General features: G+C 39.8%; 1 protein-coding gene across 1 annotated transcript; it reads right to left on the bottom strand.

Moving 5' to 3' along the window:
* Positions 1-13,753: 13,753 nt before the first annotated feature.
* On the bottom strand, positions 13,754-35,486 carry AADAT (aminoadipate aminotransferase). The gene is made up of 13 exons (XM_032855781.1): positions 35,334-35,486; positions 34,522-34,690; positions 33,000-33,132; positions 29,634-29,708; positions 25,166-25,375; positions 23,202-23,267; positions 21,799-21,881; positions 21,241-21,337; positions 20,152-20,213; positions 19,821-19,885; positions 17,824-17,930; positions 15,226-15,327; positions 13,754-14,079 (listed from the first exon to the last, which is right to left on the bottom strand). The coding sequence occupies exons 1-13, from the start codon at positions 35,398-35,400 to the stop codon at positions 14,038-14,040; spliced, it is 1,278 nt and encodes a 425-aa protein (XP_032711672.1). The 5' UTR covers positions 35,401-35,486; the 3' UTR covers positions 13,754-14,037.
* Between the last annotated feature and the right edge of the window lie 27,883 nt (positions 35,487-63,369).

Genomic DNA, 63,369 nt, shown 5'->3' with positions numbered 1-63,369 from the left:
GCCTGCCAGGTCTCTGTGGATAAGTCTGCTGCCAATCTAATATTTTTGCCATTGTATGTTACAGACTTCTTTTCCCGGGCTGCTTTCAGGATTTTCTCTTTGTCACTAAGACTTGTAAATTTTACTATTACGTGACAGGGTGTGGACCTATTCTTATTGATTTTGAGGGGGGTTCTCTGAACCTCCTGGATTTTGATGCTTGTTCCCTTTGCCATATTGGGGAAATTCTCTCCAGTAATTCTCTCCAATATACCTTCTGCTCCCCTCTCTGTTTCTTCTTCTTTTGGAATCCCAAGTATTCTAATGTTGTTTTGTCTTATGGTGTCACTTGTCTCTCGAATTCTCCCCTCATGGTCCAGTAGCTGTTTGTCCCTCTTTTGCTCAGCTTCTTTATTCTCTGTCATTTGGTCTTCTATATTGCTAATTCTCTCTTCTGCCTCATTTATCCTAGCAGTGAGAGCCTCCATTTTTTATTGCACCTCAGTAATAGCTTTTTTGATTTCAACTTGGTTAGATTTTATTTCTTTTATTTCTCCAGAAAGGGCTTTTATATCTCCCGAGAGGGTTTCTCTAATATCTTCCATGCCTTTTTTGAGCCCGGCTAGAACCTTGAGAATCATCATTCTGAACTCTAGATCTGACATATTACCAATGTCTGTATTGATTAGGTCCTTAACCTTTGGTACTGCCTCTTGTTCTTTTTTTGTGGTGAATGTTTCCGCCTTGTCATTTTCCAGATAAGAGTATATGAAGGAGCAAGTAAAATACTAAAAGGGTGGCAACAACCCCAGGAAAATATGCTTTAACCAAATCAGAAGAGATCCCAAATCATGATGGGAGAGAAAGGGGATAAAAAGAGGTTCAGAAAGAAAAAAAAAAAAAAAAGGAAAAGAAAAGAAACAATTAAAAAAAGAAAACAAATAAAGGAAAAATATAAAAAAGAAAAAAATATATATATATTAGATAAAATAGTTAAAAAAAGTTAGAAAAGGTAAAAGTTAAAAAAAATAGCAGAAGAAGAGAAAAAAATTGAAAAAGAATAAGAAAATTAAATTAACTGCAAAGCTAAAGAATCATGGGGAGAAAGCCAGGAGTTCCGTGCTTTGCTTTCTCCTCCTCTCGAATTCCGCCGCTCTCCTTGGTATTGAAACTGCACTCCTTGGTAGGTGAACTTGGTCCTGGCTGGATTTCTTGTTGTTCTTCTGGGGGAGGGGCCTGTTGTAGTGATTCTCAAGTGTCTTTGCCCCAGGCGGAATTGCACCGCCCTTACCAGGGGCCGGGCTGAGTTATCAGCTCGGGTTTGCTTTCAGGAGCTTTTGTTCCCTGAGCGCTTTCCGTAGAGTTCCGGAGGACGGGAATGAAGATGGCGGCCTCCCAGTCTCCAGCCCATGGGAGCCGAGAGCCCAGGGCCCCACTCCTTAGTGCGCCTCAGAGAACAGCGCCCAATTACTCCAATCTGCCTGGCCTCTGACCGCGCTCCGAGCTCACTGAGCCCGCGACTGGTTCAAGGTAACCCCGAGCTGTGAGCTCACTCCTCGGCTCTGTCTCTGTAGCCGGCTTCCCCGTTCTAATACCTGTAAGCTCTGCGACACTCAGACACCCCCGATCCTTCTGTGACCCTGTGGGACCTGAGGCCACGCTGATCCCACATGGGCTTCACCCCGGTTAAGCCTCTGGAGTGATGTCCCTCAGCGGAACAGACTTTTAAAAGTCCTGATTTTATGCTCCGTTGCTCCACCTCTTGCTGGGAGCTGGCCCCTTCCCCGGCGGTCTATCTTCCCGTGGCTTTGGATTCTCTTCTCCGCCAGTCCTACCTTTCAGAAAGTGGTTGATTTTCTGTTTCTAGAATTGCTGTTCTTCTCTTTGATCTCCCGTTGGATTTGTAGGTGTTTGCATTCTTTAGATAAGCTATCTAGCTGATCTCCTGCTACCTGAAGTAGTTTCAGCTTGCTACTTCTCCGCCATCTTGACTACCCCCCCCAGGTTCTTTTTTTTTAAGATTATGTGTTTGTTTGTTTGTTTGTTTGTTTGACAGACAGAGAGAGAGGGAGAAGCAGGCTTCCCGCTGAGCAGGGAGCCAGATGCGGGGCTGGATCCCAGGACCCTGAGATCATGATCTAAGCCAAAATTAAGAGTTGGATGGTTAATCAACTTAGCCACCCAGGCGCCCAGGACAGATTTTTAACTTTGAGGATATTATTTTATCTATTTTTTTCTTTCCCTTCTTATACTTTGGTGTCACATCTAAAAGCATTGCTAAATCCAAGGTAATGAAGACTGATCCCCATTTGTTTCTTCTAGAGTTTATCATTTTACCTCTTACATTTAAGCCTTTAACTTATTTTGAGTTAATGTTTATATGTGGTGTGACATAAGGGTCCGGTTCCATTCCTCTGAACATGGATAGCCAATTGTCTAGCACCTTTTTTTGAAAAGACCATTCTGTCCCCCCAGCGTAATGTTGTCCACTCTTGTCAAAATTCAGAGGGCCATAGATGAAGGGGTTTATTTCTGGGCTCTCAGTTAAATCCAAGTGATCTGTATGCATACTTAAAAAAAATTACTTTATTTAAAAAATTGTTTTAAATTTAAATTCAATTAATTAATATATAGTGTATTATTTGTTTCAGGGTGCAAGCATACCTTTACGACAGTGTCACAATGTTTTATTTGCTGTTGCTTTTTATTAAGATTTAAACTTTGGAAGTATGACCTTTCACCTTTCATTCTCTTTTTCAAGGTGGTTTTGGCTATCTTGTGGTCCCTTAAAATTCCATATGACTGTTACAATTAGCTTGTGCATTTCTTCCCAAAGGCCTTTGTGAAATATCTTGGGAACACATTGAATTTCCACATTGCATTGGGTACTGTTGCCATCTTACCAATAGTATGTCTTTTTTTTTAAGATTTTATTTATTTGACAGAGATCACAAGTAGGCAGAGAGGCAGGCGGGTGCGGGGGGTCGGGAAGCAGACTCCCTGCTGAGAAGAGAGCCTGATGTGGGGCTCAATTCCAGGACCCTGACATCATGACCTGAGCCGAAGGCAGAGGCTTTAATCCACTGAGCCACCCAGGCGCCCCAATAGTATGTCTTTTCATCACCATGAGTGTCCTCAGATTTATTTAGGTTCTCCTTACTTTCTTTCAGAAATGTTTTGTAATTTTTGGTGTACAAGACTTACACCTTGATGACATCTATTCCTAAGTATTTTGTCAATGTTGTTGTTTCCTAAAATGGAATTGTTTTCTTAAATCCCTTTTTGGATGATTCATTGCTAGTGTATACAAATAAGAGACATTTTTGTGTCTTGATATTTTGTCCTGTAACTGCAGAATTAGGGAACTGGCTGTAATCATTTTTTGTTGATTCTTTAGGAAGCTCTCTCTCTCTTTCTTCTTCAGGAATCCCAATTATTCTAATGTTGTTTTGTCTTATGGTTTCACTTATCTCTCGAATTCTCCCCTCGTGGTCTAGTAGCTGTTTGTCCCTCCTTTGCTCAGCTTCTTTATTCTCTGTCATTTGGTCTTCTCTGTCACTAATTCTTTCTTCTGCCTCATTTATCCTAGCAGTGAGAGCCTCCATTTTTGATTGCACCTCATTAATAGCTTTTTTAATTTCAACTTGGTTAGATTTTAGTTCTTTTATTTCTCCAGAGAGGGCTTTTATATCTCCCGAGAGGGTTTCTCTAATATCTTCTATGCCTTTTTCGAGCCCGGCTAGAACCTTGAGAATCGTCATTCTGAACTCTAGATCTGACATATTACTAATGTCTGTATTGATTAGGTCCCTAGCCTTCGGTACTGCCTCTTGTCATTTCGGCCTTGTCATTTTGTCCAGATAAGAGTATATGAAGGAGCAAGTAAAATACTAAAAGGGTGGCAACAACCCCAGGAAAATATGCTTTAACCAAATCAGAAGAGACCCCAAATCGTGGGGGGGAGAAAGGGGATAAAAAGAGGTTCAGAAAAAAAAAAAAAAGAAATAATTAAAAAAAGAAAACAAATAAAGAAAAAATATAAAAAAGAAAAAAAATATATATATATTAGATAAACTAGTTAAAAAACATTAAAAAAGAAAAGGGTAAACGTTAAAAAAATTTAGCAGAAGAAGAAAATAAATTGAAAAAAAAATTAAATTAACTGCAAGACTAAAGAATCATGGGGAGAAAGCCAGGAGTTCCGTGCTTTGCTTTCTCTTCCTCTGGAGTTCCGCTGTTCTCCTTGGTATTGAAACTGCACTCCTTGGTAGGTGAACTTGGTCCTGGCTGGATTTCTTGTTGATCTTCTGGGGGAGGGGCCTGTTGTAGTGATTCTCAAGTGTCTTTGCCCCAGGTGGAATTGCACCGCCCTTACCAGGGGCCGGGCTGAGTAATCAGCTCGGGTTTGCTTTCAGGAGCTTTTGTTCCCTGAGCGCTTTCCGTAGAGTTCCGGAGGACAGGAATGAAAATGGCGGCCTCCCGGTCTCTTGCCCGGAGGAGCCGAGCGCTCGGGGCCCCACTCCTCAGTGCACCTTCAGAGAATAGCGCCCAATTACTCCCGTCTCCCTGGCCTCCAGCCGCGCTCGGAGCTCACCCAGCCTGCGACTGGTTCAAGGTAACCCCGAGCTGAGAGCTCACTCCTCGGCTCTGTCTCTGTAGCCGGCTTCCCCGTTCTAATACTTGCAAGCTCTGAGACACTCAGACACCCCCGATCCTTCTGTGACACATGGGACCTGAGGCCACGCTGACCCCGCATGGGCTTCACCCTGGTTTAACCTCTGGAGCGATGTCCCTCATCGGAACAGACTTTTAAAAGTCCTGATTTTGTGCTCCATTTCTCTGCCACTTGCCGGGAGCTGGCGCCTCCTTCCCGTGGTCTATCTTCCCATTGCTTTGGATTCACTTCTCCGCCAGTCCTGCCTTTCAGAAAGTGGTTGATTTTCTGTTTCTAAAATTGCTGTTCTTCTTCTCTTCGATCTCCTGTTGGATTTGTAGGTGTTTGCATTCTTTAGATAAGCTATCTAGCTGATCTCCTGCTACCTGATGTAGTCTCAGCCTGCTACTTCTCCGACATCCTTAGTAGGTTGTCTTAATCATGATTACTTTTTCATTATTCTTCAGTTGGCAGAAACTTTTAATTTTGACGTATTCCTAGTAGTTTATTTTTGCTTTTGTTTCTGTTGCCTCAGGAGACAGTCTAGAAAAATATTCCTTTGGTCCATGGAAGTTACTGTCTGTGCCCTGTTGTAGGATTTTTATGTTTTCGGGTCTTCCATTGAGGTCTTGAAACTATTTTGAGTTTATTTGTCGGTATAGTGTAAGAAAGTGGTCTAATTTCATTCTTCTGTACATAGTTGTCCAGTTTTCCCAACCCCATTTTTTGTGGAGACTGCCCTTTTCCCTTTTGATATTCTTGCCTGCTTTGTGGAAGATTAATTGGTCACATAATTGTGGGTTTATATCTGAGCTTCTATCCTATTTCCTTGGTTCCTGTGTGTATTTCTGTGCCAGGACCATACCGTTAGAATGACTATAGCTTTGTAGTACAACTTGAAATCTGGAACTGTGACTCCTACAGCTTTGCTTTTCTTTCTCAAGATTGTGTTGGCTATTCAGTATCTTTGGTGGTTCCATACAAATTTTAGAAGTGTTTTATTTTTTTGTTAAATTTAAATTCAGTGAGCCATCTTAGAGTACATCATTAGTTTTAGATGTAGTATTCAATAGTCGATCAGTTGTGTATAACACTCAGTGCTCATTGCATCACATGCCTTCCTTAATGCCCATCACCCAGTTACCCCATTCCCCATCCACCTCCTTTCCCACAACCCTTAGCTTGTTGCAGTAGTTAAGAATCTTTCATGGTTTTTCTCCTTCTCTGATGACTTCCCATTCAGTTTCCCTCCCTTCCCCTATGAGGCTCTGTGCTGTTTCTTCTGTTTCACATATTAGTGAAACGCTATGACAATTTTCTTTCTGCTAGACTCATTTTACTCAGCATAATCCCCTCTAGTTCCATCCAGATTGATGTGATGGTAAGTGTGCATCCTTTCTGATGGCTGAGTAATATTCCATTGTATTTATGCATTCATCTGCCAGTGGACATCTAGGCTCTTTCCATAGTTTGGTTATAGTGGATATTGTTGCAATGAACATTGGGGTGCAGGTGCCACTACTTTTCACTCAGTCTGTATCTTTGGGGTAAATACCCAGCAGTGCAGTTGCTGGGTCTTAGGATAGCTCTATGTTTACTTTTTTGAAGAAACTTGATACCATTTTACAGACTGGCTGTATGAGCTTGCATTCTCACTAGCAGTGGAAGAGGGTTCCCCTTTCTATGCATCCTCAACCACTTTTTTTTTTTTTAATTCCATGACTTGTTAATTTAAGCCATTCTAACTGGTGTCAAGTGGTATCTCGTGGTTTTGATTTGTATTTCCCTGATGGCTGGTGATGTTGAGCACTCCTTCCTGTGTCTGTTAGCCACTTGTATATGGTCTACAGAAAATACTTGTTCAGGTTTTCACTCATGTCTTGAGCTAGAGTAGTAGGTTGCTAAGGCCCAGGAGCATAGAAGGTGTGATCTGCTGGCATGAGGAGAACACCACAGAAGTGTGATTTAACGAGTACAGCTAGGGAGAGTATTAGGCTCCGGGTTTGTGTTCAGTATGGTAACAAACATATACATAATTGGGGATTGGCTGATTATTTCAATCAGAATTCTCCTGCTCTGAATCCTTTCTGGAGTTCCAAATGGCATGGGTTCCTTCTGCATGGCATGTGGAGTCATACAGTATGACCCAGGTATCCCCAGTGTGGAGGTCTTGGGGGCCAGGCCTCTAGGGACAGAAGCCTGAAATCCCAACCGAGGGTTAGGGCCTAGGGGCATGACAGGTCTGATCTGCTGGTGGTCTTTCAGTCTTTAAGGGGGGCTGAGTTGAGGGCATTATTCAGGTTGAGTGTCTGGCTCTGGGTTTGTATCCATGGGCTGGCTGAATGTGGGGTTGGCCAGAGCTGGGCATGCAGGTTTCTGCTAATCTGAATCTGTTCTAGAGTTCCAAATGGCACAGTTTCTGTCTGAGTGGCATTCCTCTGGTATTGCTCAAGTGTCCCCAATAGCTGGGGCTTTGGAGCCAAGAGCCTGGGGATGGACCTCTCAGAACCAAACCTAGTGTTAAGGTTTTGGCCTAAAGGCATGACAGGCCTGATCTAGAGGCACTGTTTCAATCCTATGGGGGATAAGTTGAGGGCATGGGTCTGAAGGGAGTTCTGGTGGCAGGTTTGTGTACCCTGTCTACTACATGTGTGTGTCCTTCTGGTGGCCATGCAGATTTCTCCTGCCCTGAATCCTTCCCAGAGTTTCATATGCCACAGTTTCCTTCTCAGTGGCAGTCTGAGTCTATAGGTAATGCTCAGATGTCCCCAATACCTGGGGATTTGGGGCATGGCCCTTGAGGATGGAACTCTTAGAATTCAACCTAGTGTTTTGGATAGGGCCTTGGTGCATGGTCAGTCCGAAGTGATGGCACTGTAGGAATTTCCAGAGGGGCTGAGTTGATGGTGTGGGTCATGGTGAGTGTCTGGCTCTGGGTTTGTGTCCAGGAATCCACCAAATGTGGGAGTGGCCACAGTTGGCATGTAGATTTATCCTGCTCTGAATCATTTCCATCATTCCAAAGGGCATGGTTTCCTTCTGGGAGGCAGGATGAATCCACTGGTATTGCTCAGATGTGCCCAAACTGTAGGGATTTTGTGCCAGGCCTCTGGGAGCAGAAGAACTGAGCCCATGGTTGGGGTTAGGGCCTAGGATCATGGCCAGCATGGTCTCCCAGTGCTCTTTTGATCTTTATGGGGGGCAGAGTTGAGAGCCTGCTTCAGGGTGACTGTCAGAGTCCAAGATTGTGTCCAGGGGCGCTGGAAATTAGGGGTGTCCTCAGGTGGGCATAAAGATTTCTCCTAATCTGAATCCTTTTGGGAGTTCCAAATGGCATGGTTTCTTTCTGGGTGGCAGGATCAGTTCTCTGGTATTGCTCAGGTGTCCCTAAGCCCTGGGATTTTGGAGCCAGGCTGCTGAGGACAGACCACTCTGAACTGAATCTAGGGTTAGCATTAGGGCCTACGATCTTGACTGCTCTCATCTGAAAGCACTGTGCTGAGTCTCCCAGGGACTGAATCGAGGGCCCCAGTCAGGGTTAGTGTCAGGCACTGGGTTTTTGATGAGGGGCCACAGAATGTGGGGGTGCCCTCACTTGGGGGAGCATATTTGTCTTCCTGTGAATGCTTACTGGGGTTACCAATGACCTGTTTTTTTTTTTTTTTTTTTTTTTTTTTTTTCTGAATGGTAGGCTGCGTTCTCAGGGGGCTTGTGTGCCATGCCTCTGGGGACAGAACTGAACCTAGAGCTGAATCTAGGGTTATGGTAAGGGCCTAGAGGCATGGCAGGCCCTATCTGCCAGTGCTTCTTTGATCTTTAAGGGGAGCTGAGTTGAGCATGTTGTTCAAGGTGAGTGTCAGGCTCTAGGTTTATATCCATGGGCTGGCTGAATGTCAGGGTGGCCTGAGCTGGGCATGCATTTTTCTGCTAATTTGAGTCCTCTTGTATTGCTCGAGTGTCCCCAATAGAACTAGGGCTTATGACCTTGGCTGTTCTTATCTGAAAGCTCTGTGCTGAGTCTCCTGGAGGCTGAGTTGAGGGCCCCAGTCAGGGTCAGTATCAGGTTCTGGGTTATTGTCCAGGGGCTACAGAGTGTGGGGGTAGCCTCCTTTGGAAGGCACATTTTTCCTCCTGTGAATCCTTACTAGGGCTCCAAATGACCTGTTCCCCCCACCCCCCTGGGTGGTAGGCTGAGTCATCTGGTATTGCTTTGGTGTCCCCAGTCTGGGTGCTTGTGTGACATGCATCTGGGGACAGAACCCTCAGAACTGAACCTATGTTTAATGTAAGGGCCTAGGGGCATGGCAGGCCATGTCTGCCAGAACTTGTTGGATCTTTACATGGAGCTGAGTTGAGGGCATAGTTCAGGGTGTCAGTCTCTGGGTTCCTGTTCAGGGGCCACTGAATGTGGGCGTGGCCAGAGGTGGGCATTTAGATTTCACCTTCTCTGAATTCTTTCTGGAGTTCCAAATGACACAGTTTCATTCTGGGGAGCAGGCTGAGTCCTTGGGTATTGCTCAGGTGTCCCAAAACTGTAGGGTGTTCATGCCAGCCTTCTGGGGATAGGAGCTTCAGAACTGAAGCTATGATAAACAATAGGGTCTAGAGGCATGGCAGGCCCAGTCTGCAAGTGCTCTTTCTATCTTCACTGGAGGACTGAGTTGAGAGCCAGGTTCAGGGTGAGTGTCAGGCTTCAGGTTTGTGTCCATGGGCCAGCTGAATGTGGGGGGTGGCCAGAGTTGGGCATGCAGATTTCTGGTGTTCTAAATCCCTTCCAGAGTTCCAAATGACACAGTTTCCTTCTGGGTGGCATGCTGAGTCCTCTGGTATTACTCAAGTGTCCCCAGTCCCTTGGCCTTGGAGTCAGGATTCTGGGGATGGATTGCTCAGACCCAACCTAGGTTTAGTGTTAGGGCCTAAGGGCATGGCAGGCCTGATCTGCTGGTGCTGTTCCTATCTTGATGGGGTGTCTGAGTTGAGGGCATGGGTCAAGGGGAGTGTCAGACTCTGGGTGTCCCTCTAGGAGCCACTAAAATAAGGTTAGGATTAGGGTCAGTTGACCATCTATATGCCAAGGAGAGAAGCCTCAGAAGAAACCAACCCAGCTGACAACTCAGTCTTGGATATTTGGCCTCCAGAATTGTGAGAGTATCAATTTCTCTTATGTCACCAGTCTGCAGTACTTTGTCATGGCAGCTGAGCAGTCTAATATACCTTGGTTTACTCTTTAGCCTCTCTGAGGTCTTTGTAGTTCCTCACACAAATCAAGTACTGTCCCTTCTTAGGGCCTTGACCCTACAGTTCCCTCTGCATGAAATGCTTTTCACAGATAGCTGCCTGGCCCATTCCCTCATTGAGGTCTGCTTTCTGCTCAACTGTGACCTGTTCCAGGGACTTCACTGAGCTCTCTTTTAAAAATAGCACCTCTACTCTGTCATTACCTTTCCTTCCACCCTGTAAGCACTTATCACTATGTAAAGTACTTTATCACTAAATTTCTGTGTTGTCCATCTTCCCTCACCAACTCTTACCCCAACAGTAGGCTCTGTGTTTTGTTCACTGCTGTAGGTTGAATGCCTGGAATAAGTATACACTCAATGAATATTTGCTCACCTAATGAATAAAATGAATAAATGAAATTTTAAATCCTAAAGCATACAAGTAGGGTAACTGTAAAGACATGCTTATCATACTTTTTTTTTTTTTTTTTTTTTATTTGTTTTATTCTAATTACCATTCTGGAGAAAGGAGTTGTGGGTTTTGTTTTTTTTTTTTTTTTCAGGTAACTTAAAAACCTTAATAAACATGCATCACCAGTTACAATTTCATTGATATTTGATTTTTATTAAGACTTTTAGATTCTCCAAAAAATGTAATTAAACCTAATTTGATAAAGTTAATAATTTACTCCACTAGAGATTTAATTAACATTAGAAAAGGACTGTGAACATAAACCATGCTGAACAAATATTATATGGAAAACATTAAGGACTTTCTTAGATGGAGGAGAGGAAATTGCTAAAGTTGATGAATATTCAAATTTAAATCAAAAGGAAACCATACCAAGTGACAACTCCCATTTTAGGCCCACTTGAAATACATATTGAATTACCACCCAGACCCAGTGTTCCAGCCACTTCTGTTCATTGTGGACCGTGTTTGGTGATACCATGGTTTCCACATAGAAGTTCCATAGACTAATACTTGGAAATTAAACCTATGTAATTTTTGACCAGATCCAAATTGACTATGGTGGTATGGATATAACTTTGATTTCCCTCCTTGTGTCCCTAGATCTTTTTACCATTGCCTTTAGAAATGCTTATCTAACTGAAACAAACAAAAAAAACAAACAAGCAAACCAAAAACCTGTGGTAGTTTGCTTGAGGTATTAAAAATTATTTTTTTTAATTATAAAGTAAAGAGCTATGCTACAGAATATTTGAAAATAAAAAAAAAAAAGTTACCCGGTTGTTGCTTTTTTGGTAGATGTCTTCCCAGTTAGAGCATACAGACACTTTCATATCCTGAATTTTCTTTCCATATTATATATAATTATTTTACCCTAATTCTTCACAAAATGATTGATACTGCTTCAAAATCATGTTTTAGTGACTGCCTAGAACTTGGTTAAGCAGATGAACCACAATTGACATAACTGTTTTCTTATCCTGAGACCTTCAGTCACAAAACCTCTTCCTCTACTCCTGGCTTTTTGCCGTTTTAAATTATAATTACTATCTTCATATTTTTTTACTTTCTTCCATATTTTGAGTAATTCTTTAAGTGTCCATAAGTGGGGTTCCTGGTTGGTGGGAAAGGGTTAAGTCAGTTGCTTTGAGTCACTCAAACAAGGCACATTCCCAAGAAAAGGCTGTTTTTTTGTGACTGGCCCTTGACAGGCTCATGGAAACTGAGCTCTTGGAATATTCTCACTGATGAGTTTTTTGCATGTCTGGGGTCTTGAGCCAGGCGGTAAACGTTTTTCTAGATAGTTTACACTAGCAATGTGATTTATAGCAAACACTTGATTTTTCCCCCGTGGGTGCTTATTAGTAAGGGAGGTCCATTATGCAGACACTGTATGACTATGTGACTGACCCCCCCCCACACACACACCCATAAAAACCCTGGGCAACGAGGCTCATTGACCACACTTTGCACTTGTCACACATCATTGCTGAAGGAGTATCTCATGTGATTCCTCTAGGAGGGGACTCTTAGAGGCTCCTGCCTGCCTTCCTCCAGGCTTTGTCCCATGTACCTTTTCCCTTGGAGATTTTACTCTATCCTTTTTGCTGCAATAAATGGCAACTAGGAATACAACAACTTCTGGATCCTCTGGGTCCTTTTAGGGACCATGAAGCATGAGGGTGCTCTTGGAGACTCTGGCACCTGGCCTGGTTGGCATTCAGGTGCAGATAACAGGAACTCCTCTAGCCGGTTTAAGTGAAGTCTTTATTATGTGTTCTGTGGCTTTCAAAATTGTTGGAATGGGTGTAAAAGTAAATGGGGCTTCTAAAAACAACTTCTAGTTCCAGGATTTCACTTCTGCTGGAATCAGAAACCCCCAAACCAAGAAGCTGCTTGTGATAAAACCCTGTGACCTTAGCTATGCCAGCAGGATGGGCACCTTGCGTCTTGACTTGCTCCCCTCTTAACCTCCGCTCTGAATCCAGACGTCTGAGTGACAGAACTTAACTCACACCTGCAACCGTAGCTGCTGGGGCATCTGGAAATGCAGAATTTCACTTGCATAGCGCTCAGCGCACAGAAGGCTTATGGCAGTCAACCCTGTGTCCAACAAGTCTGTCAGCACCGTTTTTCCTACAGTATTTGCTCACTTCATGTCTCTGTCCTGTTTTGGTCATTCTTGCAATATTTTAAACTTATTATTATGTTAATATATGTGATTCGTGATTATTCCTTGCTGAAAGCTCAGATGGCGGTTAGCATTTTTTCTTAGAAATATTTTTTGTTGTTGTTGTTTTATTTAAATTCAGTTAGCCAATAGGTAGTGCATCCTTAGTTTCAGATGTAGAATTCAGTAATTCATCAGTTGGGAAATAAAGTATTTTTAAATTAAGGCATGTTTGAAATATTTGTTATTTCTAAATAATTATAAACAAGGTTACTTATTTTAAATTTTTTATAAACAATGTTACAATTATGATCTTTCCTAGTAAATTTTCCTATACATTTTTGATTAAAAAAATTTTAAGGCATGTACATTATTTTTTAGACATAATGCTATGAACATGCAAGAGACTACAGTATAGTGTAAACCTAACTTGTACATGCATCTGGGAAATGAAAAAGTTCACTTGACTTGCCTTATAGTGGTATTTGCTGTTTTTGCAGTGGTCTGGAAACAAACCCACAACATCTCTGGGGTATGCCGGTATACACAAAGGAAGTCCTAAATGACTTCCTAATTCCTTAAAGAAACTTACGACTTTATAATTACTGGATCTTGGAACACTGCCGTAGTTTGTTACACAGCAATAGAAAGCAAATACGGGGTATTTATGATACCCTGTTGTAATGAAATCCCATTCTTTTACATATAACATGCACACATATAGAAAAACATCTACAAGCATGGAGGCTAAATGCTGACAGCAGATACATCACTGGGGGTGAGATAACAATTGGCATTTACTTATCACTTATGCTCTATGTTCGAAAAATTTTTAATGAGCATATATTGCTTTAACAATTAGATGGGAAAAATAAAGATCTGAAAAGGTGAGAAAGAAAATCATTACAAAGTATAGCCTAAAAAAAAAAAAGTATAGCCTAAGTACCTCAAAGTGTTGTAGCAAAGTGTTTTAAGTCTCTGATCTCTCTTCCTTATTTAGAATTAATAGGTCTGATGCCTTTAGCTGTGCTTAGTTTCAGAATTTTATTTTAAAGGGATTTCTATGGCACAATATAATGTCTGTGGTACTCTTAACTGAAAATCATTTATAATCAAATTCTAACAATTTTTATAATTAGCTTTCATTAAACCTTCCTAAAAATAGAAAAAGTCCACATTATATACCATTTTGAATTTATTTTCTTACATTTTCAAAATAATTTATTATAAAATGTTAGTTTCAAGGAAGATTTATGAGAAAGCATAAAGCAACTAGAATTCTTTACAGTAAAATCCAGGATAAGAATAATTTTTGCAGGATGAAAATTTATCAAAAGGTATAAGTCGATTATAAAAATATTTTGTCAATCTGATGAATTTAAGGGCACCTTAAAAGTTGTCTAGTTAAATTATTGCAGATTTGACATGCTTCTTGAAATCCAGTCTGTAAGTGTAAAGCCAATGATTTCTTCTTGCTAAAAGCTAAAAAATTTATCTGAAAAATCCATGAAACATTTTGATTTCTTCATAGAGTTTGATTTCTTCATAAAGATTCTTTAATAAGTTGAGCTAATCTCTGGAAGGCCTGAAATAGAAAAGAGATAAGAATTAATGAAATTAGGATGCTACTTAGGAAAAGTCTGTGATAATTTAAAAAATTCAAATGAAGAGTATTCATCTTCAGTTGGGATAAGGCAATGAAAAGTCAAATTTAACATCAGGTTTATCTGGGTGGGATGCCATCAATGTCCACTAATTTATATAGAGATAAGCATATCAGATTCCCAGGATTTTTGTTTGTTCTTACAGCCATCAAGATCATTATTTTCCAGAGCGCCTGGGTGGCTCAGTAGGTTAAAGCCTCTGCTTTCGGCTTGGGTCATGATCCCAGGGTCCTGGGATCGAGCCCCACATCGGGCTCTCTGCTCAGCAGGGAGTGTGCTTCCCCCTCTCTCTCTGCCTGTCTCTCTGCCTACTTGTGATCTTTGTCTGTCAAATAAATAAAATCTTTTAAAAAAAATCATTGTTTTCCATTTTCCCCGCAACACAAATTATTTTTTCATATAATCTCTCACCTGCATACGCATTCTATATCAACTTTATTCATATATAAAAGCAGAGATAACTTATGAAAAGCATATTTAATGATATGAGAAAACAAATAAATAGAGAACATGAAGAACCAATCCATCTGCAAGGGCAAGTAGACTCTTCTCAAGGTTAATGGCACTGTTCAATTTATGCTTCTTCTATTTAGACTCCCAGACATTCAGTCCTTAAGAACTCGTTTCTTTGCTTCTTATTTTGGCTAAACCCAGACTTGTAATTAAGTTAAGTATATTATTGTATTTGACTCTTGCTGATAAATTTTTCTTCATAGAAAGGGACTAATGGCTTTTATGAATGTGTGATGAATTTAGCTCAGACTAATTCCATGAAGGGAGGAAAGAAGTTTTCTTCATAACTTGTTAGTAATCTGCCAGCATGGTTCAGCAAGTCTGAAAACAGTTCATGAAGATGATGAAATTTAACTCCAACTTGGTCTCATGCCTTTGTCTATTTGCTGCCATTAAAGTGTGTCTTTTAATAGTAATTCATGAATTTTCAAGTGATACCTGTTTTTCAGAAACCCAAAAGGACATTAGATAATGTTGTAACTCACAAAAGGAACACATGCACCAAAAACCAGAATTGATATCTACTGTTACTCTGAAGAGAATATTGTACTCACCACATCCATCTCTTCTGGAGAAGCTGAAGAGAAGGATGCTCTAAAGTAAGGGCTAGGAGCTGAGCTATCGACGTAGAAAACATTTCCAGGAAGCATTAATATCTAGGAGAGTTTATGGAAAATAAGTGAATTACTAAAAGAATATATAGGTAGATCAAATCTCAGAGAGGTGAAAGACTTTTTACATTTAAAAACAATTTAAAAAATCACAAGAGAAATCATTTTATATAAAAAATCTGTATGTCCTACATTAAACAAAACTAAACAAAAGCACAGAATCTGGAAAAATGTTTATAATAAATATGGCAAATTCTCCCTCTTCTCCATCTAAAGAATATACAGAAACTGAGAAGAAAGACACAAAAATTCTAGCTTTGATGGGCAAAGGACAGCTTATAAAAGAAATAGAAATGGTAATAAACATGAATAAATGGTAAACCAACTAGGAAAGTAACATAAATTCAAATAATGAGAGACCATTTTTAAGTTATCGAATTTGGAAGTGGCTTTTAAGTGGGGACTTGGATGATAAGTAGGTGTTGGCAGGGCAAAAAATGGGTGAAGAGTATTTTAGGGAAAGGAGAGTGTAAAGGCCTTGAGATGGGAAGAAAACTGGTCCAGGTGAAGAACTGAAAGGAGGTAAGAATTTAAATACATAGAATGAATGACTAAAAATGTGACTAAGTATGTCAAGACTGAGTAGTGGGAACAACTGGTATTCTTGACGTGAGCACCGTGGCGCATGGCTCAGCAACTGCGAACTCCATTCTCTCTGTTTCCTGGTGCACAAATATATTCTGTTGTCCAGCTTCTTTCTTGTTATGTGTGGCCACATGATCGAATCCTAGCCCATGGATGTGAAGTGATGCATGCCACTTCTAGGCCTTGCCCAGCAAAATCATCCCCCGTGTGATCCATCACACTTTTTCCATTTTACAGCCATTGTGGAATCCATGCACTGAAGACTGAAGAGCAGCAAAAAGGAAAGAATCACCGTCTCTGAATCACTGGTTGGAGCAGAGGTGGCTGAAGGTCACATCTTGTAAAGTTTTATGTGAGTCAGAAATAAACATCAGGTGTGGTAGGTCTTTGAGATTATTATGTAGTACAATCACGCACTCCGAGAGCATTCACTGTTGTTATGTAGTGTCCATTTGCACACTGTCTACTAGAGTAAGGTGACTAGGGAGTGAAATGGTTTGGGGCATTCTGGGGAAGAGATTTCAAGGCAGAAGATAGGCTTCTGTCTTGATTAACAATCAAATGAAAATCATCATTTCTCTCAATATAGTGGAAAATTCTGGGGTGTATATTACAAGCAAGGAGATGTAAGAGAAGGTGGGAATAGTGAAAATCTCCTTGTAAGATGACCAGAATTGGGCTAAGGTTGCAGCTGTAAGGTTGAAGATTATTTAGAAAAAGTAAAGGTAAATGCAGCAGGATATATGGGATAGATGGAGAGCACCGAAAAAACGATGAGACAGTCTTGAGTTCTGTTTCCTTAGCACCTACCTCAGAGATACATACAAATAGCCACTTACCGAATAATCCCGATGATAATGGCACTGACAGAAAAGCAAAGAAAACATGGAACTGATTTATGATGCTAAAATGTATTTCTTTGAAATAAGTCAGTATTTACTGAGTACCTACTGTATAGAATTAGTAGGATTAGAACAATGAATAAAGCAGGAGTCCTGCCCTCAAGTAAGATGGTTAGAGAGGATGCATGACTTGAAGTCCAGGTAGTCAGCTCCCAGACCTGTCCCAGGTCTGACCTCTAGCCATAAATTTTCTAGCATCCACACTACCTCATCTCTTACGCAGTAGCACGGTCCTGCGCCAGTGTCAACACAATCTGTTTGCTTATACTTACTTTTCAAAACAAAAGGGATCCTAGAAACATATCTTAGTTTACATAAGACTGGCAAACATGACAAAAGCATTAATTCATGGAGAAATGATACTCTGTTAGGTCAATTGGACAGCTACATGGAAAAATATTTAGATTTTCCACATTAGTCAATGCCTCTGAATAACTAAGTATATTTAAGTACAAAAGGAGAGAAAGAAAAGCCTAGAAGAAATCCTTACAACCCAATTTTAAGTGAAAATAACAGGATACAAACTTTTCTGTGTAATTTTAACCATGGAAAATAACTGCACAGCCAAAATACTACATATAGACAAGCTCTTCAAGAAAATATACCACAAATGGTCACAAAATTGGGGTGGTGAAATAATGGGCTACTTAAACATTTTTCATTATACTGTCATGAATTTTCCAAGTTTGCTAGCATGCTTTACTTACTTAAATCAGAGGAAAAAACCCTCTGCTCTTAGCCACTAAACTAAGCAGTAGCTCAGATGAATGACTATATTTCCATTAATGTAGACCAGAAGAAGAATTATATACCTCAAAAATCTATTTTGATTTTAACAATGAGACAATATTAGAAATATAAGATATAGAAATATGAAGTAACATCTGATATTAAAATATTATGGGTTGGGATAGAAGGCAATGATAAATATCTCTCTTCATTTTTATTTTAAGTGAAAAATCACTTTAAAGAAAAAGCATAACCCCCCCCTTACTTCTTTCTTAATGGCTTTTTCTTCAATCAGTTGTTTTACATCAGAAATGCCCTTAATTTTAATCCATAAAAACATTCCAGCAGTAGGAACATTCCATTCTGCCAAACCTACAAAGCAAAAAAGAGAATAAATAAATGCTAAAACCACTTTAAATGATATAAAATATATCAATTAATGCATAATTGTAGTAACTGTCAACTAGTATGTCCAAAAATGTTCCTTTGGGGATAGCATTTTTAAAACATAGAATTTAATGAGTCCTGAAAATTGAAGTTCTGAGTTTATTTCAAAAATAAGAGACTAGGGGTGACTGGGTGGCTCAGTCAGTTAAGTGTCTGCTTTTAGCCCAGGTCGTGATCCCAGGGTCCAGGGATCAGTCCCACACCTGGCTCCCTGCTCATCGGGGAGTCTGATTCTTCCTCTCCCTCTACCCTGGCTTGTGTTCCCTCTCTAGATGTCTCTTTCTCCATCAAATAAATACACACGATTTTTTTTTTTTTTTTTTAAAAAGGAGACTGGGATGAAGGGAGAGAGGGAGACTCATGTATATAGTTCCAATTTAGTCAGTCTTAGGGTAGTGCAAAGGACTCTAAGGCCTTTGTCTACTTCCCTTAGTTAGAACCATACTGAAGCCAACTATAGCTCTTTCAATTATAGAAGATTCTTCGATTCCTTCTAGATTTTTCCAGTGCTTAAATAAATTCCGTCATTTATACAATAGTTTTGAAGTCTGATGGATTAAAGTTTTTATCAGAATGTAATTGACTATGAAAAGAAGTACTTAAAATGCAATCATTCCAGAAGTATTTATAGGCTTTCTCTTTCACTGAGTATTAGGATAGAGAAACCAAGAAGGAAGGACAATTATTTTAAAACTTGCTTTTGATTAGAACCTGTTCTTTTTTTTTTTTTTTTAAGATTTTATTTATTTGACATAGAGAGACAGGGAACACAACAGGGGTAGCATTAGGCAGAGGCAGAGTGAGAAGCAGGCTCCCCACTGAGCAGAGAGCCTGACACAGGGGTTCAATCCCAGGACCCTGGGATCATGACCTGAGCAGAAGGCAGATGCTTAACTGCCTAAGCCACCCAGATGCTCCTAGAACTTCATCTTTAATGCCATTGTACAAAGTGGTAGAATAGTACTCTTATTAAAAAGGTAATTCTCTATTTACCAGGAATTTATAGGGAATAAGATATGACAGAAATAAGGAACTGATTTTTTGTTTACTATTATTCACACCAAAAGCTTTTTTTAATGATATAATTAAAACCACATTGGGGTGCTTGGGTGGCTCAGTGGGTTAAGTCTCTACCTTTAGCCCGGGTCATGATCTCAGGGTCCTGGGATTGAGCCCCACATCAGGCTCTCTGCTCATCAGGAGGCCTGCTTCCCCTCTCTCTCTGGCTGCTGCTCTGCCTACTTGTGATCTCTCTCTCTGTCAAATAAATAAATAAAATCTTAAAAAAGTACATAATTCATTAATAGAAAATTAAATCTAAACCATCCTGCAATCAAATTAGCAATAAATACTATTAGACAGATAAATGACATGAACGATTTGAATGCAAATAATTTATAATGAGAGAACTGCCTTAGGTTATACTATTTTGGTTTTAATACAGTCTTAGAAAATTGTTTGACAATTCCTCTGCTGTTTGGGGGAAAATTTGAAGTAACTCTAAAACCTTTGAGTATAGCCATCATTTAGCTTTAAGTTATTGCTAGCTGATTTTTAGACTAAAAGTTCTTTTTCCCCCCCTTTAAGCCACAAATTCTTTGCAGCAGACAGGTAAAGTAGAGATAGGCAGAACAGTGACAGGGTTTGCAGACTATTACTTCTGAGATTGCTTATAGGGTGACAGTACTTGACAAGAATACTCCTGCACACTTGTTTCTCTTCTCCCAAGATTATTAACAATAACTATGCAGTGTTTACCCCCCACTCGTCAAAGTGCTTGTGTCTATCACAGGGCAGGATGGATATTCCACTCACCACTTAACCATTTGTTTGCAGCTGCCACTATTGCATCCTTCTGGTTCTTATAGAACTCAGCAACCCTAGAAGAAGGAAACAATGAAAAGCATGTGTTTAGTTCACTGACTGAAGACACCAGAAGGCTCTGGAGCTTAGTCTATAAGAATCTGTTTTCTATCATGATTAAAACATTGAATGCTTGAAAAATGAATAGAGCATGTTTATTTGACCTGTTTGGTGGCAAAATTTTTACCATTGCATTTTTTTCCTTCATTTTGGAATAATTCTAATGAAAATTAATACAGGGAAGCCAGTATCTATGTAAAATATGGAAGCTAACATGCAATACCTATCTACATGAGCCAGGAAACCCTCTTCTCCCCACTGGTGTAGAAGCTGTGAGATCAGAAGCTAAAAGAGATAAGACAATAACAAATGTTATAGTTTGGCCTCTAAATGTTTTTTTTTTTTTTGCTAAATATAAAAAGCAAATTGATTACCTGTAAACCACAAGAAAATATAACAGACTGAACCAAGATTTACACAGTGATTTATTATAAATGTTAATTAATAACAGTGACAATAAAATAATAAATATTTATGTAATACTTGCTATGGGCCAGAAACTACTATAATATATTAATACATTTTAATTTAATTTTTGTAATAACCTTATTAGGCTATTATTTCTATTTTACTGATGAGGAAACCAAGGTACAAGGGTTAAATGAACTTTCCCAAGGTCACAGAGTTAGTGAGAGACAGAACCTGGATTCAAGTCAGACTGTCTAGCTCCAGATCCATGCTATTAGTTGCCATACTATATCGCTTCTCTAAATTTGTTAAAAAATACATAGTAGATACGTGTTGTGTAACATTTTCAGTGATTTTTCTACATAAAATGGAAGTTCTAAATACTACAGATGGATAGTGAAGTTTTGTTGATAACAGGCACAAAAAATATGGGAAAAAAACCCTAAATTGATGAGACATGGGGACATCTTTATGCTACAAAGTAACAGTAGGTTAATTCAATTCTCATCTGCCTTTTTTTTTTTAAGAGTTTATTTATTTGACAGATGGAGATCACAGGTAGGCAGAGAGGCAGGCAGAGGGTGGGGGGGAAGCAGGCTCCCCACTGAGCAGAGAGCCCGATGCGGGCCTCCATCCCAGGACCCTGGGATCATGACCTGAGCCAAAGGCAGAGGCTTTAACCCCCTGAGCCACCCAGGTGCCCCATCTCATCTGCCTTTTAGAGTAAACATCTGTGGTATTTTATCTTCTAATACAGTCCATATCGGAACACAAGATTCTGTATCAGTGATTTCTCTCCCTGCCACCTTTACTCAGTCTTACTTGCTAACATCTATTTTCTATTCTGATTGCTTAAAAAAAAAAAAAGAAACCCAAACCCTCCTATTTCTGACATTGTCCTTACCTGTGTAAAAGTGCTGGGGTGCATGGTTGAGACTTGTGTGTGAAAAACAACTCTCTCTATCAAGGATTTTGGACCAGTTACAAACCCTATTCTCAACCTACACAAAAAGAGAAAAGGCACAAGACGAATTCTGTGTTAACAATTAATACATGTCACTTTACTGATTTCATTAGGAAGACAGTTGTGACCTGGGGACAAATGGGCCTAGACAATTAAAACATTCTAATAAAACTAGTTACTTGTTATTTAAAATCCAAATTTAAGTGTACATTTAAAATGGAATATAAGTCTGACCAACTATTTTGAAATGTGTTCTTTTATATATGAAACTCAAAACCTGACCAATCCCACTACAACTTTAGATTAACACCCAAATACCTGTGATTACTGCAGATGGATAAAGAAAGAAAAGGCATATATTAAAATTAATAACAAAACTGATATTTTAAAGTAAGTAGGAATACTAGCATCTTAAATGAGAAATATTTGGACTAAAAGACACTCAGGTATAGTCTATCTTTTTTAGATCTGGCCATAAATTAAGACACAAAGCCTTACCCAGAGGAGAGGACTTTTGAAAAGGAGTCTGTTCTGATGACACGCCCATCAACATCCATGGAAAGAAATGTTGGTGCCCGGGGCTTGAAATGGAAAAAATACATATTGTTTGTTTGAGAACTCTGTTAAGTGACTGTGTAATTATTTTGTGTAGGGAACGGAGAGGGTGTAGATTCTGATAGCAGTAACACAACCATCTTTTCTGTTACCTTAGTCTCAACCTTTAAAATGGAATAAGAAACCGAGATGCATGCTTTTTAGTAAGTACATGCTTAGCTTCGCCGCTTTTCTGCCAAAAACAAAGAAGAGTTTACTCATTTGCTTAAGATGTTATTAGTATGAATTTAGGGAAACCTCAAATAGGCCCTCTGAGGCTCAAAGGTTGAGATCCAGGATTAACAGATTTAGAGGAAGGATTCAAGAAAAACTCGTTTCGATTAGATCAAAATGAAGAGGGCCAGCAGCATTCAGGGTTCCTTCAAGAGACAATGATGATCCTTAGAACAGCTAGAAAGATAAAACAAGATGAGAAATGTAGTCAATCTGCAATATGGACTTGAGTATTTACTTCAAAAGTGGATGCACACAGCAAAAGAGGCCAGGTCATGTGGAGGGTAGGGAGTAGGTAGGTAGACGGGATAGTCGGCAAACTATACAGAAAAATCAAGGGTTTTTGTTCTTTTTCGGTAGATTTAAAGGGAGCACTGAATCCAAGCAGATGTTCTCTGCAGCCCTGAGAGCAAATAAAGACAATGTCTGATTTTGAAGATATCAGTGGGAGTCTGTGACACTACTGCTGTCTATTAGGAGACTGAGATCATGAAAAGTGGCATATATAGTGAAAAAGAACCTAAAAATCCATTATTCTGCAGGTAAGATCCAGGCCTTCGGTGACAGAGATGCTAAATACATGGCATTCTGCCGGTAACGCATTCCCCTGTGTCCTTAATGGACACTCTAGTTGAGCTCGACCATCTTTCTCCTTTAGATCCTTGTCAGACATCATTCCAGTCAGCCACTGCCAAGAGACTGTAGTTCCCAAAATGGAACCTACTTCACATCCCTGGTATGATGTTTAAAAAACCATGCACTAGGATCTGGAGTTTGAGAAGACCATCAGCCCTGACACTCTGTTTGCCCAAATGCATGGTATAGAGCACTAGCTACTATTTTAAAGGTAAGTCGTTTCTGGAAAGGGCAGTAATACCAGACATGACAAGTATTAATTCCATGATAAAACTGAAAGACTAAAGATTGGAGTGGTAGCAAATTATTAATAATTTTACTTAATTTCAATGTAAACATAGATTAGCTCCCACTTCAAAACCAGGCTAAAGTCAAGTCAATGTAATAACTTACATGTTTATCTTCTAATTGTGAAATAAATTCACATCATCACTTACCTTGCTGAACTGGAGAAAATAGTAAGGATCATCTTCTATGATGAGGAAATCATATTTTCTTGCAAGCTAAAAAAGGTTGAAGTAGTATATTTAATTCTTAAGAACAATCTAATCTGAAAATCACTTGGAATCATAATTCTTTGTATTCATTCATTCATTCATTCAATCACTCATTCACTCATTCAAGAAGCTACTGAGCGCCTTTTGTCCTAGACAATGAAGATAAAGAGATGAAGGAGGCACTCACTGAAGGCTCTTCTCACGGAACTTAAATTCAAGGTTCTGGGAAAGACAATATACATAAGCCAATGGACAATGAAGAGAAGAAATACTACACAGGAGGTTTTAGGGGCTAGGAAGGGTGATAAACAGGGTGATGTGTGTGTGTGTGTGTGTGTGTGTGTGTGTGTGAGAGAGAGAGAGAGAGAGAGAGAGAGAGAGAGATTGGGTAGCTGTTTCAGTCTGAATCATTGGGAAGCCCTTCCTGACAAGATAACACAAGAGCTCAGAAGGACAAAGTGGCCTTCAGCAAGAAGGACGATAAGATAAGAGATGACAGGGTCTGAGATTAGACTACCAAATCACATAGCTTTGTGGAGCAGATGAAGGAATTTGGTTTTATTTTAACTGCAAAGGGAATCCACTAGAGGATTGTAAACAGGACCACAACACTGTCTTTACCTTTATATTTGGGGGGAGGTGGGGAAGGATGTGACTGGCTGCTTGTGAAGAATGACTGGCTGGAGATGGAGAATGGAGTGAAGCCGGGGTCCAATGAGGAAACTATCCTCATAGCCCAGTGAAGGAAGGTGGTGGTTGGGAAGACCATGGTAGTAAGGGCAAAAAGAGAGAAACAGGTAGATTTGGATCCATTTGGTAGTGGAGTCCACAAGATGGATTAGATGTAGGGGGTGGTGGGGGGAGAGAAGAGAAAGAGAGGAATAAAGGGTCACTGTTCATAGTAGCACTATTTACAGAGATGGGGAATGTGAGGGGTTGGGATTGGAGATTGGGTGCGGCTGGACTAAATCGAGAGTTCTATTTGGTCATGGTAGGTTGGAAATGTCTATTAGACATTCATGGCAGATGCTGGAAACAGAAGCTGGATGGAGAAGTTGGATACAGAAGCCTGGAGTTCAGGGGAAAGGCATTCCTATTATTTAGAATGGAATTTATAGCCATAGAAATGGATGAGACTATCTGGGGGTAATATGTAAATAAGAGGAGAACGCAGGACAGAACTCTGGAGTATGTGAAAAATAAGACAATATTTTGACACACACAGACACACAAAAATGAGTGAAAGAAGCTATTTGAAATCTTCCTTTATGATTCTACTGCACATTCTATAAAGTTTAATATGGCTTTGGTACTTATATTAAAAAGCTATCAGTAGCAAAAGTTTAGGGAGCACAGTAAGGTACATAAAAGAGACTTTACTAAAGACAAATTTATTTTTCAAAGATTTTTGTACTGCTAGGTATGTGTTTGATATTTAAAAAAAAATGTTTGCTATGAAAAGTTTAGACATCATAGTCAGAATACCTAAAAGAGACTTGACAAAAGAGCATGCCTCTTATTTTTAAAAAATTTCTTTGTAACCTAAAATGCTAAGGAGTAGGAAAGAGAAGAGAGAGGAGGAAAATATAAAAATAAAATAATGAAAATCAAACTTGGGGTTTGATTACATAAACTCATAAAATTTAAACAGTAGGTCAAAAATGCTATTTCTTTTTAATGAAAGTATCAATTAAGGGAAAAGAAAAATCTCATAGTTAGCCAAGGATGGAGTAATTTCTTGTGTTCCAATTTATTAGGACCCTCAGGCATAGATGACTTCTTTTTATATTAAAAATTATCTTCCTTGTAATAATAAGAAACAAGAAATGAAGCTTGCACAGTACTCTTCTCAAAGGTCAAAAATAAATAGGGACATACCCATAGAACGTATTCTTTTAAAATACCTCATAGATTTCCTTCTTGCGTTTACTTGTTAATGAGTTTCCAGTAGGGTTGTTACCATTTGGGACAGTGTAAAGACATTTGGGGGTGTTTTTTTTAGGGTTCTTTGACTCCTCCGGTTTCCATTTGGAAAGTACTTCTTTGAGGGAGTCCGGAATCATCCCATATTCATCACTGGCAACATTAATGATTTTGCAGCCCAGTGGCTTCAGCTGTTGAGCACGAATAAAAAGAAAAGGCCAAGATTCAGACATGATTACAAAATGTGTCATTGGTTCTTCTAATAACCAAGGATGTTACCATTTATACCCTTTAATGTATAAACCTGCACTCATCTCTACACTCAAAGGCTTGAGGTGGTATAGTCTCATTTCATTGTTGCCCTGGGATAGATTCCATTATTGTTCAAAAATATCCCCCATCAGTTCCCATACTTCCTTGCTCGTATGTCAGGATTGGCCATATGTCTTGCTTTGGCCAGTAAACTGTAAGCTGAAGGGATGTGTGTTTCGTCCAAGCAGAAGTTTTAAAATCCAGCTTGTGGTTCTCTGTTCCCTTTTCCCTTTGCTCTAAGACCGGCAATGCTCCAGTCAGAGGTTGCTTCTATCAGCCTGGGGCTTGGTATGGAGATGACGTGGAAGAGAGCAGCAGCAGCGTTTTGGTAAATATGTAGAATGTGGGAGAAAGAAATTTTCTAGCCATAAGCCATGGAGACTGGAGTGGTTTGTTATAGTGATAACCTAGCCCCTGACTGAATTATCATTAGAATTATGATCAGAACTGGTTCCAAAAGAGATGTGTATTAACAATTTTTTTTTTTTGGACAACGTTAAACATAGAAAGCATCTTTTATGTTAATACCTAAAATAGTTACAAGCAGAGGTGATATTCAAAATATTTAACAGGTGATACAGCACAGGCACATCAGAAACAGTACCTGACTGGAAGAGAGTCTTGGGGGCCCCTGCATTAATTCCGTATCATGGGAAGTTCTGGGTGGTCTTAGGAGTGGGGCCAGGGAAGCCAGGGTGGTGATGGGCACAGAGGGGAACAGGGCAGCAGCTTACCAAGGTGTATGGAAGTATTTTGTATTTACCAAAGGCTAAGCCTGAAATCACAAGGAGTGGCCTTGCTTATAGACATAACTTTATAAAAATCTTGTGGAATCTTATTCTTAGATGAACATAAAGAAAAAAATGGAACTTTAGAAATAATAATTTGAGTGTGGTTCTCAGAAGAAAAATTTTTCAAAGGTAAGCACTCTTTTAGCAGTCAAATGTGGAAATATGTACTAAGTAGGAATAATCCATACAACTTTCTGACAAAGTTAAAAGTTCTTAGGCTGAGGAAACACATCTACCATGATTAAACAAAGTAATATTGGGCCATGAAATAAACACATGTTCCTTACTAGCAAATCTCCTCATAGCCTGGCACACAGTTTCTGTCTGGGTATGTGGAAACATCTGTGCGTGCATGCGTGATGTTGATGACACAGACACTGGTTTCAGGTTCATAGGCATTAAAGAGTTTAGTAAAGTAATTAGTATCAGATTGAAATTAGTATCCAATCAAGAAAAAGCAATTATTTTACTTTAGTTTTTTTTTTTGTGGCAAATAGATATGACAAAAATTTTGCTTTCTTCTTAAAAGATTTTATTTGAGAGAGAGCATGGGTTGGGGGGAGAGAGGGCGGGAGAAGCAGACTCCCTGCTGAGTGCTGAGCAGGGAGCCCCACACAGGGCTTGATCCCAGGATCCCAGGATCATGACCAAAGGCAGACGCTTAACCAACTGAGCCACTCAGGCACCCTTCAAATTTTGACATTTTTAAGTGTACAGTTCATGGCATTAATCACATTCACAATGTGTGCATACATCATCACTACTGATTTCCAAAACTTCTCTTCACCAAACAGAAACCCGTTAAGCAGTAACTCCCCATTCTCCCCTGTCTCTGGGCCCCGGTAACCTCTAACTTACTGACATCTCTGTGACTCTGCCTATTTTAGATATAAGAAACAAATACATGGAGTAATACGGTATTTGTTGTATTGTGTCTGGCTGCTTTCAGTTGGTGTAATGTTTTCAAAGTTCACCCATGTTGAAGTGTGTGTTAAAACTTTGTTCCTTTTCATGGCCGAATAATATTCCATCATATGTATATGCCACAGTTTGTTTATTCACTCACCTGTTGATGTACATTTGAGTTGCTCCTACCTTTTGGCTATTATGAATAATGCCGCAATGAACATTTGTGTACAATTATCTGTTTGAGCTCCAGTTCTCAGTTCTTTTTGGGTATATACTTGGAGTTGAACTAGTGAGTCAGATGGTAATTCTAAGTTTAATATTTTGAGGAACTGACAAACTGTTTTTCCACTGTGGATGTACCACTTTACATTTCCACCAGCAACACCAGATTCAGTAACACTTGTTATGTTGCATGAAAGAAGTAGCTGTACTAGTAGATTTAAGGCAGTATCTCACTGTGTTTTTGATTTGCAGTTCTCTAATGACTAATGATGACGTTGAGCATCTTTTCTGTGCTCACTAGCAACTTGAATATCTTCTTTGGAGACATGTCTATTCAAGACTTTTGTCCATTTTTAAAATAGGTTCTTATATTGTTGTTATTGTTATTGAGTTGTAGGAGGTCTTTATATATTCTGGATATTAAATCCTTATCAGATATATGACTTGCAAGTATTCTCTCCCATTCTGTAGGATGTCTTTTCACTTTCTTCATAATGTTCTTCATGGCACACAAGTTTTTAATTTTTGATGAAGTCCAATAGATCTATTTTTTGTTCTTTTTGCCTGTGTTTTTGGTGCCATATCTAAGAATTTAGTGCCATATTCAAGGTCAGGAAGATTTGCCTTTATGTTTTCCTCTAAGCTTTTATAGTTTTAGCTCTTACATTCAGGTCTTTGATCCATTTTGAGTTAAACTTTTATACGGTCCAAGGGTCTAATTTCTTTCTTTTGCATGTGAAAATCCAGTTGTCCCAGAACCTTATGTTGAAGAGATTACTTTTTCTGTACTGAATAGTTCTGGTACCCTTGTCGAAATAAAATGACCACGGATGTGTGGGTTTATTTCTGGACTCTCAATTCTATTCCACTGGTCTATATGTCTATCCTTGTACCAGTACCACACTGTTTTGATTAGTATAGCTTTGAAGCTGGCTTTGAAATTAGGAAGTGGGAGTCCTCCAACTTTGTTGTTCTTTTTCAAGATTGTTTTGGCTATTTGGATTCCTTCCAGTCCCATATGAATTTGACAACTGGCTTTTCTATTTCTGCAAAAAAGTCTACCGGAATTTGATAGGTATTGTTTTGAATCTGTAGTTTGCTTTGGTAGTATTGATATCTAAACAATAGTAAGTCTTCCAATTGATGGACAGGTGATGTTTTCCCATTTATTTGGGTCTTCTTCAATTTCTTTGAGCAGTGTTTTATGTTTTTAATGTACAACTCTTTTACCTCCTTCCTTAGATTTAATCTCAGATATTTTATTCTTTTGGCTGTTATTATAAATGGAATTGCTTTCTTAATTTCCTTTTCAGATTGTTCACTTGGAAAAGCATTTTTTTATAGTATCAATTTCATCTCTACTTAGGAGTTTTGAGAAAGTCTGCCTTTCATTAAGACTAGCTAATAGCTTTCTATATTAATTATTTAAGATAATATTAAACTTGACCAAAAAAAGAGAATCTGTGAAGTTAGAATCAGCAGAGCATAAAGGTCACCTCATTCACTCCCATACTTTAAGCTAGGTGTTAGATGACAACTGAGAGTAACTCTGGGCACCTGAAGTGATGGGTAGTGCTTTCCTTCCTTAGGGAGTCAGGAGTCAGGTAAAGGCTCATGGCTAGGAAGTTCTTATATTGAGTTGAAATAGCTTCCCTGTAGTTCTCACCCTTTGGTTCCAGGCCTATGAACCTAAGGACCTGCACAAATCAGTCCATGGCTACCCTAAAGTATTGTGCCCCAGAAAATCCTACTTGTCAGTGGTGTGTTCTCACTAGGGCATAGCAAAGCTGGATGACCAGCTTCCTCCTTCTGGACATTATAGTCCCATTAATTTAACACTGGAGTGGAAAGTCCTAATTACACCATATTGGCTTACAGTTATATTAAATTGACATATAACATGACTATACTTAGACGTATGGTAACAAAAGTAAAGAAAAAGTTAAGTTTTTTGTAAATGAAGTTGCATGTCACATGAAATATTAAGAAAGCTGGATGTTATTTCTCACAGCTTAATTTCAGCACCTACACTTTTAGATTTTATAAAAAGAAATGTATAAAGCAGAGGGTACATTTAACATATTTTGCAAACATCATTTAAGATTCTCCTATTTACAGATGGAAGGTACTATTTTCTTTTTCCATAGACAGAGAATTTTAAAGGTGTAATGTTTTTATTAAAAGAGAGCTGCATTTTATAAATATGTGTACTCACAGCTTGAAGTGTTCCTGAATAAACAGGTTCATTTAGGAGGACATTATCTCCAGGATTAATGATCATTTCAAACACCTAATAAAAGAAGCATAGGTTAGTTTGGATAGTATTGTTTCCATTCTTAGATCTCCTTTTCAGTTTGAGGATTCTAGGATTCTACAGTAGGAATTGGCAAATTTTCTGTGAAGTACCAGATGGTACATATTCTGGGGGCCATAGTATTTCCATTGCAACTATTTATCTCTGCCTCTAGAGTGAGAAGGCTGCCAAAGACAATATACAAACCAGTAGATGTGGCTGAGTTCCCATAAATCTCTATTTATAAAGTCAGATGAGGGCTGGATTTGGCTCTCAAGCCATAGTTTCCCAAACTCTGTTCTAGGGTAAGATAACTGGTTTGGATCCTAAAATTCATATCTTTCATACCTTCTTTGAAAATGCATTGAATATTTACTGTAAATCAAGCCTGTGTACGGTATGGAGACAAAATGACGAGCATAGCAACTTGGTTCTTATCCTCATGGAGCTACTCGTCCAATGGGAAAGCTAGACACTAACCAAATAATTACTCAATTAAGTGTATATTTTAAAACAATGACAAGTGCTGTTAAGTATAGATGCAGAGGTTTTAAGGGCTCATTGTAGGAGGGCTTGGGCATTTGGGGACTTTGGGGGATCCAGGAAGGCTTCCTTGAGAAGTGATGAGTTGGTATAGAGGATCACAATAGGTACATTTTGAGAAACTGAAAGAATTCAGTGGCTTGAAGAGGAAATGTAAAGAGGAGGGTGGAGTGAGATCAGACAGAAGTAGGCAGAGAAACACCAGGTAGACGTTTAAGCCGCATGAGGCGAGTAAGAATATCAGGTAGAGGCTGGGAAGGGGGAATCAGATTATCAGATATTCATGTTGGGAAGCTCATTCTGGCTTCATTATGAAAGAATGAAAGGTGAGTGGGAATGTATGTGGAAGGTCTAGGAAGCCTGAGGATTATCTGGGACCTTCCTGCTGCAATTTTGGGGAGAGATATGGGTATATAGCCTGACAGACAGTGATGATGGAACTAGAGAGGAGAACTGAGAAATATTTAGGAAATCCAAACCAACAGAACACAATTATGGATTACAGGGGAGTGATGAAGGGGAGGCATGAAGAATGACTCTTAGACTTCTGGCCACAGAGCTAGACAGATGGAGGGAATGATGCTGTTTACTGAAAAACAGAACCACAAACTCTCAGAGAGAGGAACAAGGTGAGGAGGGTGTTTTGGTTTGAGATGCCTTTAAAACATTCTGTCATGGCACCAGTTAGACAGATGGGACACATGGATTTGGAAGGAGCTTGGAAGTTACTAGCATAGGATCAAGCACATGGGTGTGAATGGAGACACCCAGGGAGAGTTCGTGGGTTCAGAGGAGAAGAGTTTTGAGGATGGAGCCTTGAGGAACTCTGATAAATGATGGATGTGCAGAGGAGAAGGACACTGCAAAGGCAGGGCAAACTGGGCCAATGAGGTATTCTGAGAACCAGAGAAGAGTGTTTCAGAAAGGATGGTAAGATCAATAATGTGAAAGCATATTTAGAAGTTAGATAAGATAGGCTCCACAAATCTTAAGAGATTTTGCAGACAATATGATCTAGACAATAGATACTTCTCTCCTAAATCAAAGGGGGGGTCCATTATAACGAAATCTTACATAATTGATGGCATCATCTTTTCTTTCCTTGTGGTGTGTCACAATCTTCAGTTCAAGCCTCTCCTTCCTATCATTTTAACAACTTGTATCTCATGACAAACAGTATGGGCATTATCAACTAAGATAGACATTCTGGCTTTTGTTTCCGATTTGGCCTATAATGTTCCCTTCACCTTTTCCTTATGAGCTTTTGGCATTTTATGACAAGCAGCATCCTCCTCTGAAACGTTTCTAAGTGATTCAGGCTTTAGAGGACATCCTAGGACCAAACAAATTACTTGGGTGGCATGTGTGTTGTCAATAAATGAAACGAAAATCTAATCACATATATTTTCCATGTCAATTGGGGAACATGAAAATGTCAAGTATTCTAAATGAAAAGAACGATTGTTTATTATCTGGTAGCACTGTTTAATAGAGGTAGACAGAGACACAGGTGCCTAACGTAACATCTATCTTAGAGAACAAAGTGGAAAGAATAGTAGACCAGATTCCCATGAAGGCCTCCGTAATAAGCATGTCTGTAAGTAAGTGAGTTATTGGTATTTCTGGCCACCTATGCTATCTTCCTTTGTTATGATTGATGTTATGACAGATAATGAAAAAATCGTCTTGGGCATCGTTCTGAGAGAAAAGTTCATAGTATACCTTCTTAAAAAAGAATTTAATTGAAAAGAACTTTTTTCATATTAATCTATAGAATCACAAATGTTTGTCTTCAAGCACTCAAACAATAGCTAATTCCCCCTTTTTCTCCAATTAAATACAAAAAGAGGGAGGAAAAATTATATTCTTATTACTTCAATACATTATTCTGTAAAAATAATTTAAAATTCACTAAAGCTAACTAGATTGCAGCTTTTACATTTTCCTAAAAAGAAAAACAAAGCTACTCTGGTTTAACATAAATAAGAGTCCTTTTTAGTCTAGATGTGAAGACTGAATATAGAGAATCTTTACCTGGGACTAATTATTGATGAAAAGGAAAAGAAAAAAGAAACAGAAGAGACTGAGAACCACTGATGCTGTCTTTCGTGAGAACTCCCCAGGGGTGGTTATACATCTGTGGGCTTGCTGGAACCCAGGAGAGAGGCAGATGGAATAAGAGAGAGAGAAAGGGAACTGGGGAGGTTGGGTGGGGTGTGGAGATAACAGAACCAACCTAGAGAGACGTCAGGGACAGACATAGACCTAGATCTACAAAAGCACATCCGAGGAGACCAGATGTAAGCAGTGGTGAGCACAGGTGTTGAACTAAGCAGGCAGCCAAAGGAATAACATTTCCTCTCAGGAGTATCAGGATACACCTTCTAAAAAAATTTTTAAAAATCCTAGTGAAACTTCATAACTACATACATCAAAATGTAACCTGAATCTCTGAGCCAGATGACATTAAGCAGTGCTCATTAAGCTTCTGGTAGGACTTGAGTACTTCCTTAATGGGAATCTTGTTTTAATGACTCATAGTTCTGGGACATTAACCACATGATCTACACTTCAGAAAAATCCGATTGGTGAATGTCTTTAAGTTCCCCTTAAAATTCTACGTAAAGACAAGATAGACTACCAGTAACTCATTAAACATGACCCTCTTATGTTTAGGTGAGAAATGACTATATTTATGAACATATTTAATTCTTAATGTGGGGTTCCTTTTCCTTTCAGTCTTACCTTGCAAAGACCATCTTGGCTGCCAGTTGTTATGCATATGTCCATCTCTCCTTGACTGGTTGGATATTTGATGGTGGGAGGATTATGTAATTTTACTTGTAACTGTTTTAGCCAGGACAACAGCTCTGGAATTCTAAAGCATAAAACGTACTTTCAAATTTATAGTATTAAAAAACATAATAATTATAGTCAAGAATTAAATGGTAGCTTTATGCCAGGAACTTTATTCATTCAATTTAAAAATCCTCAAATGCTTTTTGCCAATATTAATAACCCTATTTAAAAGACAAGGCAACAGACTTAGAGATTAAGAAATTCACATATAGTCAATCAGCTCAGATTAAATGAGCTGAGATATGAATCTACATCTGTCTTATTACAAAGCCTCTTCTCTTTCTTGTACACTAGAGTACTCACTGCAAAATCTATTCTTTGTTCTAGGAAAATTTCCCTAGGCTACCTAGAAGTTCAGTCTCAAGATCTTTGTATCATGGAAAGAAAGGCCTATTGTACAAATTACATATAATTCATATATAAATAATGTTTCAATATACTTTTCTTTCACAGAACAAAGAAGACTTTAATAAAGTATAATTTAATTTGTAGACACTCCATACATTACCCTTTATCATTGGAAGAAGATCAGCTAAGGAAAGTCATAAAGCATGTGTTTCAGCTTGCTTTTAAGAAATTAAAGACATCTGGGGGCACCCGGGTGGCTCAGTTCGTTAAGCATCTGCCTTCAGCTCAGGTCCTGATCCTGGGGTCCTGGGATCCAGCCCTGGTTGGGCTCTGCTCAGTGGGCAGCTGGCTTCTCCCTCTCCCTCTGCCCCTCTCCCCACTTGTTTTCTTTCTCTGTCTCTCCTTCTCTCTCTCAAATAAATAAAATCTTAGAAAATATTAAAGACATCTGAACAGAGGGCAAAGTTTTTGCATAAGGGGTCTGCAACTATTTTTTTTTAAAGATTTTATTTATTTATTTGACAGACAGAGATCACAAGTAGGCAGAGAGGCAGGCAGAGAGAGGTGGAGGCAGGCTCCCTGCGGAGCAGAGAGCCCGATGTGGGGCTCGATCTCAGGACCCTGGGATCATGACCTGAGCTGAAGGCAGAGGCTTAACCCACTGAGTCACCCAGGCGCCCGGGGTCTGCAACTATTAAGGGAACACAATAATTACAAAATTTCTCCCAGAACTGCTGCTTCCCGGATTGTCCTTTTCCTCCTTCCTCGTAACCTGCTTCTCTTCCCTTAGCTACCTCAATTTTTTTTTTCCAGTCTCAGCTCCAATGGTATTTCCTTTGACAAGCCTTCTCTGAGTCTCCCCATTATTTAAAGTCAAGCAGTCATTGAGGAGGAAGCATTTAATAAACCTGTTGCTCTTAATTAATCTTTGAAAACTCTGCCCCAAACCTTCCTACCTGTGGAATACCCAGTTAAAAATGACACGTTACTTTATCAGTGGGCATTAGGATGTTGCTCATGAAAATGAACCAACAAAATTATGTTCTCTTTTGATAACTACCCAGCACTTTGAGAATACTGAAGTGCTCTCTTCATCATCTCTTCATCAAATTGGATGGGCTTTCCATTTTTTATGGTGATAACAGCAGTCTTAAAAGGGAACGTGTTGGAGTTTGGTGATCCAGTAGCCAAGGAGATGACTGACTTCGGTGCCTTTATCAGTATCTCAGCTATAATACATACAGAAGAGAAGAGGAAACGCTTTCATTGAAGACTTTTATAAACAGAGGTAGCTCAATATATTGCATTATGATCAATGAAACTGTAAAGCTGAACAATTTCTACTTTAAGAAATTCTATTTTAAAATATTAGTCTAAAATAAACACGTAAAATTACTTTTTTCTGCACCTACCTCACTGGCGGAGGAACTAAAGAATGGAGATGTCCAACTAAGGCAGAGCAACGAGCAAGTTAAGCCAAGTTAAGCAGTGACAGAAAACCCTCCTCTCTTCCATTTAGCGCCCACCTGCGCGTTAGGCTTCAGGGCTTTCTCGTTGCTCTTAGGTTTCCCAGGCCCGCTCCACGCCGCGCGCATCTGCCTATTGTGCCTAACACCTACTCACCCCTGCAGGAAGAGGCTTTCTAGAGGGCACACCCTCTCTCTTCCAAGGAGGCGTCCTCCAACAGCCCGTGTCTCTAATGCTGCTCCGGCTACACCCGAGCAGAGATACCCGATTCCCCCGCCTTCTGTTCCAGCCCAGTTCTCAGGAACAAAGTGAGTCCCTGTTTCAGGGGCGCGGAAGGGCACCGCCGCGGGAGCCTCTGCGAGGCACCCCCCACCCCCGGAGGAGGGGCGCGGGCCCAGGACTCACTCGCGACTCGGATGGCAGAAGGCATTCTCGCTGCGCTCGTGGCGGTGAGGAACCGTGCGTAGTTCATGTCTCTGATACTAGCTGAAAACCAGAAAAACGAAATAGCCGCGTCCAGTAGTGCCTCCGAACTCTGGAACCGCCACTCGCTTGGACCCACCCCGCCGTCGAAACTCCTGGGCTGGAGGCTGCGCGCCGCGTGTAGGTCCCGAGCGGGCCCGGGGCGGCTGGCACACCGGCACGGGGCTCCGCAGACGCAGCGTCGCTCGCGCTCGCGGCCCGCACTTCGCACCCTCGGGCGGCCGCCTAGGCTGGGGGCGGTGCAGGGCCCGCCTCGCTGGGGGCCCGCCTCGCTGGGGGCCCGCCTCGCTGGGGGCCCGCCTCGCTGGGGGCCCGCCTCGCTGGGGGCCCGCCTCGCCCGCTCCCGCCCCGCGCCTCAGCCTATGACCGCCCGCCCTGCGCACCTCCCCACCGCGGGTCAGCGTCCACCGCGCAGGGCGAGCAGGGTGATGGCCGGCCGCGAGGCTTTTGCAGTCCAGGGCCAGAGCCTGAGTCCATTCAAAGCGTGCCCGACTCTTGACCTCGCAGGTGGGAGTCACCGCAAGAGAGGTCGGGTTGGCGTGGACGCCGGCCTGGGATCTCGCGGAAGGGCTAGTTGCCGGGGGCAGGGGGGAGGAGAGGGGCATGCCCCGGAAGTCTCCGAGCCTAGTCCTTGAGTGCCATCTGGTGGCTGCTTTCGTCTACTGCAGCAGGCTTCCTAAACTGCGTTTGGTCTGGTACGCACAATTCCGTGCAGCTTGTGGTTACCTGGAGTCCTCTGGCGAAGGAGCTGGTGCGTTTCACCCCATAAAACACTGTTGTGTTTCATACTGACCTTTCCTAAAGTACCTATAGCACTATCCCAGGAAGTCACCCAGGCGACCCAGATGATTTGCAACGATACTTTGTCCAAGATCTGAACATTTTAGAACGAGGAGGGGAGTGTTGAAACAAATTTTGGAAGAATCGCTCTGAGGGTCTCCTCAAATTTTACTGTGTTTCCTCCCCTTGGATTTTCTGACTATTCATTATGGACTTCAGTTAGATGTAGGACTTAGATTAATCTCTTGGGGTCACTAACACAGTTTTCCCTGTGAGCTCTCAATGGGAGAAGATTTTGAGACAGCCCCTCTCTTTTTTATTCCTAGGTGGATATATGGGAGAGTTACTTATTTTTAACAAATTCTAAACTGGCTTCATTCATTCAGTAAACATTTATTGAATACATTCTGGATGAGTTTTGACATATTGTCAGAGGGCTCCCTTCTAGACAGAAATAGATTAGTCCAGTAGTCACTTCTATCCTTATCATGGTCCTGGCAACAAAAGGTTGAGATAATGCAGTGGAATCTTTATGCTGGCAGCTAAATACCAGAAGGGTATTTCTGGTATTAGTAAATCCCATCTGATGGTTTACCAGCTGCGTGTCTTTGGACAAGTTACTTTTTTGTGCATGAGTTTTCTCACAGAGCTGTCAGCAGGATTAAACCAGAGACTCCATATTAAGCACATGGGCACAGCACCTGCACATTTGTAAAAGCACTTAATACATGTTAGCTCTTATTATGAGTGGTTACAATGTTTTTATATAAATACTCAGCCTCTAAAAATTTTTGGCTGGAGAAACTACTTGGCAACTCTTAAGGCAAGTTGTGTCCTTAGTTAATTCATGAATACCTTAAGGATCTTTTTGAGATTGTTTATTTTAAAAAGGCTTGCCCCTGAATGTTTCTAGAAATTAGCTGGAGGAGCTCTAAATACATCCAAATAAAGTATAGATCTGGGTTGCGTATGAAATGCAACTAGAAATATTGGTGTTACTGGAGACTGCAGCTTCTTTTTGGCTCCAATAAGTGTGGTTCCCTCAGATGCTTAACAGAAACCTGAACTTCCCTTTGGTAGTAGGAAAGGGTAAAAACAGTTTGGAGTTTTGGGCTAAGAAAACATTCAAGATGAATTTTTGCAACCACGTGCATGCACAGTTCTATGATTCTTATAGTATCTATTATATAGACCTTAATGGGGTGCCTGGGTGGCTCAGTGGGTTAAGCCTCTGCCTTTGGCTCAGGTCATGGTCTCCAGATCCTGGGATTGAGCCCCGCATGGGGCTCTCAGCTCAGCAGGGAGTCTGCTTCTCCCTCTCTCTCTGCCTGCTGCTCTGCCTACTTGTGATCTCTCTCTCTCTCTGTCAAATAAATAAATAAAATCTTTAAAAAGAACAGTGCAGAACTAGCCCCCCCCCCACCCCCATACTCTCCCCATTAGTAGAATACAGTTCCTGGAACCTGAACTAAAGAGATTTAAGGCCATTAAGTCATAAGATACAGGTTCTCAACCTTAAACACTTTGCTGATTTTTTTGAGGGGGAGGGTGCTGCCCTGGAGTTGGATAGGGGAGATGGCTGAGGGTGCTGATTGAAATAAGTGGGGTGATGATTAAGGCCAGGTACAAGGGCAGAGAACTGCCCTTTGAGGGAGGTATAAAGGGAACGTACAGGACTGTAGGATTATGTTCAGAAAACTCAAGGCAGAAAATGGTTACTGTGATGGGAAAGGGTCAGGCAAGAGTTAAGTTAAGTTAGGGGCTTACCTGACAATCAGAAGCTGGAAATAGATGCCAAAGAAATCAAACAGACCAGACTTTGAATTTGTCGGGAGTGACTGTAGAAGGAATTCTCCCGCGGGAGTGAGACGAAAGAGCAAGGTTCACATCTCAGTGCTGCCTTTTTAAAGTCTTGGCATAGGACTGCCTATGGATAGAATTAAAGGGCACAGTTCTTCTGGACCCAGTTATTCTCTAAACATTTACTGAGTGCTTGCTCTGTGCTAGGAACTGTAATAAATTTAAAAATATAAGACAAGTCTGGAAGAGCAAGTGTTTGCTGGTTGAGGGGTTAGCATTTTCATATAATTCAACATCCTTAACTGATATACAAGCTGCTAAGGAAAGCAGAGAGAAGGTAGTGGTTCTTTCCAATGGACACAAGTTTCCCATTGGGTTAGAAGTATAAGCTTCCTATTATGATCTGGGTCATGCTCATAGTCTAAAATCAAACAGGGTCACACATAGGCTAATTGTCATCTTTTACTACTTTCACTTAAAGGTTAAAGGTCATTATGGGAAGTCTTGTTCCTCACCTGACAGATTTAGCACAGAGCCTTTTCCATAATCTGTGAGAGAATCAAGTTTCAAAATACCAAATCTGTTCAAAGAAATGTTGCTGACGTTTCTAATTTGCATACTTTGGGGCTAGACTGTTGAGACAATTTTGGGTGATAAATAGAGATGGAAAATGCGTGTGTTTGGGGGCGCTGGTGTGGGAAAGTATATTATTATCTATTGTTGTGTGATGAGTTATCCCCAAACTTACCAGCTGTATTATTCTTCTGGGGTTTCCAGAACAAAATACCATAGGTTGAGTGGCTTAAACAACAGAACATTATTTTTTCACAGTTCTGGAGGCTGGAAGTCCAAGGTCAAGATGTCAGCAGGGTGTGTTTCTCCTCTCCCTCTGTCCTCACATGGCCTTTTCTTTGTGTGTGCCCATCCCTGGTGTTTATTGCTCCTCCTCCTCTTCTTCTTCTTTTTTTAAGATTTTATTTATTTCTTTGACAGATGGAGAGACAGTGAGAGAGGGAACACAACCAGGGGCAGTGAGAGAGGGAAAAGCAGGCTTCCCGCTGAATAGGGAGCCTGATGTGGGGCTCAATACCAGGACCCTGGGATCATGACCTGAACAGAAAGCAGATGGTTAATGACTAAGTCATCCAGGCACCCCAGTTTCTTCCTCTTCTTCTTTTTTTTTTTTTTAAGATTTTATTTATTTATTTATTTGACAGAGAGAGAGAGATCACAAGTAGGCAGAGAGGCAGGCAGAGAGAGGAGGAAGCAGTCTCACTGCTGAGTAGAGAGCCCGATGCGGGGCTCGATCCCAGGACCCTGAGATCATGACCTGAGCTGAAGGCAGAGGCTTAACCCACTGAGCCACCCAGGTGCCCCATCTTCCTCTTATTATAAGGACACCCATCATATTGGATTAAGGCCCCATCCTAACAGTCTCATTTAATCTTACTTACCTCTTTAAAGGTTCTGCCTCCAAACACAGTCACTTGAGGGGTTAGAGCTTCAACATCTGAATATAGGGTGGGGACACAGTTCAGTCCATAATAACAGTTAAAACAGCAGACACTTATCTCTTAATTTCTGTGGCTCAGGAATTCAGCAGCCCCTTAGCAGTCAGTTCCAGCTAGGGTGGTCCCAAGAAGTAGAGGTGAAGATAACGATTAGGGCTGCACTCATCTAAAAGCTTGTCTGGAACTCGATGATCTGCTTCCAAAGTGGTTCATTCACATGTTGTGTTATTTTCCTAGGTCTGCTGGAACAAAGGGCCTCAGACTTGATGGCTTAGAGCAGCAGAAATGTACCATCTCTGTTCTGGAGGCTAGACGTGAAAGATCAAGATGTTGGCAGGGTGGTTCTTTCGGAGAACTGGGGGAAGAATCTATACCATACCTCTCTCCTAGCTCACCGTAGTCTGTTGGCAGTCTGATGTTTGTGCTTGCCTTGTCCTGATCTCTGCCTTCATCTCCACATAGCGTTCTCCCTGTGTGCATGTCTCTTCCCTTTTTTATAAGGACATCAGTCATATTGGATTAGGGCTCGTCTTAACGACTTTATTCTAACTTGATTACCTCTGTAAGAGGTATTTTATTTTAGACCTTATTTTAGATAAGGTCATATTTTTAGGTAGTGTGGTACCTAAGTTAAGACTCCACCTAATCTTTTGTAGGGGTGGGGGAGGACACAATTTAACCCATAACACATGACTCTTGGCTGAAGACCTCTTGTTGGCTATCTGTAGGAGAACTCAGTTGCTTTCCACATGTACCTGTCCTTAGAGTTGCTTCAATGTCTTCATGACATGGACAGCTGCTTCCCTCAGGTTGAGTGACTCAAGAGAGAAAGGAAGAGGCTTCAGTGCCTTCCATAACTGAGTCTTGGAAATCACACTATCACTTTTGCCATATTCTGTTTATTAGAAATGATTGTTTGAGTCCACTCCACTCTCAAAGAGGGGGAATCATGGTCTACTTTTTGAAGGAGCAAATGTCATGAAATCTGGATTAAAAAAATTTTTATTTTTAAGTAATTTCTATACCCAACATGGGGCTCAAACTTATAACACCAAGACCAAGAGTCACATGCTCTACTCACTGAGCCAGCCAGGTTTCCCATAGACATTTTTTAAAACTACTGCAGATGGGATGCAGGGTTAGGTCAAATTAGACAGAAATGTTAGTTAGGGTAGTGGAATAAAATTAAGGCAGGAATCAAGTCAGAGAGATTATATCTGTTCTAAATACCAGATCAGCCACTGAATACTCAAAGAAGGAGGAACTGAGTAGTTAGACAACTAAGATTAGTTTCAGAGAAACTAAACAAAAGAGATTACTATACATAAAAATACAGGGTGCCTGGGTGGCTCAGTTGGTTAAGCCACTGCCTTTGGCTCAGGTCATGATCCTGGAGTCCTGGGATTGAGCCCCGCATTGGGCTCTGTGCTCCTCAGGGAGTCTGCTTCTCCCACTGACCTCTCTCTTGTTCTCTCTCTCTCTCTCTCAAGTAAATAAATAAAAATAAAAAAATCTTTAAAGAAAAAATACAAAGAATTTTTTGAGGAAGAAAGTGGTACCTGCAAAAAGCTGCCTTTTTGATTTCAGATACTGTATTTTTTAACTTTATAATTTCCATTTGGCTTTTTATAAAGTTTCTATTTTAATGTTGAGATCAATTATATTGTTCATCATTGTAAGGCCAAGGAAACACTAATAGTTCGTTTAGCATTGTTATACTTGTTTCTCTCAAATCCATGTCTGCTAATTGAAACATCTGGGTCATATCAGAGTTAATTTCCTTTGTCTGTTTTCTTGAGATGAATTCATGTTCTTCTGGTCCTTAATTTATTGGATATTTTTGAATTCACCTTGGCATTGTGCTGTAAAGACTCTGAATTCTGCTGTATGACTCTGAAAGTATGGAAATTTTTCTTTCACCAGACAATTAACTTGGTTCAAATCAAAGTATAATTTCTATCCCTTGGGTAGCAGTTCACATCTCAGTTCAGCTGTTTTATCTTTAGCTGGACTGCTTTGAGTTTTTTCAGTGCATGAATTCTTTTTTTAAAATTTAATTCTTTTTTTTAATTTAATTTAAATTTTTTTTTCAGTGATCCATAATTCATTGTTTATGCACCACACCCAGTGCTCCATGCAATACATGCCCTCCTTAATACCCACCACCGGGCTCACCCAACCTCCCACCTCCCTCCCCTCCAAACACCTCAGTTTGTTTCTCAGAGTCTACAGTCTCTCATGGTTTATCTCCCCTCTGATTTCCCCCAACTCCCTTCTCCTCTCCAACTCCCAATGTCCTCTGTGTTATTCCTTATGCTCCACAATTAAGTGAAACCATATGATAATTGACTTTTTCTGCTTGACGTATTTCACTCAACATAATCTCTTCCAGTCCCGTCCATGTTGATACAAAAGTTGGCTATTCATCCTTTCTGATGGAGGCATAATACTGCATGGTACATATGGACCACATCTTCCTTATCCATTCGTCTGTTGAAGGGCATCTTGGTTCTTTCCACAGTTTGGCGACAGTGCCATTGCTGCTATAAACATTGGGGTAGAGATGGCCCTTCTTTTCACTACCTCTGTATCTTTGGGGTAAATACCCAGTAGTGCAATTGCAGGTTCATAGGGTAGCTTTATTTTCAATTTCTAAAGGAATCTCCACACTGTTTTCCAAAGTGACTGCACCAACCTGCATTCCCACGAACAGTGTAAGAGGGTTCCCCTTTCTCCACATTCTCTCTAACACATGTTGTTTACTGTCTTGTTAATTTTGGCTATTCTAACTGGTATGAGGTGGTATCTCAATATGGTTTTGATCTGAATCTCCCTGAAGGCTAGAGATGATGAACATTTTTTCATGTGTCTGTCAGCTATTTGCATGTCCTCTTTGGAGAAGTGTCTGTTCATGTCTTCTGCCCATTTTTTTACATGATTATCTGTTTTGTGTGTGTTGAGTTTGAGGAGTTCTTTATAGATCTTGGATATCAGCCCTTTGTCTGTAGTGTCATTTGCAAATATCTTCTCCCATTCCGTGGGTTGCCTCTTTGTTTTGTTGACTGTTTCCTTTGCTGTGCAGAAGCTTTTGATCTTGATGAAGTCCCAATAGTTCATTTTTGCTTTTGTTTCCTTTGCCTTTGGAGCCATGTCTTGAAAGAAGTTGCTGTGTCTGATATTGAAGAGGTTACTGACTATGTTCTCCTCTAGGATTCTGATGGATTCCTGTCTCACATTGAGGTCTTTTATCCATTTCGAGTTTATTTTTGTGTATGGTGTAAGAGAATGGTCAAGTTTCATTCTTCTACACATAGCTCAGGTATAGATTCCATCCAGATTCTGCAGGCTTTTGTTCACTCTCAAGGCTCCAGGTTTTCTTTTTTTCCTTCCCTCCCTACCTCCCTTCCTTCTCTCATTTTGTGCAGAACTTCTATTTGTTATCTTCAGGAGGTCTGGGTCCAGTATAAGCACATTTATTTATATCCAAAGTAGAAACCTATGGCTGCAGTCCTTTTAAAAGGACTATGTAATATATGGCAGTGAGTGATTTCGGCCTAAACATAAGTGCCTAATAATTATCAGCTGTTTTCATTCTTATTATCAGCAGTATTAAATTAGAAATATTAATGATAATCAGTAATATTAATGATATAAGAGCAACCCAGAATATTCTGAGAAACCTTACTTAGAAATAATTTTTTAAAACTTACTTATTTAAAAAAAAACATTTTATTTATTTATTTGTCAGAGAGAGAGAGCACAAGCAGGCAGAGTGGCAGGCAGAGTGTCAGGCAGAGGCAGAGAGGGAAGCAGGCTCCCTGCTGAGCAAGGAGCCAATTCGGGACTCAATCCCAGGACCCTGGGATCATGATCTGAGCTAAAGGGACAGGCTTAACCAACTGAGCCACCCAGGCATCCCCAAAACTTACTTATTTTTTTAAGATTTTATTTATTTATTTGTCAGAGAGAGAGAGAGTGAGAGAGGGCATACAAGTCAGGGGAGCAGCAGGCAGAAAGAGAAGCAGGCTCCCTGCTGAGCAAGAAGCCCAATGAGGACTCCATCTCAGGACCTTGGGATCATGACCTGAGTCAAAGGCAGATGCTTAACCTAGAAAGCATCCCTAGAAAAGATTTACCTTAAGGATTTCTCAGAAGCCTAAGGGGACTCAATCTATTATATTATAAAGAATTACTAGATGTTTACTAAGTGCAAACTTGAGCTGAGTTTACTAAAACAACACAAAGTTCCTATTATTGATGAACAAGTATGTAAATGGGTATATTCAGCAGGTCCTATAAGTCAACAAATAATGATAGAACAATGTGAAAATTACAAAGTGTCTGAGCAAAGTACATGTATAAAGCACACAGATGGCAGTGATTAATTTTAAAGGAGAGACTTCTCTCATCAACATATTTACCACATGATCTGAGAGAGGTTTTAGATAGTCAAGTTTATTGGCAAGTATCCTGGGTTTAAAATCTGTAGTAAGGAAAAGAAGGGCATACAATATTATCTCAGTGTCCCAACTATTAGAACTACAATATAGACATAAACTCATAAAACAAACCGAAATTTTTGGTCTGATGACTTTTTCTTTTTTTTTTTAAGAAGTATGCAGGTGGCAGCTGAAGCAAGATTCAGAATAGACAACAAGGTATTATTCTTTTTGGTGAGTTGAAACCCCCAGAGCAAGGGTTGATTTGAAAAATAATTGTTTGGCATTTCCTATATCCAGTGCTGTAATAGGCACTGGGAAGGGCTGAGAAGAAAAGCACACAGTGCTGTGATAGTATATAATGGTTCAGTGATGTCTCAGAAGGAGACTGAAGGGAGACAGTCTTCTCAGGAAGTGATGTTTCCACTGAGATCTAAAGGTTGAGTAGAGGGGTGCCTGGGTGGGGTAGTCACTTAAGTGTCTTACTCTTGGTCTCCGTTTAGGTCTGATCTCAGGGTTGGGAGATCAAGCCACAGGTGAGGCTCTGCACTCAGTGTGTAGTCTGCTTGAGTTTCTCCCTCCCCCTCCCTCTGTTCCTCCCCTTTCCTGCTCTCTCTCACTCTCTCAAATGAATCTTACCAAAAAAAAAAAAAAAAAAAAAGCTGAGTAGAAGTAGGCAAATGTAGAGTGGATGAAAGAGAGAGCACTTCCAGTAGCAGAAACAGAATATGCAGTAGTTTCCTAGATAAGGAAACATGGTATTTTCAAGGAAATGAAGGGAGGCTAGAAATTGAAGAGTTGAGTAGGAAGAGATGCAACTAGGGAGATGTATCAAATCAGACTGATTTTTGTAGGCTCTAGTCAAGATTTTAGTTCTTATCCCAACAGTAATGGCTAAGTTGGGTGGGTAAAGTAAATATCACAACAAAGTGACTTGAATGAATTTTTTTGTTCCCCAATGTATATAAAAGTGATGCTTACACTATGCTGTAGTTTATGAAGTGTGTAATGGCATTATATATTTAATTCTATATTATGCATAATATAACATGCTGTAATCATATAATTATATAATATATAATAATATATAATTACTATATATTATATATGATAATATATAACAACATCATACAATAACGTTTTTATATTGTATAATTATATAATTATATTGTTATGTAACAGATATATAACATGTTATTTTGTATAATATATAATATAGATAACAATTATATAAAATATAACATAACAAGTAATATATTATACAATAACATATTATATTGTATAATTATATATTTGTATATATTTATAATTATATATTGTATAATAATTATATAATTATGTACATAATTATATATATGTACATTCCTTAATTAAAGAAATACTTTATTGCTACAAAATGCTAGCCATCATCTGAGCTTTTAATGAGTCCTAACATTTTTGCTGGTGGAGGGTCTTGCCTCGTTATGGGTGGTGGCTAACTGATCAGGGTGGTGGTTGCTGAAGGTTGGGGTGACTGTGGCAACTTTTAAAAATAAGACAAGGAAGTTTGCTGCATTGATTGACTCTTCCTTTCACGAGGATTTCTCTGTGGCACGTGATGCTGTTGGATAGCATTTTACCCACAGTAGAACTTCTTTCAGAATTGAAGTCAATCCACTCAAATCCTGATGCTGCTTTATCAACTAAGTAGACGTAGTATTCTCAATCCTTAGTTGTTATTTCAATAGTCTTCATAGCATTTTCACCAGGAGTAGATTCCTTCTCAAGAAACCACTTTCTTTGCTCATCCATGAGAGACTTCTCATCCATTAGCTTTATCATGGCATTGCAGCAATTCAGCCACAGCTTCAGGCTCCATTATTTTTTAAGTTTTTATTTTGATTCCAGTTAGTTGACATGTAGCATTTTATTAGTATCAGGTGAACAATATAGTGATTCAACAATTCTATACATTACCCAGTGCTCATCATGAAAAGTGCACTCCTTAATCCCCATCACCTATTTCATCCATCCCCCCATCCACCTCTCCTTGGGAACTATCAGTTTATTCTGTATAATTAAAAAAGGAAAAAGTCTGTTTCTTGCTTTGCCTCTCTCTCTTATTTTTTCCTCTTTCCTTGTTTATTTTGTTTCTTAAATTCTATGTATGAGTGAAATCATGTGGTATTTGTCTTTCTCTGATTTCTTTTTTTAAAAGACTTTATTTTTATTTAGTTGACAGAGCATGAGACAGCACAAGGAGTGGCAGAAGTAAGCTCCCCAATGAGCAGGGAGCCCGATGCGGGGTTTGATCCCAGGACTCTGGGATCATGATCTGATACAAAGACAGATGCTCAACTAACTGAGCCACCCAAGCACCCAGTGACTGACTTATTTCAATTAGCATTTTACTCTCTAGCTCTATACATGTCACTGTAAGTGGCAAGATTTCATTTTTTTTAAGGGTGAATAGTATTCCATTGTGTGTGTGGGTATACGCACACAGACACTGGATGTATATATATTTGTATATATCTCATCTACTTTATCCATTCTTTAGTAGATGGACATTTGTGTTGTTTCCATATCTTGGCTATTGTAAATAATGTTGTAAACATAAGGGTGCATGTGTCCCTTCGAATTAGTATGCTTGTATTTTCTGGGCAAATACCCAAATAGTGCAATTGCTGGACCATAAGATAGTTGTATTTTTAACTTTTTAGGAACCTCCATACCATTTTCCACGTGGCTGCACCAGTTTGCATTCTCACCAACTGTGTACCAGTGTTCCTTTTCCTCCACACCTTCGCCAACACCTATTGTTTCTTGTGTTGTTGATTTTACAGGCTCCACTTCTAACTCTAGTTTTCTTGCTATTTCCACCATATCTGCAATTATTTCCCCCACTGAATTCTTGAATCCCTCAAAATCATCCATGAGGGTTGGAATACACTTTTTCCAAACTGCTATTTGGAAAACAGGTTAATGTTAATATTTGACCTCTTCTCATGAGTTATGAGTGTACATTAGAATGGTGAATCCTTTCCAGAAGGTTTAAGTTGAGTCACCCAGAGCCATCAGAAGAAACACTATCTGTGCCAGCTGTAGCCTTATGAAATGTATTTCTTAAATAATAAGACTGGAAGTCAAATTAATCCTTGCTATATGTCTCCAGAGTGGATGTTTTATTAGCAGACATGAAAACAACATGAATCTCATTGTCCATCTCCATCAGAGCTCTTGGCTGACCAGGTGCCCTGTCAATGAGTAGTTATATTCTGAAGGGCATCTTTTTTTTCTGAGCAGTAAGTCTCAACAGTGGGCTTAAAATATTCAGTAAGCCATATCATAAACAGATGTGCTGTCATTCAGGCCTTGTTACTACATTTACAGAGCACAGACAGAGCAGATTAGCATAATTCTTAAGGGCTGTAGGATTTTTGAATGATAAGTGAACATTGGCTTCAACTTAATGTCACCAGCTGCATTAAACCCAGCAGCAGAGTCAGCCTGTCCACTGAAGCTTTGAAGCCAGACATTGACTTCTCTCCAGCTGTGAAAGTCCTAGATGGCAACTTTTTCCAATAGAAGGCTGTTTCATCTACACTGAAAATCTGTTGGTTAGTGTGGCCACCTTCATGAAGTATCTAGAGCTTCTGGAAAGCTCACTGCAACTTTTCCATCAGCACTTTGCTGCTTCACCTTGTATTTTTCTATTATGGAGATGGCTTCTTTCCTCAAACCTCATGGACCAAACTCTGCCAGCTTCCAAGTTTTCTTTGACATCCTCTTCACCTCTCTCAGCCTTCACAGAATTGAAGAGGGGTGGCTCTCACTCTGGATTGGGCTTTGGCTTAAGAGAATGTAGTGGCTGGTTCGATCTTGTATCTAGACCACTCAGACTTTTTCCACATCATCAATAAGGCTGTTTTGATATCTTATTTGTGTGCTCACTGGAGTAACACTTTTAATTTCCTTAAGAACTTTTCTGTTGGATTCAAAACTCTGCTAACTGTTTGACACTAGAGGCTTAGCTTTCATTCTATCTCACCTGTTGATAGGCCTTCCTCATGAAGCTTAATCATTTCTAGCTTCTGATTTAAAATGGAGACATGTGACTCTTCCTTTTACTTGATCACTTAGGAGCCATTGTAGGGTTATTAATTGGCCTAATTTCAATATTGTTGTGTCTCAGGAAATAGGGAGGCTTGAACACAGGAGGAGAGGAGGATAACAGCTGGTCAGTGGATCAGTCAGATCCAAACATAACATTTATTAAGTTTGCTGTCTTGTATGCCTGCAGTTTGTAACACCCCCAAAACAATTACAATAGTAACATCAAAGATCCCTGATCACAGGTCACCATAATAAATATAATAATAATGAAAGTTTGAAGTACTATGAGAATTACCAAAATGTGACACAGAGATATGAAGTGAGCAAATGCTGTTGGAAAAATGATGCCAACAGACTTGCTTGATGCAGAGTTGTGATAGACCTTCAATTTATAAAAAATGCAGCTATCTATGAAGCAAAGTGAAGTGCAATAAAATGACGCATAACTGTATTGAGTTAGGATCATAGAAGGAGGTTAGATTTGGGTGGTACTATTGTGAATTTAAAAGGAATGACAGTGCTCCTATTAGATTTACATATAGCAGAATACCAGAATATGGAATGGTGGGTTTTGTTATCACAAGTGTATTGAATGGCCCGGTTGTGAATGTAGAACAGGATTTGCATTAGTTTCTCTTGGTGTTTTGGACAAGTAATAGGATGGTGGCAGAGAAAGAAAAGAGAAGAACCATGATCATGTTTATTTATAGAGATGAACTTCTCTTCCAAGCTACCAGCTGATGTTAGTGTTTGTGTGAAACACTTGACCAAATGGCAGGAAGGGGAAATGGAGCAGTGCAATCCCCAGTCAGGCTGAGAAATATTGACTTTGTTTCCCCTGTCCTTCTTTCCTGTCTTCAAACTCTCCAGGGTAGTAGCACCCTCTCTCAGAAAGAGTTAAGACTTACATTTCTACTTGGCATTCTCAGGGCAGGCTTGAGTGAATATTTAGCTTGAGGATTTGGCTTAATGACAAGATCGGGTGATAATGACTGAGCGTGTTTGGAGTAGAGACAGTTCTTAATTCTCAAAAGTTCATTTTTTTTAAGCTGGTTGAATGAAACTTGATATTTATCCCCCTAGAAACACTGTTATAAGTGGTAATTAAATTTTTCATACATTATTTCCATTAAAATATGTCCTGAGTTAAAACTTGGATTTCTGGAAAAATTGATCTGATCAGATTTAGTCTAATGTAACTTGAAGAAATTTGATTGCATTCTGTGGCATTATTTAAAAAAGTGTTTACTGAACACTTTGTATTTCTTAGGTACATGTTAGGCACAGAGGATATCCTAGATGGCAGATGTAGTCCATGCTCTCTTGGAGTTTATGCGTTAAATACATAACTAAAAGTATGTGAGCAATAGAAGGTTAGTAGGAAGAGGTGAGAAAACATGGCAAGGTTGAGGAGCCTAAAGAAATCCAATATGGCTGGAGTTGAAAGAATAATGAACAGGGAGCCGAGTGTTGACTTTGGGTGTAGGCTGGTGAGATCACAGAAGAGTTTGTTTTCCATAGTGAAGATGGTGAACTTAATCTTTATTATGCCAGATGTATTTTATTCAAGAGAGTGCTGTGTCCATATTTGCTTTTTTAAGGTCACTCTGGCTACTGAGTAAGTTTGAAGAAGGGCAAAAATAAACCCATTAAGCCAGTTAGGTGTTTTTTTTTTGTTCGTTTGTTGTTTTTTAATAGCAACAAGATGACAGAAGACAGAGGTTTGTGTGAGATGGTGGGAGTGGGAATGGGGGAAACAAATGGATCTGAGAGTGCTGGATGGATAGAATAGAGATCTGTGATGGATTCATGTGGAGAGGGAGGAGCCGAGGGTAAATCAAGGTATTGATTTCCTGGTAGTTCCATAACAAATTACCACCAACAGGGTGGCTGAAAACAACAGAAGATTATTCCCTCTCAGTTCTGGAGGCTGGAGCTCCAAAATTAAGATATCAGCTCTCAAGGCTTTAGAAAAGAATTTTTCCTTGCTCTTTCTAGCTTCTGCTGGTTGCTTGCAATCTGTGGCATTCTGTGGCTGGTAGCTGTGAGCATCCAATTTTTGCCTCTGTCTCCATATGGTCTTCTTTCCTCTGTGTCTTATTTTATATATATGGACATTGGTTATTAGATTTAGAACCTACCTTAATCCAGTATGACTTTTTCTTAACTTGATTATATCTGCAAAGACCCTGTTTACAAATAAGGTCACATACATAGGTTCTGTGTAGAATAGATTTTAGGGGATACTGTTCAACCCACCATAGCCAGTGACTAACAGGGCCCAAGATATAGAGATAAGAGGACAACTGGGGAAGAACAGGCAATGGTGAGGACAACAGAGGAAGAGAGTGTTTTGAGAAGGACTAATCCCTTCTGGGAAGAATAACATATCGCTAAACTCAAAACAACATACAGCTAACTGCCGCTCAGTCTCTCTCTCCTGGGATGCTCTTCAGACATCTCAAATTCAGCAGGTCCAAACATGAACTGTGCTGCTTTCCGTAACATGTTTCTCCCATGTTTCCTCCTTTTAGGAAAAGGTACTACTGCATAGGCAGTTGGTTAGAACAGAACATTCTTACAAGAGCCCTCCTAAAATTATATCTTGAAAATATTTGCTTCTCTTTAGCTACTGCCAACAGCCTGTAAGTCTCTATAAGTCTCCTTCTTGGCCTTGAAACCAGCCTCCCTATATCTACTGTGATCACGCTGCAGCCCAAATAAACTTTTTAAAGTGCAGATTTTATTGTATTTCTGTCCACTTAAAGTCTTTCAGTGATTTCCCTAGGAATCCAGAGTAAAACTCAAGGTTGAGTAAAATGCTTCAAGTGCCTTTGAGAGTCTATATGATGTAGCCCATGCCTGACCCTACATGTTCATGTCACACCACTTTCTCTCCCACTCCCTCACTTCAGCACAGCAGCCTTCTATCAGACCTTCCAATATACCATGCTCCTTCCTACCTCAGTGGATGGCACATGCTGTTTCTCTCCCGGAAACTCTGCTCTTTTTTTTTTTTTTTAATTTCTTTTCAGCATAACGGAATTCATTGTTTATGCACCACACCCAGTGCTCCATGCAATATGTGCACTCCATAATACCCACCACCTGGCTCCCCCAACCTCCCACCCCCAGCCCCTTCAAAACCCTCAGATTGTTTTTCAGAGTCCATAGTCTCTCATGGTTCATCTCTCCTTCCAATTTCCCTCAACTCCCTTCTCCTCTCCATCTCCCTATGTCTTCCATGTTATTTGTTATGCTCCACAAATGAGTGAAACCATATGATAATTGACTCTCTCTGCTTGACTTATTTCACTCAGCATAATCTCTTCCAGTCCTGTCCATGTTGCTACAAAAGTTGGATATTCATCCTTTCTGATGGAGGCATAATACTCCATAGTGTATATGGACCACATCTTCCTTATCCATTTATCCGTTGAAGGGCATCTTGGTTCTTTCCACAGTTTGGTGACCATGGCTATTGATGCTATGAACACTGGGATACAGATGGCCCTTCTTTTCACTACCTCTCTATCTTTGGGGTAAATACCCAGTAGTGCAATTGCAGGGCCATAGGGAAGCTCTATTTTTAGTTTCTTAAGGAATCTCCACACTGTTTTCCAAAGTGGCTGCACAAACTTGCATTCCCACCAACAGTGCAAGAGGGTTCTCCCTTCTCCACATCCTCTCCAACACATGTTGTTTCCTGTCTTGCTAATTTGGGCCATTCTAACGGTATAAGGTGGTATCTCAATGTGGTTTTAATTTGAATCTCCCTGATGACTAGTGATGATGAACATTTTTTCATGGGTCTGATAGCCATTTGTATGTCTTTATTGGAGAAGTGTCTGTTCATGTCTTCTGCCCATTTTTTGACATGATTATCTGTTTTGTGTGTGTTGAGTTTGAGAAGTTCTTTATAGATCCTGGATATCAGCCTTTTGTCTGTACTCTCATTTGCAAATATCTTCTCCCATTCCGTGGGTTGCCTCTGTTTTGTTGACTGTTTCCTTTGCTGTGCAGAAGCTTTTGATCTTGGTGAAGTCCCAATAGTTCATTTTTGCTTTTGTTTCCTTTGCCTTTGGAGCCATGTCTTGAAAGAAGTTGCTGTGTCTGATGTCGAAGAGGTTACTGCCTATGTTCTCTTCTAGGATTCTGATGGATTCCTGTCTCACATTGAGGTCTTTTATCCATTTCGAGTTTATCTTTGTGTATGGTGTAAGAAAATGTTCAAGTTTCATTCTTCTACATATAGCTGTCCAATTTTCCCAGCACAATTTATTGAAGAGACTGTCATTTTTCAACTGTATATTTTTTCCTGCTTTGTTGAAGATTATTTGACCGTAGAGTTGAGGGTCCATATCTGGGCTCTCTACTCTGTTCCACTGGTCTATGCATCTGTTCTTATGCCAGTACCATGCTCTCTTGGTGATCACAGCTTTGTAGTAAAGCTTGAAATCAGGTAACGTGATGCCCCCAGTTTTGTTTTTCTTTTTCAACATTTCCTTAGCAATTTGGGGTCTCTTCTGATACCATACAAATTTTAGGATTATTTGCTCCAGCTCTTTAAAAATACCAGTGGAATTTTGATCAGAATGGCATTAAAAGTATAGATTGCTCTAGGCAGTATAGACATTTTAACAATGTTTATTCTTCCGATCCAAGAGCATGGAATGGTCTTCCATATTTTTGTGTCTTCTTCAATTTCTTTCATGAGTGTTCTGTAGTTCCTCAAGTACAGATCCTTTACCTCTTTGGTTAGGTTTATTCCCAGGTATCTTATGGTTCTTGGTGCTATAGTAAATGGAATTGATTCTCCAATTTCCCTTTCTGTATTTTCATTGTTATTGTATAAGAAAGCAACTGATTTCTGTACACTGACTTTGTATCCTGCCACATTACTAAATAGCTGTATGAGTTCTAGTAGTTTGAGGGTGGATTATTTTGGGTTTTCCATATAAAGTATCATGTCATCCACGAAGAGAGAGAGTTTGACTTCTTCATTACCAATTTGGATACCTTTAATTTCTCTTTATTGTCTGATTGCTGTTGTTAGGACTTCTAATGTTATGTTGAACAAGAGTGGTGAGAGTGGGCATCCTTGTAGTGTTCCTGATCTCAACGGGAAGGCTGCAAGCTTTTTCCCATTCCATTGAGGATGATATTTGCTGTGGGTTTTTCATAGAGAGATTTTATGAAGTTTAGGAATGTTCCCTCTATCCCTATACTTTGAAGCATTTTAATCAGGAATGGATGCTAGATTTTGTCAAATGCTTTTTCTGCATCAATTGAGAGGACCATGTGGTTCTTCTTTCTTCTCTTATTGATTTGTTCTATCACATTGATTGATTTGGGAATGTTGAACCATCCTTATAACCCAGGGATGAATCCCACCTGGTCATGGTGGATAATCTTTTTAATGTGCTGTTGGATCGTATTTGCTAGGATCTTGTTGAGAATCTTAGCATCCATATTCATCAGTGTTATTGGTCTGAAATTCTCCTTTTTTGGTGGGGTCTTTGCCTGGTTTGGGCATCAGGCTAATGCTGGCTTCATAAAAGGAGTCTGGAAGTTTTCCTTCTGCTTCAATTTTTTTAAACAGCTTCAGGAGAATAGGTGCTATTTCTTCTTTGAAAGTTTGGTAGGATTCCCCAGGGAATCCGTCAGGTCCTGGGCTCTTGCTTTTTGGGAGTTTTTTGATCACTGCTTCAATCTTGTTACTAGATATTGGTCTATTCAGGTTGTCAATTTCTTCCTGCTTCAATTATGGGAGTTTATAGTTTTCCAGGAATGCATCCATTTCATCTAGTTTGCTTAACTTACTGGCATATAACTGTTGATGATACCTTCTGATGATTGTTTCTATTTCCTTGCTGTTAGTTGTGATCTCTCCCTTTTCATTCATAATTTTATTAATTTGAGCTTTCTCTCTTTTCTTTTGGATCAGTGTGGCCAGTGGCTTATCGATCTTATTGATTCTTTCAAAAAACCAGCTTCTAGTTTCACTGATACATTTTACTGTATCTCTAGTCTCTATCTCATTAATCTCTGCTCTAATCTTGATTATTTACCTTCTTATGTGTGGAGTTGGTTTAATTTGTTGTTGATTCACCAGTTCTTTAAGGTGTAGAGATAGCTGGTGTATTCTGGATTTTTCAATTTTTTTTTCAGGGAGGCTTGAATGGCTATGTATTTCCCCCTTAGGACTGCCTTTGCTGTATCCCATAGGTTTTGGACCAAAGTGTCTTCATTCTCATTAGTTTCCATGAATTGTTTCAGTTCTTCTTTGATCTCCTGGTTGATCCAAGCATTCTTAAGCAAGGTGGTCTTTAGCCTCCAGGTGTTTGAGCTCCTTCCAAGCTTTTCCTTGTGATTGAGCTCATTTCAAAGCATTGTGATCTGAGAATATGCAAGGAATAATCTCAGTCTTTTGGTATTGGTTGAGCCCTGATTTGTGACCCAGTATGTGGTCTATTCTGGAGAAGGTTCCATGTGCACTTGAGAAGCATGAGTATTCTGTTGTTTTAGGGTGGAATGTCCTGTATATATCTATGAGGTCCATCTGGTCCAATGTGTCATTCAATGCTCTTTTTTCTTTATTGATTTTCTGCTTGGATGATCTATTACTGAGAGAGGCGTGTTAAGATCTCCTACTATTAATGTATTAATATCAATATGACTCTTTATTTTGAGTAACAGTTTTCTTATGTAATTGGCTGCTCCCATTTTGGGGTCATAAATATTTACAATTGTTAGATCATCTTGGTGGATAGCCCCTTTAAGAATTATGTAGTGTCCTTCTGTATCTCTGACTACAGTCTTTAGTTTAAAATCTAATTTATCTGATATGAGAATTGCTACCCCAGCCTTCTTTTTAGGCCCATTGGCATGAAAAATGCTTCTCCATCCCTTCACTTTCAGTCTGGGTGTATCCTTAGGTTCAAAATGGGTCTCTTGTAGACAACATATAGATTTTATCCAATCTGCAACCCTGTGTCATTTTATGGGCACATTTAGGCTATTCACATTGAGAGTGATTATTGATAGATACTTTTTTATTGACATCATGTTACCTTTGAAGTCGTTCTTTCTGTAGATTGTCTCCATATATTTCTATTCAATGATATTCTTAGGATTTTTCCACTTTTATAGAACCCCTCTTCATATTTCCTGCAGTGTCGGCTTGGTGGTCGCATACTCTTTTAAGCCTTGCCCATTTTGGAAACTCTTTATCTCTCCATCCATTTTGAATGTCAGTCTTGCTGGATAAAGTATTCTGGGCTGCATGTTCTTCTCATTTAGTGCCCTGAATACATCTTACCAGCCCTTTCTGGCTTGCCAGATTTCTGTGGACAGGTCTGCCGTTATTCTGATGGGCTTTCCTCTGGTAAGGAGCTTCTTTGTCCTAGCTGCTTTCAAGAGATCTTGTCTACAAATATGATTCCTCATTCTTACTATTAGGTGTCTTGAGGACTTTCTAGATTGTATAATTTTGGGGGGAGACTCTTCTGCCTCTAGTACATGAATGTGGGTTCCATTTGCAAGATTGGGAAAATTTTCATGGAGAATTTTTTCCACTATATCTTCTTGTCTTTTTTTCTCCCCCCTCCCTCTGAGGGATTCCAATAATTCTGACGTTGGAATGTTTCATGGTGTCATTTATTTCCCTAATTCTGTTTTCGTGGCTTCTAAGCTGTTTGTTCCAGGCTTCCTCCTGATCTTTTCTCTATATCTGTTTGTCCTCCAAATCACTAAATCTATCTTCTGTCTCAGTTACCCTAGCTTTTAGAGAATTTAGATTAGATTGGAACTCATTGAGAACATTGTGAACATCATCCCTGGTGGCTTTCAGTTCTCCCCTAATCAATTCCATTTTGTCATCCATGGCTTTCTCCAACTTAGCTATTGCCTGGATAATTGTTAGGCTGAATTCCCTTTCCAACATATTGTCTGTGTCGATAGCCATTAGCTCTGTTGCAGAAGGCCCAGCCTCTGAATTTTTCTTCTGTTGGGCATTCCACCTCTTAGTCATTTTGGTGAGAGATGGCTGAACGGATGTAGCTGAATGTATCAACTGTGGTGCAGGCAAGGTGCACCCTGGAATGCTTCTGAGCAATCAAGAGTCCCCACACAAACGAGAGAAAAAAGAAAGAGAGACAAAAGAAAAAAGTGAGTGAGAGAGAGAGACAGGAAAAAAAAGAAAGTTAAAATAAAAGAGAAGGCCCAGCCCAAATGGGCCCTAAGGTAAGATTTATGAAGTATACAAATAAAAACAGACAAACAAAATGCTGATAAAAGTAGATGACAAGAGAAAAGAAAAAATATATATATAAAAAAGCAATATATATATATATATATGCAAAAAAAGAACCTCATCAAAAAGAACCCCAAGTATAAGATTTATATAGTACCACAACAAACACAAATGCACAGAAACACTGGCAGAAGAAAAAGATGGGAGAGTGGTTATAAATTTTCAGTGTGGGCGAGGAAGGTTATTTTGATTCTTCCTGGATGTATCTTGATATCTTTGTTAACCGACTCAACTTTCCTAAGATAAAGGGGGGATTAAAAATTGGTTTACCTACAGGGGTAGCATTGATTATGGAAAGGGGATTATCTTGAAGTTTAACTCTATATGAATATTAAAAAATAAAAAAAAAAGAATAAACTAAACTAAAATAAAATTAAAAAAAAATTAAAAAATAGAAAAGCAAAAGAAAAACACAGGTATATGTATTAAAAAATTCAGGTTAAAAGGTTATTATGGAATTTGATGTACTGGACATCTCACTGTGATGGTAAATAGGTTAAAAAATTATCTATTAAAAAAAATGAGCCAGAATAGTGGGAATGAATTAAAAATAAAAGTTGTATCTATGAAGTAGTGGTGGTTGTTTTCTTGTCTTCCCCCCCCCCCCTCCTCCGGTTTGCTTTCTGGGGGAGAGGCCTGCCACGTGGGTTTTCAGGCATTGTTTCCTGAGTTAAGTCCTCCCACCCCCATCAAGGGGGTGGGCTCTGAGGAAACCGGTTTTTTAGGCTTTTGTTCTCTGGAGGTTTTTTTGTTTGTTTGTTCATTTGTTTTTTTTTCACCTTGACAACTTTTGATGGTGTTTAGAGGCTTAGAGGAAAGCCAACTGCACCCAGATCTCCCTCTCAGAGAGAAGCCTCAGTCTGCTCCCCTCTGGGTGCTCTAGAGCACAGAAATTCCCCCTTGGCTGCTGGCAGAGCACATTCCCAGTTGCGGTCCCTGGGGACGCAGAAACTCCTGCTTGTACCCCAAACCACGACAGTGGCGGCTGTCTGGGCAGCTCCAGACCACCGAGAACCACTCTCTGAGAACCACTAAACATTACTATTGCCTTTCATAGCATTCTAGGTGAAAGGTACCTTCTGGAGTTATAGAGTGAAGTGGTCCTGCCACTGAATTCTGTCACCTTCTATGTCACCTGTCCCATAGAGGATGCTCATAAAATATTTTTGGAATACTGTATCAATGGGAGGTTACTAGAAGCAATAGAGTTGCCTTTGCTCTACAAGGAGGAAAGAACAGAACCTTGGGGTACTTTAAATGTAAGAGACATGTGGAGTTGAGAATGCTAGTGGAGAAAACAGGGTATTGCCAGTGAATAAAATTGGGACAGTGTGGTGACATAGACACTAAAGGGAGAAGGAACTCAGGGGAGAGAGAGAGTGGTCAAGAATGTCGGATGTGCACGGTGTTCAGTCAAGATATAACAGAGATGCCTTCTTTGATTTTAGTGATGAGAAGTCTTTGCTGAAACTGACCTGGATTATTTTATGGTGTTTGTTGTAGAAGCAAGATTGAAGTGGGGTAAAGATAAATAGAATATTAGGAAATTACAGTAGTTAATTGAAGGGGGGGAAATTGAGCAGTATCTATAGGTTGATGTGGCGATTGAAGGAGATTTTTGGTTCAGAATAAGAGGATTGGCCTTGGGTGGAAGATACGATGATTTTTGTTGGGAAAGACATTCATGCACAGTTTGTAACCCCTTGCATGAGCTAGATGTAAGAATGTTCTTTTGCCTGGAGTATTTCCTTACAAAGAGAGAACTCTCAACAGCCTGTGATGAGCCTATTGCCTTGTGAGGAAATATCTTCCCTGTTCTGAGTCAGAAGTATGCTTGTTTGTTCTGCTTACATTTGTACATTAATGACCTTCAAAGATGCTCAAAGTGTTTTGTATTTCAGACCCCAGAAAGGAGGATTCAGGGTCCTTTTATTGTAACACAGAGTGGGTTATATGCAGTCATAGTGCCCATATTGGCTGAAGGTTGGATGTGCTGGCCATTAGGGACCAATGCATTGCAAGGGGCTGGATCTTGTGCACGCTCTGCTCTTGCTATAAGGAAATGCTGTACCACTTGAACCTGCACATTGTCTGTTCTCACCAATGTCAGGTTACACACTGATATCTTCCCTGAGTGACACTTATCCACTTTTTAACTTTGGCTGCACAGCCTGGCTACCCTGTGAACAGTGAAACATGTTTTCCTTTGCAAATGGGTGTGGCAATAGGGAGAAAGTATTGATCCAGGTATAGGAGGGTTTATCTGTTTGTTTTTCTAGAGAAGTAAGAAGTCCTGTGCTGGAAAGGGGGAGATATAGAAGGATTGAGGGTTTCTGGATAAGGAAGTATACTTAAATATTCTTGTTATGGAGGATAGAGAAGCATTGTAGCCTTGCTGATAAGTGATTTAGGCCCCTTTGAAGTCGGTAACTACAGGCTGGACCTACACTGTTAATGAGATTTGTTTCTATCAACATTTAAAACTTAGAGTACAAAGACAAGGGAGAAGAATTGTTTGGTTCATCCAGGATGGGAGTATTTGGATGTGGATGCAGTGAGAGATCTGTGGAACAAGAGATGTTAGAACACTAGAAAGAATAGAGATGAGATTGTACTGAAGAGGATAAAGGCAGCACTAATGAAATGAAGCAGCTGATAGATGAAGTCGAGGGTTTTATGGACTGGAGTTGCCCTGGAAGTTGAAGAACCCATGAAGTAAGAGTCATTAGTTAGTGGGCTGGAAAGCTGGGAGCTTGTGTGCTGAGAGTGAGATGTCTGAGTTAGTGTCTCAGAGATAGAGAGCTTTCAGGTGATGACAAGTTCCAGGGAGTTTCTGCAGAGTGGTAGCTGAAGTGGTGGAAAAGATAAAGTCAAGAACAAGAGAATTCAGGATGATAGCAGCATTTTGAATTAAAGGAATACTTCAAGCTGGGTGCCATTGGCACTGAAGGAGGTTGGTACATGACAGTGGCAGGAAAGGCGGAGGTAAGAGTATGCTTACAGATAAAATGTATAGCCAAATTGCATGAGTCTCAAGGAGGCAGGAACATTTGTAAGAAGGTGCTGGAGTGGGGTGCCTGGGTGGCTCATAGGTTAGGCCTCTGCCTTTGGCTCAGGTCATGATCTCAGGGTCCTGGGATAGAGCGCTGTGTTGGGCTCTCTGCTCAGCAGGGAGCCTGCTTCACCCTCTCTATCTGCCTGCCTCTCTGCCTACTTATGAACTCTCTCTGTCAAATAAATGAATAAAATCTTTATACAAAAAAAAGAAGGTGCTGGAGTAATGGTGTGGAAATGGTTTTGGGAGAAAGGAGGATGCCAACCTCATTTTCCAATTGCAGGGTAAGTGAAATATAGGAAGATCTACAGTTTTTACTTGGGAGAGCTATAGGGAAACTAGTAACTTCAGTGGGTAGCCAGGTTGCAATAAAGTCAGAGTTTGGTAAAGCCACAAAGTGTGGAGCAAAGTTTAGAGGTCTAGAGGAGTTAATGATGACCCAGTCATTCCAGAAGCTTGGGAGAGGGAAGGAGAGGTTGTTTAATCAAGGAAGAAGTCATATGGGTTATTTGAATAATGAGGGTGTTGGAGAGTGTAAATAATTTTGTACAGAAACAACAAAAGGAATAAAGGATGTATTTCTTGGTTAGATATTATTTAGAGATACCCTGAAGCAATGTTTTTTTCCAAACAACCTGTAGGACATTTTCATTAGAATCATTTAGGGGCTTGGGGCGCTTGGTGGTTCAGTCATTAATTGTCTGCCTTGGGTTCAGGTCATGATCCCAGGGTCCTGGGATCAATCCCCACATCAGACTCCCTGCTCAGTGGGAAGCCTGCTTCTCCCTGTCCCACTCCCCCTGCTTGTGTTCTCTCTCTCTTGCTGTGTCTCTCTCTGTCAAATAAAATCTTTTTTGAAAGAATCACTTAGGGGCTTATTGAAAATTCAGAATTCTGGGCTCTGCCACTTTCCAACTAAATTAGAATCTGACAGGAGGTGTGGAGTGAGAAAGGTTGGGGAAGTTGGTAATGGGATGGGGAGATGCTTGGGGACCTGTGTTTTCCAAGCTCACTTTTATAAAGGAAGTAAGAGAACCAGGGCTCCGGGAGATGGTGGGCACATAATTCATGAGAGAGTTCTTGGATCATTGGATGACAGAGTAGAGCACTGTAAGTGTAGTTGTAAGTGGTGAGCCAGGGAGTGCATGGAGTCAGCCCTGACACTAAATGGCCAAGGATCAGGCTCTCTCTCATTGGATTGGACAAGACTGGAATTTTAGTTATACTATAGTAAACTTTCAGTAGCTGAAAATGATCTTAAAACTGTTCTTAAGGCTGTAATTGACCAAAAACTTTTGAGATTTCCCCCAGATACTGTATTTGTGGGTTCTGGCAACTTCCCATTACCTGAACTCAGGGCATCAGCAATGGATGTTCTGATTGAAGCTTTAGAGGATTTTGCTCCATCTTCACCACTATCTCAGCCATTGATTGGACAGTATGATACTTTTCTATGGTTGTTGGGGAGGGGATAAGACCTCTAGTGGGTGGTAGGTTGGAAAAAATCTAGCTGTACTTGAGATGCTAAAGCAGTTTACTAAAGTGGGACACACATGAGTCACTATTATGTGACTATCCTATAGTTACTATATAATCGCTATATAGGTGTAAGTGTTACATACGAGAGCTCATCTAGGGCACTAAAAATTTATCAGCCTTCATAGTATTAGCATTGCATCATGTGTATGGTAGACTCTTAGACTAGAGGCAAGAACAATTCTGTAGTTTCTCTCTAGATGGACATGGATTGTTAGAAGAATGGCATGTAGAAGTGGAAAACATTTCATCTCATGCAGCTGTATGGAAGAGACATTAAAGCAAAGTTAGATGCAGGAAGCTGTAGAATTAAAGTAGTGGCTCAGGCACCTTTATATGAAGTACATCAGGCTATTACCCCTAATGAGGTTCCTAAAAACTAGTCTTAGGTGTGTGTAACAGATAGTTCTTTGTCATTAGTTCTCCCCTTCTTCAGGGAGCATGTAGAAAGCTGGTTTTAACTCTGTTTTCCAGCTTTCTTTGCAGTGAGGTATGGCCATGTGACCAAGTTCTTAACAATGGAAGATGAACAAAAAGAAATTAAAACAGAAATTGGTTAAAACAAATTTCTTCCTCTGGACTCCTTTTTTAAAAATTTAAATTCAATTAATTAGAATCTAGTGTATTATTAGTTTCAGAGGTAGAGTTCAGTGATTCATCAGTTTTATTTAATACCCAGTGCTCATTACATCACATGCCCTCCTTAGTGTCCATCACCCAGTTACCCCAAACCCTCACCCTTCTCCCTTCTAGCAACCCTCAGTTTGTTTCCTATGATTAAGGGTCTCTTATGGTTTATCTCCCTCTCTGATTTCATCTTGTTTTATTTTTCCCTCCCTTCTCCTATGATTCTCTGTTTTGATTCTTAAGTTCCATGTATGAGTGACATCATATGATAGTTGTCTTTCTCTGATTGTCTTATTTTGCTTAGCATAATACCCTCTAATTCCATCCCTGTTATTGCAAATGGCAAGATTTTTTAAATAATTAATTTATTTATTTTGGCTGTCTGGACTTCTTCTTTTGCTGTCATATGCAATGGTCATAGACAAGCCTATGACTTACTTTCAACCATGCAGATGAAGACAACCCTCACACACAAGGGTCTGCAAACTGCAGCCCATATGACATATCTGGTTCTGTTTTTTAAAATTATTTTTATATTTTTAAATGGTTGAAAAAACTCAAAAGAAGAATAAAATTTCATGATATAAAAAAATTATATAAAATTCCAATTTCCAGTATCCATAAATAAGTTTTATAGGAACATAGCTGTGCTCATTTTTTAAAACTTACTGTTTGTGGTTGCTTTTGCAGCAGGATTCCATAGTTGTAACAGAAACTATATGGCCTGCAAAGCTTAAATATTTGCTATTTGACCCTTTACAAAAAAAAATTTCTGTAAACACAAAATAAAATGCATCTGGGACTCTAAATGTCCTGAGGGAACAAAGCTGCCATACCACATGAATGGCCAGACCATTATCTTCTTTAAGATACTACATTAAATAGATTTTGGATACCAGCCCTTTGTCTTTACTGTCATTTGCAAATATCTTCTCCCATTCCGGGGTTGCCTCTGTTTTGTTGACTGTTTCCTTAGCTGTGCAGAAGCTTTTGATCTTGATAAAGTCCCAAAAGTTCATTTTTGCTTTTGTTTCCTTTGCCTTTGGAGACATATCTTGAAAGAAGTTGCTGTGGCGGATGTTGAAGAGGTTGCTGCCTATGTTCTCCTCTAGGATTCTGATGGATTCCTGCCTCACATTTAGTTCTTTTATCCATTTTGAGTTTATCTTTGTGTATGGTGTAAGAGAACGTTTGAGTTTCATTCTTTTACACATAGCTGTCCAATTTTCCTGGCACCACTTATTGAAGAGACTGTCTTTTTCCCACTGTATATTTTTCCTGCTTTGTTGAAGATTAGTTGACCATAAAGTTGAGGGTCCATATTTGGGTTCTCTAGTCTGTTCCACTGGTCTATGTATCTGTTTTTGTGCCAGTACCATGGTGTCTTGGTGATCACAGCTTTGTAGTAAAGCTTGAAATAAGGCAATGTGATGCCTCCAGTTTTGTTTTTTCTTTTTCAACATTTCCTTAGCAATTCAGGGTCTCTTCTGATTCCATACAGATTTAAGGATTGTTTGCTCCAGCTCTTTGAAAAATCCTGACAGAATTTTGATTGGAATGCCATTGAAAGTATAGATTTCTCTAGGTAGTATAGACATTTTAACAATGTTTGTTCTTCCAGTCCATGAGCATGGAATGGTCTTCCATCTTTTTGTATCTTCTTCAATTTCTTTCATGAGTGTTCTGTGGTTCCTTGAGTACAGATCCTTTACCTCTTTGGTTAGGTTTATTCCCAGGTATCTTATGGTTCTTGGTGCTATAGTAAATGGAATCGATTCTCTAATTTCCCTTTGCAAATGAC

The sequence above is a fragment of the Lontra canadensis genome, unplaced genomic scaffold (assembly GCF_010015895.1).
Source record: "Lontra canadensis isolate GAN:19392208 unplaced genomic scaffold, GSC_riverotter_1.0 scaffold10, whole genome shotgun sequence".
NCBI lineage: Eukaryota > Metazoa > Chordata > Mammalia > Carnivora > Mustelidae > Lontra > Lontra canadensis.
Note: the sequence above shows the minus strand (reverse complement) of the source record. Positions and strands in the feature narration are given on the sequence as shown.

What these genes read in the sequence shown, in the direction of transcription:
- AADAT (XM_032855781.1), bottom strand. Translation starts at nt 35,400, where the DNA reads ATGAACTACGCACGGTTCCTCACCGCCACGAGCGCAGCGAGAATGCCT. An exon ending in ATTCAGGAACACTTCAAGCT is followed by an intron (nt 25,376 to 29,633) that starts GTGAGTACACAT and finishes CGTGCTCAACAG; the next exon opens with CTGAAGCCACTGGGCTGCAA. An exon ending in GCAAGAAGGAAATCTATGAG is followed by an intron (nt 23,268 to 25,165) that starts GTATTTTAAAAG and finishes AACCTTTTTTAG; the next exon opens with CTTGCAAGAAAATATGATTT.